This window comes from Canis lupus, chromosome 8 (genome assembly GCF_003254725.2).
Source record: "Canis lupus dingo isolate Sandy chromosome 8, ASM325472v2, whole genome shotgun sequence".
In the NCBI taxonomy this organism is placed as follows: domain Eukaryota; kingdom Metazoa; phylum Chordata; class Mammalia; order Carnivora; family Canidae; genus Canis; species Canis lupus.
Genome location: NC_064250.1, coordinates 72,916,834 through 72,982,176, shown reverse-complemented (window position 1 = coordinate 72,982,176; position 65,343 = coordinate 72,916,834). Strand labels below are relative to the sequence as shown.

Below are 65,343 nucleotides of genomic sequence, written 5' to 3'. Positions count from 1 at the left end.
TGTGTTACGTGCATGTGCAGACGGAGAACAGAGGGGTAAAGTGTCAACGAGTGAGGAATCCAGGTGAAGGCATAGGGGAGCTATGGATACCACTTCTGTGGGCTTTTTATTTGAAATTCTTTCCTTTTTTTAAAAGATTTTATTCATAGGGCAGCCCGGGTGGCTCAGCGGTTTAGCGCCACCTTCAGCCCAGGGCGTGGTCCTGGGGCCCTGGGATCGAGTCCCACGTTGGTCCCCCTGCATGGGGCCTGCTTCTCCCTCTGCCTGTGTCTCTGCCTCTCTCTCTTTGTGTCTCTCATGAATGAATAAATAAAATCCTTAAAAAAGAAAAGAAAGTGAAATTTCTGTGTATAAAACATGCATATGGGGCACCTGGGTGGCTCAGTTGGTTAAGCGTCTGCCTTCAGCTCAGGTCATGATCTCGGGGTCCTGGGATCGAGCCCCGTGTTGGGCTCCCTGCTCAGGGGGGAGTCTGCTTCTTCCTCTCCCTCTGCTGCTCCCCCAGCTCCTGCTCTCTGTTGTTATCCGTCTCTGTCTCTCAAATAAATAAATAAAATATTTTAAAAAATAAAATAAAACATGCATACATGTGTATGTGATATATGACACCTGTACACACGTGTTTGTATGCAGTGTTTATAATACGGAGGAATAAATCTAACAAAGCAAGTATAATACCTCCAGCCAGAAAACCAGAAAACATTAATAAGTTACACCTAAACAGACGGACCTGTGTTCATAAATTGGAAGAATCAATATTTATAAAGCTGTCCTGTCTCCTCAAACTAATCTATACACTGCGTAACTGCAAGCAAAATGCCAACAGTTCATCCCCAATACATGACAAACTGATGCTAAAATGTGTACCGAAGTGCAAAGGGTCAAGAAGAGTCAAGACCTTTGGGAAGGGGGCGCCTGGGGCGCTCAGTCGGTGAAGTGTCCCGACTCTTGAGCTCACGCCTCGATTTCGGGGTCGTGAGTTCAAGTCCCACATTGGGCTCCACGCTGGGCATGGGCCCTGCTTAAAAAATAAATTAAATTTAAAAAAAATTTTTTTAAAGCCTTCGTGAAGTAAAACAGGATGACAAAAATTTTTTTTAAAGATTTTATTTATTCATGAGAGACACAGAGAGAGAGAGAGAGGCAGAGACACAGGCGGAAGGAGAAGCAGGATCCATGCAGGGAGCTCGACGCAGGACTCGATCCCAGGATCATGCCCTGAGCTGAAGCCTCAACTGCTGAGCCACCCAGGCGTCCCAAAACAGGGCGACACGCTGACCGACCACGGGTGCAGACCTGTTGTGAGGCTGCAGGAGTTCCAGCGCGTGCGTTCACAGAGGCGGGCAGAGGGCCGCGGGCCGCAGCAGAGCAGCAGACACCTGCCAGGCACAGAGCGCGCCGTCTGTGGCAGGTGCCACCTCCAGCAGTGGGGTCGGCGGTCTTCCCACAGATGGTGCCGGGACAGTGGTCGTCCACGTGGGCACGAAGAGCGCTGTGGGAGCGAACGATACTCTAAACTAACAATAGGTACGTTTAGGAAGGTGAGAGCAATGTCACGGGACGGGTCAGTAAGGAAGAAAGCCCCGAGAGACTCATCTAGAGAGAAAAATCTTTCTGACTTTGGAGTTGGAAAAAAAGCTTAAATGGGCCACAAACAGCAGTGGCCATAAAAAAGAAAAGAGTGATCCATTGGATTATGTAAGTCTTGGCTTCTTTTTTTTTTCTTTTTAATTTAATTTAAATCCAATTTGCCAACATATAGTATAACCCAGACTCAGCTTCTGCTCATCAAGAGACATCACTGAGGGACACCCGGGTGGCTCAGCAGTGGAGTGTCCCCCTTCAGCTCAGGGCGTGATCCCGGGGTCCCAGGTTTGAGTTCCGCATCGGGCTCCCTGCATGGAGCCTGCTTCTCCCTCTGCCTGCGTCTCTCATGAATAAATAAATTCAAAAAAGAGAGAGAGAGAGAGAGCCATCACCGAGAATGTGCGAAGGCAAATCACAGACAGGGAGGTGCTTCCTGCAGCTCCAACGACGGGCGGAGGACTCCCATCCAGAACGCACTAAGAACCTCTACATGTTGGTAAGAACCATGACACCCCGAGGGGAAACACGGGGGGAGATGCCAACAGGCACGTCCCAAAGGGGCAGCAACGAGGTGGCCAGCCCCTCTCGCCATCGGGAAGGGCACGGCTGCGGGGCCGAGTGTGCGTGGAGGCGCTGAAGCCCCCCCCCCCGGCTCTGCCCTGCTGGCGGGGTGCGAGCCGGGGCACCAGCCTAGGAAACGGGCCTCGCCTCCTGCCACTGAGCACAGACACGCTCTGCGGCTGGAGGGTTGCACGGTGCGTGCACATGGGCAACAGATGGCCGGGAAGCGTCACCTGAAACAGCTGCGACAGCCCCGCAGCCCCCGACACAGGGCAGAGCCAGGATGTCTGTACGATGGATTCCGGGCAGCAGTAAGAGCGGGCGGATGACAGCTCGTGCAGCCAACCCGCGTGAGGTTCACGAATCCAAGGCCGGGGAAAGAAGCCAGACACGAGCGTACGAAACGAATGACTTCATGAAGCCCCAAAACAAGGCGGAAGTAAGTTATCGCGTTGAGAGGTGCGGGCTTCGGGGTGAGCCATACGGAAGTTTGAAATCTATGATCTGAAACAGCTCATGGGAAAAATAAGAGTGGAAGAAAACTTTCTAAAAGTCACAAAACTGGGCAGGCCGGGTGGCTCAGTGGTTTAGCGCCGCCTGCAGCCCAGGGTGTGATCCTGGAGACCCTGGATCGAGTCCCATGTCAGGTCCCGGCATGGAGCCTGCTTCTCCCTCTGCCTGTGTCTCTGCCTCTCTCTCTCTCTTTCTCTCTCTCTCTCATGAATAAATAAAATCTTTAAAAAATAATAAAAAAAATTAAAAAAAATAAAAGTCACAAAACCAGGCAGCCTGGGTAGCCCAGCAGTTTAGGGCCGCCTTCGGCCCTGAGCGTGATCCTGGAGACCCGGGATCAAGTCCTGCGCCGAGATCCCTGCCCCACAGGCTGCCCCTGGCGTGGGAGCAGAACAGGGGGACGGGAGGGACGTCCCCACACAGACGGGAGGGGACCGGCGGGCAGGAAGGGCTGCGTCCGAGCGAGCCGAGGCGGTGTTGGGAACTGGGTGGGCTCTGGCTGAGGGGACACGTGAATGCGAAAGAAATGTCGCAGACGAGGAAACGGAGGAGCCTAGGATGTAGGAGAGGCCGCGGGTCTCCAGGCGCTCTCCGTCAAGCCAAGAAGCAACGAGGTGATCGGTTTGGTGAGAACAAAATCCAAGGTCTCTGTTGAGCAAACAGGATGCCATGAGCAAGCGTGTGAGCAGGTGACAGGATGGAGAGGATACGATGAGTAAACCCAGCGAGACGCACTGTCCCCAACACAAGTGATGAAGGGATACGACCAGGCAGTCGCATCAAAGGGGCCCGAAGAGCTTAGCGAGCGCAGGCGACGACGGCAGCACCTGGTGCCCCTTGCACTGCAAACCTGTGGACGCCACACAAAGCTGGGGAGGGTCTCGGGGACGGGAGCGTCCCAGCCGGTGGGAGTGTGGGCTGGAAGCGAGCACAGCCAGGTGGAGGGTCGCCCCCGCGCCCGGTCCCCGGCCGGTCTGTGACGCCAGAGCCGGGGGCGGCAGGGAAGTGAGCCTGAGGGACGTGGACACGCACCCACTGGACGGAAGCAGTGACGAGCTGGACACACAGCTCCAAGGACGGAGCCCTGAAAACGGAACACCAAGCGGAGGGGAGCAGAACGCAACACAAAACCTCGCGCGCATTAGGGTCGTGCCGAGGCACCCGAGGGTGCCACGGCCAATTCTCAGGGGCACAAGGTACTTTGAGCTTTTTCAGGACACGGGTACGCACGGCCTGCCGGGTGGCCCGGAGTCGGGGCGCTGCGCTGCCCTGCCGTCCCCTCCAGCGGTCTCTGCAAAGCGGGCTTTCCGGAGCTGCCCCGACACGGGGTCAAAGGCAGCAGCAGGCTGGTCGGCCGGGCCGTGGCGGCCCAGAGGGCAGCGCAGTCTCGGGCGTGAGAAGGCGCACGGGGCCTCACGGTGTCCGGCAGCCCACGAAAGTACGGTTCTGTGAGAATGACCGCTTTCAGGGGTGCCCGGGGGGCCCGGTGTGCGGAGCGTCCGTCATCGGCTCAGGGTCCTGGGGTCAGCCCCACGGTCGGGCTCCCTGCTCGGCCCGGGTCTGCTTCCCCCTCCGCCTCTGCCCCTCGCCCTGCTCCTGCTCTCGTGCTCTCTCTCTCTCTCTGTCAAATAAATAAAATCTTTTAAAAAAAAAAAAAAAAAAAGAACATTTTCGGGCAGCCCAGGTGGCTCAGTGGTTTAGCACCATCTTCAGCCCAGGGCGTGATCCTGGAGACCTGGGATCGAGTCCCACGTCGGGCTCCCTGCATGGAGCCTGCTTCTCCCTCTGCCTGTGTCTCTGCCTTTCTCTGTGTGTCTCTCATGAATAAATAAATAAAATCTTTAAAAAAAAAAAAAAAAAAAGAACATTTTGATCTTTAAAAAAAAAAGAACATTTTCAGTAGATGGGTACTTGGGTTTGTTTCTGGTTTTTGTTCTGAACTGCCAAGTTGTTAGGACCCAAATGCATATTCGTAAACAGAACTGTCAGAGGTTTCTTTTGAGCAGGGGGGTCCTGTGAAGAGCCCTGGGGGCAATGCCAGACCCCAGCACGGGACCCGGGGAGACCCTCCTGCTGCTGCTGAGCCCCCATCCGCCCCAGGAGAGCAGCCCCGTGCCCATGTGCTCCCTGCACCCGCTCACATCCCAGGTCTGGGGGCTGCACAGGTGTCTCCACCACGTCCACGTCTGGCCCACGGCAACCCAGACAGGCATGGTCCCCCCGGAGGAGGGATATTGGCACATCATCCACAACACCCCACAGCTGGAAGAAGGACAAACACAGCGCCGTCTGTCCACAGATGGAACGGGACTCAGTCTCAGGGTAAGGGCGGAAGGCCTGACCCCTGCTCCCAGAGGCGAGCCGTGAGGACAGGGCCCTGGGTGACCTCAGCCTGTCACAGAAGGACAGAGCGCATGTGGTGCGCTCACCTGAGGGCCCTCCAGGAGCCTCATCCATGCAGCGGACGGGCCGGGGAGTGAGTGTGGATGGGGCCGGGGTTTCAGCTTGACGGGCTGAGGTTCTGGATATCTGCTGCCCAACGGTGGGGAAGTACGTAACACCACTGACCCATACACCTAAAAATGGTTAAGGTCGGAAATTTAATGTTAGCCTTTTACCACCAAGAAATATAAATGGTTCCCAAAACAGGGGTGGGGGGGACCTTGGTGTTATAAAGAATCTGAGTAAACCAGAAGGAAACACAAGAGAGCCATCAGCTCGCGTGCCCCAGAACCAAGTCAGCCACAGAGCCCAGAATCCGTATCCACCTGGACCCGCCTGGGCCCAGCCCCCACCCCACCTCCCGAGCCCAGCTCGGCTCACCCAGGGGCACGGGGGTTTTCTGGAACAAAGCCATCGGCGGCTCGGCGGGACAGCCCATCGGGCCACGGGCGTGTGCAGCCCCTGCGCCCCGACCCTCCCGAGCGCTGCGCTGCCCCCACGCACACCCCGTTTCCATGCGTGGACCCCTCCTGGCTCCGGGTCCCCCAGCCCGTCCTTGGCTCTGCCCACCACCCTGACACCTCGACCCGCCGCCCAGCCGCCCAGGGTATGACGGTTATCCTCCGGCGCTGGCAGCGTGTAGGCGCTGCGGGAATGCTGGGGCACGGCCAGCGCAGCCGGGAAGAGCTGGGGAGGCGGCCAGACACCCTGCGGGGGACACGGGGGCTGGGGACACATGAGGGGAGCACCCAGGCCAGGTCACCAGCCGCGCCCCCCACCCAGGCTTCCATCCCGAGTGCATCGCGGCCCCAGAATGTGGACGTGACCGGCCTGCGGCCCCGCCAGCCGCACCCCCAAGCGTGGGTCCAGCCAGGGTGGGCCAACAGCCCCGGAGGCCCCGAGCTGAAGGGAGAGGCAGCCGGCCGGTGGGCGCGGAGGTCAGGGCCAGGACCCGGGAGCTGGGGCGGGGAAAGGTCGCCGTGGGCGCAGGACACAGACGGACTTGTGTGCACGGCTGCCCGCGGGCCCTGTTGGCGCCGTAGTTGGTAAAACACCCGAGAGGCCAGCACGGGTGCGGGCAAGGGCAGCAGACGCAGGTCCTGGAGCCCGCGGGCCCGGGCCACCAAGGCCCCCCCCGTGACGCCTGCGTGGCCTCCTCTGAGGTCTCCTCATAGGTCCCCTTGTGACCTGTGTGTCCTTCCCTCGCGGACCCAGGAGGCCTGGTCACAGCGGGGCGCGTGGCCACATTTACCGGCCGGCTGCCGTGCGGGTCCCCCCTCCTCCCAGCCCCGGGGGGAAGGGCCTCCCCAGCCTGGGCTCCAGCCGCCCAGCCCTGCCCTGCGAGGACCCTGCGCCCACCCGGCGGGCTGGTGCCACCTCCCACCTCTCCCATCCAGGTCCCATGGTGACCCGCTTCCTCTTCCCGGCGGGGCCTCCCCAGGGTCCCACTCCCTTCTGTGTCCTCTACGCCAAGTCTCCGCAGGTCACAAGTGTCACGAAGGGATTCTAGGCTGCCTCATCCTCCCTTGTCCGTAAGATGGAGTCTTCAGAGAAGCAGGCTTCTGGCGTCGGTGGTGGCCAGTGGAGCGTGGTGTCCTTGCCCCGCTGAGCCACCCTCAGACACCTGCCTGCCCAGAGCAGCCCCCACTGCCCCTCGCTGGCCGGGCCGGCCCGTAGCGTGCACATGAGCTCCGTCAGCCTGCGCCTGCGCCTGCGCCTGCGCCTGCGCCTGGCACCTCGGAGGTGGGGGGCCCGGCCTCCACCTGTGGGCCGGTCGCATCATGTGCATCTCAGGACTGTCACCGACCAGCCTGGGGCTGCAGGGGAGGCAGAGGAGCGTCACAGGGGCCGCCTGTGGGAGATGGACATCGCCGACGGCCCCGCACCCCTGCCCGCCTACGGCCGGGCCGCCGGGCCGCGCTTCCCCAGCCACCAGGTGCGTGCTTACGGCGGCACCCGTAGGAGCCCAGCAGAGCGCACCTGCTCCCGGGCAGCTTCCCCCGGCCTTGGCCGCCCGGGGCCGCCCCTCCCCGAGTACCTCTCACGGACATCACAGACACACTCGGGGTTTTCAGTGGGGCTGTATTGGACCTACAGACCGGTCTGAGAAGTGACAGCTCCGTAAGACCGAGCTTCCTTGGGCCTGTAAAAGCCAAGCTTCAGGGGCCAGGGGCGGCCTGGCTCGGACACGGTCCTCCAAGGCGGGCAGTTCTGAGTGGACTCGTTTCTGAGACGCGAAGGGTCCCACCCGGTGGTCGTGATGGCTGAGGGCAGGGCAGGCGGAGGGTCAAGGCCCGTGTGCCTGGCCTACAGCTGGAGCCCCGAGGAGGAGCGGGGGGGCCTGTGGCTGGAGGGAGGGACCCCGGGCCAGGAAGCTGGGGCGCAGGCCCAGAGGCTCTCCTGAAGGGGGAACCTGCCGGCCACTGCCTGGTCCGGCCCGTGCTTCTGACCAGTCTGCCTGGCGTGACAGCACAGAGGGAGCCCCGGCGTGTCCCCCAGGATGGGGGTGGGGACCAGGCTGGCCCAGCCCAGCGCCCCAAGCATGAGCAGCAGGAAAAGCCGAGGATGTTCTGCTGGGGACTCAGGCTCTGGAAGTGTCCCCGGGCCTGAACCGGCTGGCAGCAGCAGGCTGGGGTTCAGCTGCCCCGGGCCAAGGGGAGCCTGGTGGGAGGCAGGATGAGGCCGTCTGCGCCTGCTGGGTGAGGGGTGCCGACAGGCTGAGGCCCCTGCGATGGAGGGGGCCTGTTCCGGCGCGCTGGGGGCACGTCCCCCAGACACAGATGGCTCTTTGTCAGGGCCGAGCCCCGCTCCCCCATCGGACTCACGAACAAAGCCCCCTCTGTCCACAGTGGCCTCCCCCTCACCCCCAGCACCGCCCCCAGGAAAGGAACAGAGCCCCCACCCCAGGCTCCCAGCCAGCGTCCCTGCCCAACACACGAACACACCAGGCCCAACGAGGCGGGGCATGCGGTGGGGGCCCAGATGCAGTGCGTGAGGGGCACCGGCGACCCTGATGCCTGACACCCAGGGGCCCCTTCCCCCAGGCCTGAGCAGACCCAGCCCCGCCCAGACGGCAACCTGGAAGGGGGGCGGGGGGGGGCAGGACAGGGCCTCGCCCCTGCAGGGAGGCCTCTACAACCCAGTTGTGCGTACTCTCTTGGTCCTGAATGCCCACGGACACCTCGCTGGGCCTGTCATCCTGCCCCAGTATCGCCACCCAGGAGGCTGGGCTGTGCCCGGTGAGGACAGCCACGGGCTCTGTGTCTGCCTCGTTCCCGGGGCCCGGCCCCCCTGGAGGCCTCTCCCTGGAGGAGGGCCACCCGCAGCCCCTCAATGACCAGGCGGCAGGATCCAGATGAGGCCGGGCAGGGCCGCCGCCAACTGGGCCAGCTCCTGCCGACAGTGGCTCTGCAGCTGGCGCAGCACCGCCTCCAGGCAGGCCTCCCGGCTGCGCAGTGCCCCAATCACCTCGGCAGCCCGCAGCCCCGGGCCCCCCGAGGCTCTGGCATCACTCTTCACCAGCCGGCAGGGTCCGTGGGGCTGGGCCGGGGCCCCACCTTCCTCCCAGGCCCGCCGAAGCGCCGCCAGCTCCTGTCCCACGGCCTCCTGGGTGGCCCGCTGCAGAGCGCTCCACTCGGACCCCGAGCCTCCAACCTGCGTTGGGGACAAGGCGGCTCGTGAGCCAGGGGCAGCCGCCCCCTGGCCAGGACACAGGCTGCAGGCCCAGATCCCACTCCTCCCCGGGGAAGGGGCCAACCCCGGTGCTGGCTGTCCAGCCTGTACATCACCCTCCCCGAGCACCTGAGCCCTGAGCCAGCAGTGGGCCCGGGACACGGCCAGCACCCGAGCACCCAGCGGACTGCAGCACCGCCCAGCGGCAGGCCAGCCAGCTCACCAGGTCCCCCGGGGCCTGTTCAGAGCCGAGGGCCAACCCTCCAGCCACCTACCCCCACCCCCACCCACCGTGCCGGGGTCAGGCTCGGCCTCCCACACCCACTGCCTTCCCAGGGCTCCCAGGAGGGGGACAGCGCCTGCCCAGCACTGGTGCTCCAGGCAAGCCCAGCCCAGGGGCGGGGGAGTGAGAAGAGGCTGTGTCCCCAGTCGTGGCCCTGACCCTGGCCCTCAGCGGGCTCCGCTGCAGGCAGCTTGGGAGAAACGCCTGCAAACATCAAACACGCTCCAGGGGTCACCACCACGGACGGGAGGGGCCGCAGGCTGCTGGGAACACCCCCGCTTCACGGGGTCCTGAAGACTTTAGGGAAAACCCTGCCTGCAAGTTACTTCAAGATGCCTCAGAAAAGGCGAGGCAACTGGGGTGGCTCCCGGGGAGCAGGGCGGGGCTGGGGGGCTGGGAGGGGCTACGTGGGGACAGAGCGCAGTCCCTGCGTCAGCGCCCCCTCACCCTGGCCTCCCAGGCCGCCCGCCGGGGCTCCACGGCTCCCTGCAGCTCCTCGTGCAGGGCCTGCAGCTGCTGAGCCACCATCTCCAACTGGTTAGCCCCCGACTCGGGGATCCTGGGCAGAAACGGGGGCTGTGCAGCCTCCAGGGGGCAGGCCCCCAGGACGGTGTCCTGCAGAGAGAGACCCCACCCTGTAAGAGGCAGGCAGCGAGCCCAGGGCTCCTAACCACAGGCCCAGCCCCTCAGCCCATGGGGCCGGCGCCCACCGCCGTGGGTGGACAGCTACCTGTCACCCCAGCAGGCCAGAGGCCAGGGCAGGCTGGATGCTGAGAAGTTGGGGCTCCCGGGGAGCTGGGCAGCAACGGGGACGGGACAGAGTCCTGGAGAGGGCCCCGGGTCTGAAGCTGGCTTCATGGCCGGGTGTGTATGCGCCCCCCGCCCCCGACGCCCCTTCCCGTCTGGGCAGTATGGAGGTGCCCCCAGGGCTGCTGGCTGCACTCAAGGCTGGGGGGCCCCGTCGTACCATCCACTGCCAGAAGACCAGCTCCCGGCGCCGCCACGCCAGGGCAGCCTCCAGGCGCGCGTTCTCACTCTCCAGCCTCCGGAGCAGCTGCAAGGCAAAGCACACAGCGCGGCCAGGTCAGAGCCCCACCTGCCCACCGGGGAGCCCCAGCGCCGACGCCCGTCCCTCTGGCCCGCAAGCCCGTCACCGCCGCCACTGCCGGCCTGGCCATCTCCGGGCAGGCAAGGCAGGGCAGCCCCACCTCCAGACGCGACCGGGCCGACACGCCCACGGTCCCCACGGAGTCAGGAGCGGACATCAAGCACCTTGGACTCAGGACCTCTGCCCCACAACCCTCACTGGGGGCCGCAGCCCGAGACGGCGGGCAGGTGAGGGAGCCCAGAACGGGGAGCCTGCCGGGCTCTCGGGAGAGGGAACCCCTCCTGGGCAACCTGGGAACCCCAGCGGCAGGGAGGCCGGGTCGCACACCCCGAACCTGCGCCCCCCACACAAACAGGTGGACCCACAGACGGCCACGGGCCCCAGGGCTGCTGCCGCTCGCGGAGTGCCTGCCCCGGCCTCGGCCTCCAGGAGCTTGGCGGGGGTCAGGAGTCCCACACTGGGGGGCCCACTGGTCACTGGGGAGGCGCAGTCAGGCCTCCTCGAGCCCCGTCCGGGCCCCAGCACGCCCCGCCACCCCCACCAGGAAGCCACAGGCCTGCACCTGCTGTGGCTCCTCTGAACACAGCACACCCGCCAGGGCGGCACCCACAGCTCCTTCTAGAAGGCAGACCTGCCGGGCTTCCTGGGAACCCAGCGGCGCGCTGTGCGGCCAGGACGAGGGGCCAGAGCACAGCGGCCAGCGAAGAGCTCTGCCACGCCGCCGGCGGGAAGGTTCGGGGCACACGCCCTACACACCGGCCCGGGGTGGGGCCCGGGTCTCCCCACCCGGAGGGGCCCCTGCTCTGCCCCCGCTCCGCAGCAGACGGCCAGCAGGCAACCAGGAGTCCACTTCCTACAGCCGGAACCTGGGGCTCCAGGGGCCAGATGGGGACAGCCTCGCCCCCTGCCCCTCCAGCGGGGGGGCCTAGCGGAGCACAGCCCCGGAGGCTGAGAGGAGCGCCCTGCAGACCACGTGCGCGCAGGCGAGCTCAGTTCTGTGGTTTCCGAGAACAGTCCGCGGGGGCTCCCCACCTCCCAGGCTAGGGAAAGGGGGGCAGGCACAACAGGAAGGCGCAATGAGTCCCCGCTGCCCCCCACCTCCGGCCCGGTGCTGGAGTCCCCCCCTCCCCCCGCTGCAGCCCGCTGCTGTGGCCAGGCACGGGGACGCGAGAGGGCTGCAGGCCCAGCCCGGAGCCAAGCACGCGTGCTGCCCAGCTGCTCTGTGGCACGCCTGGCCACCCACAGCAACCACAGATCTCTCCAGAAGCTTCTGGGACCCATCCCAGGAGTGCAGGTCCTTTCGGTACACTGGCCCAGGTTTCTGCCACTCGCCCTCCAGAGACGCTGGGAAGGAAACCGATCGTGACCCCCATCCACCCCACGCCACCTGCGGTCCTGCAGCTGCAACACGCCCCAGCGTCAGACAGGAGGGGGGGCATGCAGGCCGGGGCCCCCAGGGGCAGGAGGCCCGGCCTCGCTGAGTCACCCGTAAAAGGGCACCTCGGGTCGCCGAGATACTACTGCCTCCGCACGGCCAGGGACAAGTGCAGCCCTGCCTGAACGGGGCCAGCCAGGTATTGGCCAGGGATGCGGGCCTGGCAGGCACCCCCAGGTGGCCACCCCAACCCCACTAACGGGATACAGGACCTTCTGGGAGCACGTGACTCCAAGGCTGGGATCTGCTGGGCCTGGAAAGAGCGGCCGCACCAGCCCTGAGCCTCAGCCCTCCTGCCTGGCCAAGTGCCCCCCAGGCTGCATGGTGCCAGCCTCACACTCTGGACGAGCCAGAGTCCAGCCCTCAAGTGACAGCCAGCCCTGGGCCTGGCCCAGGACACCCTGGCCGTGCCAGCCCAAGGGAAGGAAACAATCATGACAGATCGGGGGCCACCGAAACGAAAGTCAGCAAAGTCGGGCCATGCTAGACCAGCCCTCTGCCCACCACCTCCATCGCCAGATGACCCCTGCTCGGGCTCCAGGCACCGCCATCGTGACCTTGACCCTCAAGCAGTCTTCCTTAATTCCAAAGGGCCCCCTCCCCCAGCTGCCAGTCCAGCCTAGACACCTGTGCCCCTGGGGCCCTAACCATGCCCAGCCACAGGCACACACAACAGCCGGTCTGCATCCTGGTCTAGGGTGCCAGGGGAGGCCCTCTGGACGTGCCTGTCCCCCACATCAGCAAGATGGTGAGTTGGGCAATCACCCAGAGATCAAAGCGGGTCGGCTGGGTCCTCCTTCGCAGCCCCCCGCCCACCTCAACCCCACTACCTCTGGTCTCTGCAGTCCTACGGCACCGACACACACCTGGCTCAGACAGGAGGGGGACCCACACCAGCCCTCACCTGCCGGCCTCCCTCCGGGTCCCTGAGCATCTCGGTCTCAGCAACAGACAGGTGGCCGAGGCTTCGGTCACTGTGGCAGCCACGGGTATACGAGTGGATCTGAAACAGGCAGTGCCAACCCCAGGCTGAGCAGGAGGAAGCAAGGAAATGGGCCTCGCCTTGCCAAGGTGGTCCAGGGCAGGCCAGGGTCAGGCTCAGAGAGCAGTCAGCACTGCGGGGGTGCTGGCCCAGGGCCCTCCCAGAGACCCCTGCAGTGGGAGGGGCGCTGGACAGTCCCCCTGTAGCCTCCCTGTCCCACCCAGTTCCCAGGGGCATGGTGGGAATCGAATGGGGCACCCCTGCTTCTCCCTAAGTTCACTGAGTGCCAGGTCTACGTGGGGGGAGAAACAGCCTCTGGACAGGCTACATGGTCCGGTGGAGCCAACAGCAGGGACACAGAGTGACCATTTGGGTCTGGGAGGCAGGGAAGCTTCTCGGCAAGGTGAGGCCTGAAGGCATCACGGAGGTTAATGAGTGGCCATGGCCACGCAGGAGGAGCAACTGGAGCCCAGGCCAAGCAAGAGACAGGTTCTAAGAAGGGCTGAGGGAGCAAAAGGCTCTCTGCAGGGGTGCAGGGTGCAGGGGCACAGGAGTGCAGGGATATAGGGGTTTAAGGGTGCAGGGGTGCAGGGTGCATGCATACAAAGATGCAGGGATACAGGGGTGTGGGGTGCAAGGGTACAGAGGTGCAGGGATACAGGGGTGCAGGGATGCTGGGTGGCGGGGCCCACAGTGGTGGGAGTGGGAGTCTGAGCATCCCTGCCCAGTGTCCTCTGAGCCTAGCTGCAGTGGGCCTGTAAGGGTGACCTGTGCCCCCATCACGGAGCCTTACCAGCCTCTAGGAACCCTACAGAAGCTGCCCACTGCCCACGAGCACCCAGGATGTGGTAGGAGGGGGTACCTTCCTCCCGGAAAAACACCAAGGCAGCTGCGGCTCCCCCAGGGCCCAGAGATCATTCTGCTCAGAGACGGAGCCTGAGGCCCCTGACGACTTCCAGGAACAGGCTCCCCAACCCATGGCTCCCTGTCCCAGCGATGCCCAGGTCCACCTGCCCTGGACTCCCCTGGACCACCTGGAGCCCGGGGCTCAGGATCCGGGCCACTGCAGGGCACACCCGGGCTCCTGGGTGGACAGGCCTCGGGCAGAGAGAGGCCGCGGGCCCCGGGGACAACCCTCAAGCCCCAATACCTTGCCCAGGAGGGCACACTGCTCCTGCTGACTGGTCATCAGGTTTCGCCACTGCAGCCGCAGCTTTCCCATCAACCACTGCAAGTGGCGTATGTCCACAGGGCCATCTGCACCCCCGCAGGCCGCGGGCGGGCCAGGACTGGCCGGGGCTTCGCCCTGGAGAGGGAACGGGGGTCACGCCCTGCTCCCCCACCCCCTGCGGAGACCCCGAGGGAGACAGAGAAAAGACGCCCCCCCACCCCGAGTGAAAGCCGTGGGCCCCCGGGGCTGCCCGGAAGGGGGGAGGGCAGGAGGCCGGCGCAGGGGTGGCCCCGCCGACGCCCAGGGCGGCCCCGAGGGCTGGCCCAGGCCGCCCGATGCCCGCTCACCCCACACGCACCTGGCACAGGGCTACCTCGTCGCCCAGCCGCACGCGTGTCCGGCCCAGCAGCCGCTCGAGCAGGGGCCCGCGGGCCAGGAGCCAGGCGAGGGCCAGCAGGAGCTCGCGGCTGCCCCGGGCGCCGTCCTCGGGGAGCTGTGCCAGCGCCCGCCGGGGGTAGCCCTGGGAGCGCAGCGCCCTCTTCACCAGGCGGACTTGGGCCTCTGGGAAGGGGCCCGGCTGCTCAGGGGGCGCCCAGTGGGCACCGCCCCGCCCGGGCCTCCGGGGCCCCGCACGGCCACCAAGCGGAGGCCCGGGTCGCAGGGGTCAGCAGGGCACTGGGGGCGGGGCAGAGGGGCGCCGGGGCTCGGGGGCGGGGCTCACGAGGGGGCGGGGCCTCGCCGAGCGGGGCCGTGGCCGGGTGGGCGGGGCCAGAGCCGCGGGGCGGGGCTTACCGGGGGGCGGGGCCACAGGAGCCGGAGGCCCCCGCGGCGAGTGGGCAGGGCCAGGGCTGCGGGGCGCGGCTTCCTGCGGGGGCGGGGCTCGCGGTGGGCGGGGCTCGCGGTGGGCGGGGCTCGCGGTGGGCGGGGCTCGCGGTGGGCGGGGCTTACCCAGGGCCGGGGGCGCCGGCGGGGCCCGGGGCGCAGGGGCGCAGTCGCCCGGCAGCGGCGAGAGCGCGAGGAAGAGCATCCGCCAGAGCGGCGGGGCCTGAGCGATCAGAGGGCGGCGGTCAGCGTGGCCGCCGCCGCCCCGCCTCCCCCAGCCCCGCCGCGGGCCTCACCGCCTCCGGACGGTCGAACTTGGCGCGGCGGAAGGTCTCGGGGCTGGGCCCGGCGGGCAGCGTCCGGCTGAGCGCGGCGATGGCGTCCGGCAGGGCCCCGGCCGCGCCCGCCCGCTCCTGCTCCGCCCGGCGCCGCCGCCCCATGTCGCCCTCGCGGTCCCGGCGTCCGAGGCGGGCGGTGCGGCGCGGCCCGGACACGCCCCCAGCGCCCGCGGCCCCCGGCGGACGCGCTTCCTGCGCCGCAGCGGCCAATGCGCGTCGGCGGCTCCGCGGGGCCCGCCCCCTGCAGCCCGGAGGCGGCCACGGCCCCGCCCGCCCCAAGCGGCGCCCGCAGGGCCAGCGCCCGGGAGCGCAGCGCGGCGGGGCCGGGCCCCGAGGCCCCCGAGGCCCCCGCGCACCCCGGCCGCCCTGCTCGCCCGCCCCGCCCCGCCCCGCCCCTGCCCCTGCCCCTGCCCGGGTCCGGCCGTGCGCACCGACGCCGCGGGGCGGGGCGGGGCGGGGCGGGGGGCAGCCGCGTCTCCGGTGTCTCGGACGGCGCCCGGGCCTGGGGAGCCGGCGGGCTGCCTGCGGTACGCGTGGGCACGGGCGTGACCCCCCGCGCCCGCCCCGCCCGCGCCCCCCTCCGGCTGGCCGCCCTGCCCACGGGCGGGGGTGCAGCGCCCTGCGGCCGTCGGGACAACGAGCACACCCTGGCCCCGCCGCGCGGCTCCGCGGCTCCTCTCTGCGGCTTCCCGTGGGAGGCTCTTCCCCCCCACCCGTGTCCTGCGCTGCTGGGCCGCCCTCCGGCCACAGGCGTGGAGGCTCAGCCCTCATCCTGCATCCGCCCCACCTGGCTGTGAGCCCCTGAACCCGCAGGAGGCGGGAGCCACCGCTGAATCTCCAAGTCCCCCGCCCCGGCCCCTGCCCCGCTGTCCCCTGAGAAACCCTGCCTCGCCTTAGCACCGTCTGTTCCCTCCTACCCCGTCCCCCCAGACGTGCTCTGGCTCCACCGCCTAGGCTCTGTGAGCCACCCTACAGCTGGCCCTTGAAACCTCCCGACACTGTCCAGCTCAGGCCTCCACGGCCACGGGCAAAACCCTGGGGTAGGGCCAAGGCCCAGGAGGGGTGGCCCTCTGCCAGGGCCCGAGTCCGACTGGCTGGGAGGGGGCGGGGAATGGGGAGGCTCCAGTGTGGCCCAGCCTGCAGGTGCCCCCAGAACTGACAGGGGAGTTTCCAGAAATCCCCCAACTACGCACTGCCCAGCCAGTCCTCAAATTCCCCATCTGGTGGCCGGCGGCCGCTTGGGCCTCGGAGTGGAGAGCTGTGGGGGACAGCGGTGGTAGTGTCCAGGCGATACCCCCACGGGTACGTGGCCCGCCTGGCACACGGGGCGGGTGGGTAATGGGGACAGGGTGCGGCAGGAAGCGGGGAGAGCACGCAGGGACTCCCCAGCCCAACTCCCCCAGAGCTTCTCAAAAACCGGAACTGTGTGAGCACAGCAGATGCACCCTGTGGCCACCGCCCACCGGCTGGAGGCCTCATGTTGCCACTGAAGTGTGGGCGCTCCCTCGGCCCCATCCCAGAAGCTCTGCGGGTCCGGGCGCTGGACAGCCGAGCCGCCGTGGGGCCTTCTAGGCACACAGCCGCCTGCCCCGTGGAGGAAGCTTCGGCCTGCGGCGGTCCCCAGCACAGCAGCCACCAGGGCAGGGGGCAGCAAGGCTGGCCGCAGCAGGAAGAGCTAGTGTCCCTGGCAGGGCCTGGGGTCACAGGGGCCAGCTGCAGCCTCCCCCCCACACACACCTCCTCAGCACACACAGGCAGGGCTTCTGAGCATTCAGCTTTATTGAGGGCACGAGAGTCTACAGGGGAGCCCCGGGTGCCAGGGGATGAGGCCTGCCATCAGCCTGGAAGGGTGTGGCCCGGTGGGCAGCCAGGGATGGCCTTTCCATGACCTGTGCAGAGAGACACGGAGACAGGTGAGAGCGGGCCCAGCGAGCCTCGGAGCTCGCTTAGGAGCGGGGGCCACATCCGCCAGGCTGGGGACGTGGGGGTGTACCTGGGTTTACTTGAAAGTGTGACTCTCGGCTCCACCCCGCCCAAAGCCTGCAGAAAAAAAGAGTAGGCAGGTTAGGGGGAGCCAGGGGCTGGGGGGGCAGGTCAGGGGCCCCGAGAAGCGTACCTTTAGGCCCGAACATGGCGGAGTAGCAGGGGTGGTTGCAGTAGGGCTTGCCTTCATGCTGCAAAGAGAAGGGCCATGAGGGGCTGTGGGCCCTCGCCCAGCCCTGAGCCCCTGCCGCCCTGCACACCCACCTGCGCGCCCCACCTACCTCGGCGTGGCCCCCTGACGTCAGCGTCTTTCCACATTTCTCACACTTCAGGCAAGGCCGATGCCAGTCCTTCCCCAGAGAGGTCACCCGCTCAGCTGCAGAGGCACAGACACCCCCCAGGGTGAGGCCCTGCTACGGGGTCACAGGGCACACCAGCCTCCTCCACCTGCCCTGCTCCCACCCACGGCCGCCCAGGGTCCCAGCTGGCCCTTGTGCCCAGGAGTAGGGAGGGGCACCTCCAGTCCCCAGGGCAAGCTAAGAGGGGGCGCTGGGGGGCCAGGGCTGGGGGCCTGGCTGAGCTGCAGGCCGGAGGGGTGGGGCCTGCGGGGCGCCCTTCTCTGGGGCGGAGGCGGGGAAGACACTTCCCACTTCCTCCCTCCGGGGTGGACCCCGGGGCGCGGGGCGGGGAGGCGGCACCCGGGATCGCGCCCCGAGCGCCGGTTTCCGCGTCTGCTTCTACTTAGCGATGGGAGGGGCGGCTCGAGCGCGGTCCCCACCCAGGGCGCGCCGCGGGGGGACGGCAGGGAACGGGGTGACCAGGGCCAGGGAGGAGCAGCAGGACCGAGGGGGGACACAGCGGGGCGGGGGCAGGGGGGCTCCGACGCCGGGTCCCCCCGCACAGCCCGGCGGCCGGCGGCTCGCTGCCCCAGGGTCCCGGGCGCGCCCGCCCTCCAGGGAGACCCGCCCGCTCGGCCCTGGAGGGGCCCGGGCTGGGAGGGGGCGGGGGGCGCTCACCGAAGTACACCTCCTTGTCGCACTTGGGGCACTTAGGCATAGCGGCTCGGGTCCGGCGCGCACGTCAGGGCAGGAGCGGACGGGAGAGCGGGACTGGGTGGGTGCGGCCGGGCGCGCGCCTTTCAGCGACCCCAAGGCCCCGCCCCTTCGAGACCCGCCCCCTCGCGCCCCGCCCCCGAGTCGAGGACCTGGACCCGAGGGCCTGGTTCCAGGCCAAGCAGCTAGGAAAGGTCATCGGTCCACCCCCGCCTCCGGGCAGCACCCGGGCCAGCCGACGGGGGGCGGGGGGGGCGCCCGGGGGCGCGCGGGGGTCCTTGGAGATGCACCGAGGGGGCGGCTGCTCCGGGGGCTGCAGGGGTCTAGGGAGAGGGCTCCCCAGGTCGGGAAGGCGCTCCCAGCCCGAGCCCCCGGATGCTTGGGAGCCAGGGAGGGGCCGAGTCACCGCTAAAATGCAAATCCCTGCAAACCGGCGTGGGCTCGCTCCTCCGCACCGCACCGCCCGTGTCCCGCAGAGGGTCGGGGACAAGCTGCCGGGGCATCTCAGCCTGGTGCCGCCGCTCCAAGACCTCGCCTCCGGCCTCCTCACTCCTGGAGCCTGGACCCCCCCCCCCCTGCCCCGCCGCTGCCCGCGAGACCACAGGACAGCAGCCCGGGGGACCTGGACGAGGGGGCTCCAAGTCGGGGCGTCCCCTGCGTCGGTGTCACCGCGATCTGTGCGGCCCGGCTTTGTCAGGGAAGGCGCGACCAGCCGTGCCCAGGGCATCTCGTCCAGGGAGGGGCTCCTTATCTCTGTGGGAAGCGCACGAGTGAGCACGGCGGGGGCAGTGCAGGGCCGCCGCCCAGGGAAAGTGGGGGCTGGCGCCGGGTGGAGCCGGCAGCCTCCACGCACCCGGGGTGGGAGCGCCCAGGGGCGCGGGCTCCTGTCCGCCTTGTAGCCCCGGCCTGGGCGGGGGCCTGGCCTGCGGGAATCCCTGCCCTGTCCTCCCTCCGGGTCACTGGCAGCCTCTCCACCTCCCTCTCTAGCTGCTGGGGAGCGGCGCCCTCCCTCGGGGGCTCTGTGGACCCTTCACCTCCGGCCGCAGCAGCACCATCCGGGGCTTCGGGGTCACTCTCTGCCCGGACCCCAGCCAGTCTGCCCCTCCTGCCCTTCCTCCACGGGTCCCTCCCTCTGGCTACCCTGGACACACCCGTCTCTCAAAACAAAACAGGCCCTGGGCCTCTCCAGGCCGCATCTTCATGGAAGGTGCTGGAGACCATCCTCGAACAGGACCCAGGGGCGCCTGCCTCCCCACAGAGCACACGGTGACTGCGGCTTTGCCCACTGACCCATCATAGGCCCCTTGGCTGTCACTGGGGGACGGGAGGGAAACCATGGGCGCCCCCACCCCCGGCCCCCACCCGCCTGGCCTCTGCCCCCCCAAGCCTGGCTTGGGGTGGGGGTGGCAGCTTCTGTGGTTCAAGGGCCACGGAGACCACCTCCAGGGCCAGCCCCCCATGAGGATGGCACCCTAGACCCCACAGCCTCACTTCCTGCTCCTCACTCTGCCCTCTACTCACCCCCAGCTCCGCCCCCCCGCCCCCGACTCCCTTCCTGAAGCCACAGCTGGACTCTGCACGCCTGGCACCACATCCGGGAACCCCTCAGTGGCTGGCTGGCTGTCGCCCTCAGGAGCAGGGGTGCACACCACACACTGGCGGAGCCCCCAGACTCCCACCCACGGACACTGCCCCTGTGGCCGGCGCTGGGGCACCTCGGCACGGTTTCTGCAGGTAAGCCCACCAGCCCGCCCTCCCCCACGGCCCCACCCGTCCCCTTGGTGTCTCCCCGGCCTGGCCTGTTGCTGCTGCAGACAGGCAGGGTGACGGGGTGGGGGTGTGGGGGGCTGACTTCCCCGTCTCCCGGCTCCAGGAGCTGGAGAGAGGCCGAGATGGGGAAGAGCAGGACGTGGAGGGCGGGAAGATGGACACTCAGAAACAGACACAGCAGAGGACAGCAGTGTAGACATGGGGGTGCAGCATCGGGGCAGGGGCTGCAGCAGAAGGGCCCTAGGCCCCAGACCACTGCTGACACGGTGTGGGGGGTTCTCTCGTAGTGGATCACGGGGCTCCAGCCACGTGCGTACTCCCACTCATGTCACGTGTACCCCCTTGCAGCTTCCTGAGAAGGCTGCCCTGCACGGGGGTGCTGGCTGCAGGCCTGGGGCTCCAGGGCAGGGCTGCCTCCACCCCGCCCCGATGATGGGCCACGCACAGGGTGCCAGGCTGTGCCCACGTGTGTCCCGGTGCCATGGACACAGCCGTGTATGAGTGCGTCTGTCTGGGTACCCCAGCTGCCTCCCCATGTTTCCACCCAGCCTGCACCCCCAGCCCACTTAAGGCTCCAGGCGGGGGCGGGGGGAGGCCATGAGCCAGCCTTGTCCGCTTCTCCACCCACCGCGCCCCGGGGTTGCCTCCCCCACTGCGACTCCAACCGCGCCCACCATGGGGGAGGCCCCCCTTTGAAAACGGTTGATGAGGTTCTTGCTAGCTTGCCTTGCTGTTATTCCCCGTTGCCATGGTCACGGGACTGCAGAGTGACGGGAGGATGCCAGAGGGGGCCAAGGGCCGTGCGCCTGGCCCTCCAGTTGGTATACAGCACAGTTTTTCCAGACACTCAGACACACACACACACACACACACACACACACTCCCTGGAACCCTCGAAAATCATCAGCCACAGACTGGCATGCTCCTCAAGTCCCCGGAGCTTCCCACCTACCTTGCTGGGCCACGGGGCCTGGAACCCCTCAGCAGCTGCGGTCCCCATCACCCCCCAGACTCTATGTCCGGGAGCACCCCCATCTTGGGCTCGGCTGGGTACCAGTCCGGGCCCTGACGGCCTCCCCTGGAGATCTGCCCCCCTCCCCAGGTGCAAGGCCTCCTACTCCCATCAGCTCACCTGGCTCAGGACGCACCTGTGGGAGGTCAGAGCGCTGACCTGGCTCAGGGGACCAGTTCAAGACCCAAATCTGCCCTGCCCAGACACCCACCCCCTGGCCCCGCTCCTTGGAGGGCGCTATGGCATTTGGTGCCTGAACAATGGAGGACACCATGGGCCTCCCCACCTTGCGCCCTGGTGCTACCAGCAGGCACAGGGGCCGTGTCCGAGCGGGAGGCACAAAGCGGCCAGGACGCAGATGCCTGCTGGCCCCAGGCTGCCTCTGTGCCCAGAATGCCCCGCCTTGTTCCAGGACAGCATGGGGGTACCCCAGGACCCCCGAGACCTGGGGGAGGCAGCTGCGGGGTTCTGGTGCACCAAGCAAGACCTCAGTCCGCTTGCCCTTCCCTCCACACACACCCCCGCCCCACCCTTGCCTTGCCCAGGTTGCTCCCTCCTAAGGCTCAAGGGCCAAGTGCCCCGGGGCAGCTGCTGGCTCCCTCCCCAGTGTGCACTCCTCTGCCCTCCCCAGGCCCAGCTGAGTCATGGACGCTCAGACATTCCCAGGGCCTATTTTCAGCAGCTTGTCCCCCGGGACCCCCGGCCTGCTCTGAGGTTCTGCCCCAGAGCGGGTCTGCTGGGCCCTCCGTGGCCGCTCCTTGGCCCTGAGGCAGGAGAAGGGTTGGGGCGCTGCACCTTCGCAGGAGGACTCTGCTCCTGACCACCTGGGCCTCACCCGGGCCACGTGAGAGGGCCGCCCCGCTCCTCCTGTCCTGGAGGCGGGAGTGGCACAGAGGATGGCACCGCCAGCCCTGAGCTCCCTCAGTCAGCCCTGCATGGGCGCCAGTCTGGCCAGTTGGGGTGACCCTCGTCCCCCACGGAAGCTAAGCCTCGTTCCAAGGATCCATGTCCTGGAGACAAAGCCCAAGCAGAACTGCCTCAAATTCTGGCCTCACGAGTCCAGCAGCTGAGCCTTTCGGTGGTGGGCCCGAGCCCGAGCCTCCCACCCCCGGCAGCCGGCCAGGCCCGGGAAGTGTGCTGCCTACACCTGCGGCCCTGGTGCCCTGCCAGTCTTCACCTGGCCCAGCCCCCGGCAGCCCAGAGCCAGGGTCACCGGCGCTTGCTGACTTCTTGACACCGATCCTGGGGACCACGGCTAGGGGCTGTGACCCGGGGTCCTTAGGCAGGTCCTAAAGAAATGTCGGGAGGGGGCCTCAGCTGGGTGGGGTCCTCAGGGAGCCTCGGGCAGGGGAAAGGGGGATGTGATGCTACGGGGGCGGCGGGGGGACCGTGGGGAACCTGGAGGGGGACGTGCCGGGGTCTAGGCCCTCAGGGGGGCGGGGCCGAGGGAGGTGCAGACAGCTGACTGCACAGCAGACTGGGGACAGCAGCCAGGGCCACACGGGCCGGGCCTCCCCAAGCTGCAGAGCCCCACCGCGGGCCGGGGCGTGAAGCGGGCGGTTGGCACGGGGAGGCGGCTGTGCGCTGGCCTCTGCGGGCGCCCCGCTGGCTGGCGGCCGTCGGAGGGGCTGCGGCCTCGGGGGGCCCGACTGGCCCGAGCTTCCTGGAGCGGGTGCCACCGAGGCGCCGGCCAGTAGCTCAGGGGCTCGGGCGTCCTCCCGACACGCCTAGCGACGCGCCAGGCCGAGGGTGGCGCCGCCCCGGTCTCCGTGACAACCGCTGGGAAACAAACAGGGCGCGCGTCATCGTCGCCCGCAGGAAGTGGGACGCGCCTTCCCTGCCGGGGCTGGGGCGCGCGGTGTCCCGGGCAGGCCTGGGGCCCGTCTCCCCCGGGGCCGTCCCCGCCGCCCACCCCGTCTGTCCCCGCATAGTTTCCACTGGAGGCTCCCGAGGGAGGCCCGGGCCGTGCCCTCAGCAGCTCCGCTCAGGGAGGGGCAGGCACTTCCCATCCGACCCGGCAGCAAGGGCGGGCGGGCGGGGCTCAGGACGCCTCCCCCAGCCGGTAGGTGGGGGCCTTCCACGGAGCTCCCCGAGGGCCCTGTGGCCGCCCGAGCCTCCCTGGCTGCCCTGGGGGTACCTGTTCCAGCGTGTCCCCCCCCGCCCCCCGCGGGCCACCTGCCCTGCACATTCTGGCTGCACTCCCAGGCTGGCCAGGTGGGAGGAGACACTGCGGCCCACGGTGGGCCCCGGATTGGACCGCCTGGGAGGAGGGCGGCCTGGCATCGCTGGACACCGGATCCCGCCGATCCACCCCCAGGGACACGGCTGGCTGCCCCCAGGACAATGGCCACCGCAGCCAGGCTCAGCTACGTGGAGCCTGGGGCCCGGAGGGTGGGCCAGGGCTGGGACGCGGGGAGCTGGTCCTGGGGTGCAGGACACAGGGCCCAGCAGGGCCGGCGCCGCCCGCCCGCTTTCGGCCCCAGCCCAGCCCGGTTGCGGAGCCAAGGACAAGCTGCGCCCTCTGCTGGGCACCAGACAGGAGGAGCCGGCGGGCGAGGGGTCCTCAAAGCCGCAGGCGGGACTGCGTGGGGAGCGGGGGTGACTGCAGTTTCCCTGCCGACCCAGACACAGGAACGCTGCTTGGGCAGGAGCACCTGAGCAGGGCACTCAAGGCCCCGGGTCCTAGCCCCACGCTGCCTGCCTTCTGTCCCCCACGAATGACCACCCCCCTTCCCCATCCAGGCCCTCTGTCCCCCCCCCAGCTCCCTCACACCCATGGACGGCCCCTCCTCTGGCCACCTGCCCCCCTTCCTCCGCGTGCCAGGCCCTGGGCTCTTTCCCATGCTAACCCCTCCCGGGCCCGGGGTCCGAGGGAACCAGGCGTCTCCCGGCCCCGGTGCCCACGGCTGGCATTCCCGGGGAGCGGGACCCCAGCGCCAGCAGAAGCCCGCCCGCAGGTGCCGGAAGCACCCGTGGATGGGACACAGAGATGCCGTCCTGGGTTCACGTCCATCCCACAGCCAGACACACAGCACTAGGTCCCCCGATCCTCAAACCTTTTATTGACAGCAAATCTCAGCGGTAAGTGTGAGCCGCGTGTCAGACAAGCGTTTGCAAGGCGGTGCGGGAGGTGGGCGGAGGGCTCCTGACGGACGCCCTCGGTGCCCCCCTGGGAACACCGTGAAGAGCGTGGCTGTGGCTGTCACTGGCAAGGGAAGCAGAAGTAATACTGTGGGGCAGGCCTGGGGCCGCGAGAGGGGGAGTGTGGGGTGGCCACCCCAGGGAGACCCACCGGGGCCACGGGCACACAGGGACACGAGACACACAGAGGAGAGGCACAGACCATGAGGACACAAGAGGGCGAGGGGCGGCCAGAGCAACAGGCGTGGGCAGGCAGGCCGCCACCCGCGGCACCGGGGCCTGCAGGCAGGACGTGCCGGGCCGGGCTGGGCAGCGGCTGCCCCCGGGGCCGAGCAGCGGGCTCCGGAGCAGGCCGGCGGGAGGCGGACGGGCCCTCGCCCTAGGGCTGAGCTTTGCCCTCGGGGTCTCTGTCGTAGATGTAGCTGCCCACGGCTCCAGTGTTCACTCCTGCGGGGAGAGGCGGCAAGGTGGCGGGGAGCCGGGCGGGGCGGGGCACCCCAACCCCAACCCCAACCCTCCTGGCGACACTCACCCTTGGGCCCAAACAGTATTCCGTAGCAGGGCTTGTGGCAGTAGGGCTGGCCGTCGTGCTGCGGGCGGAACGGGGGTGGGCGGCGAGTCCCGCACCTGCCGCCTCCACACACCCCTCGGCCGGCCGTGGCCTTCAAGATCTCAAAGCCGCGACCTGCAGCCCGCTGGGTGGAGGCCCAGGCGCCTCGGGCCTCGGTGGAGGCCCATGCTCTGCAGCGGCATGCCTCCCCTCTGGCCGCCGGGGGGCAGCACCCGCCCGCCGTCCCGCCCCACACCCCTGCCCGGGCCCTCACCTCCGCGTGCCCGCCTGGAGTAAGCGTCTTCCCACAGCGCTCACAGCGCAGGCACGGGCGGTGCCAGTCCTTGCCCAGGGACGTCACCTTCTCGGCTGGGAAGGGGGGAGACGGTGATGCCGGGGACCCTCCTGGGGAGACCCCCACCCCCTGGCGGTAGGCGAGGTCACTCACCAAAGTAGACCCTCTTGTTACAGCGAGGACACATGTTGGGCTCCCCCGTGAACGTGGTGACGCTGGAGGCTGGGGGGGGACGAGCGGTGAGGGCAGGGCAGCCCCCCAGGACCCCCCGCCCCCCACACGGAACCCAGCCCACCTTTGCTGGGCCCCTTGGGCGGACCGCTCGCCTTGCGCTCCTCAGCCCGGACCACAGGCACCTCGATGGGGCCGGTGACCTGCGGCCCCTCAGCAGAGGGCTTGTCATAGATGTAGGAGCCGGCACCCCCGATGTTCACACCTGCGGGCGGCGGGCGCTGTGGGGTGAGTGGCGGGCGGCCTCGCGCACCCCACTGACCCGCTCAGGAAAGGGCCCTCGCGGCCTCGCTGTGGGGTCAGGACTCGGCACCCAGGGGGTGCCGAGGGCCGGGTTAGATTCCTGGGAAGGGCACGGAGGATGGGGGGGACTGTGGGGAGGGGCCAGGCCTCCCGGAGCCAGAGGCTTCGCAGGCTGAGGAGGGTGACCCAAGCTCACCTTTAGGTCCAAACAGCGTGGCGTAGCAGGGCTTGTGGCAGAACGGCTTTCCGTCGTGCTAGGCAGGGGGGCACCGGGTGAGGGCTGGGACCCCGCAGCCACAGACCCGGCCTGAAGGTGGGGGAGCCCGGGATTCCCCGCCCTGCTCCCCGCAGCCCCAGGGCAGGGGGCTCACCTCCGCATGGCCCCCGGGAGTCAGCGTCTTGTTGCAGCGCTCACACTTGAGACAGAACTTGTGCCAGTCCTTGCCCAGGGAGCTCACCTTCTCCGCTGGGGGCAGGGGGGGCCGGGGGAGGTGTCAGGGCCAGGGCTGCAGCGCCCTCATCCTGCCCCGCCCCCCGCCAGAACCGCCTTCTGCTCCTCGGAGTCCCTGCTCCCCTGCTGGGTCTTGGTCACCCTCGCTGCCCGTGCGGGGTCCCAGCCCTAGCACCTTAGGTTTTGAGATGACCCGGGTTTGAGGTTTTGCCTCAAACACCTGCCTCACACTCACACACCTGCCCCCCCCCCCCAGGTCCCCGAACCCTTCCAGCTGGGCCTTAACTTGCCAGAGGCCCCCTGCCCCGGCCCGCAAGCAGGGGGCATGGAGGGTTACGGAGCCTCTGGTCGCTCCACCCCGGGGGGCAGGATGCCCACCTGTCTAGATGGGGAGAACCCTCGCCCCACTGCGTCCAGCTGCTGGCTGATGTTCAGGGTCAGCCTGGCCACTAAGGGCTCAGTCACCCCCCATCTCCCCACCCCGCCCGCTGGGCCACCTCCCAATGCGCGGAAGCGTGGGGCCCCCCCAGGAGAGCGGGGCAGGAAGGGCGGTGGAGGAGAGGGCAGGAAGAAAGGCCGGAGCCAAGCCGGAATTCCGAAGGGAAGGGGTCTGAGCAGAAACCTCAGGGCGGAGGAGGTGAGGCGGCCTGGGCCCTCCAGCAGGAGGCCGAGGCCCCACAGATGCCTCCTGGGCCCCCCTTGCGCACGCTGCCAGCGGCTTCCCCGAGGGTGGGCAGCGACGGCCTGGCCGGCTCACTCCCTGCTCCCAGATGCCCATGGGTGCTGCTGCTGGCGCCCCAGGCTCGGGGCCCCAGGTGCTAGCTCCCCACGGCCCTGGCAGGACCTGCTGGGCCCAGCCAGGCCAGGGCCAGCCTCGGGGACCCCGTCCGCCCCACCCCTTTCCCCGAGGCCGCTCTGCCCACGGGGTCCTGTGTCCTGGGTCCCTTGCCAGCCCCACTCCCTCTCCCAGGGCTCCTGCTGGCCAGCGATGGCCGTGGCAGCTGCAGCCCAGGGCCGCCAGGGCCAGGCCACACTGGCCAGCTTGAGCACAGGGCCACACGGGGGCAGGGGACGACCCTGAGAGCCACCGGGTGGGTAGGGGGCCGCACAGTAGCAGCCCAGTTGCCAGGATGGAGTGGACTGGGTCCAGTGGCATGGAAGGGACCGGCTCCCCACCGGGCTGCTGCACATTGTTTGGGACACAAAGGCGAGGCATTCGGTCAGTCTGGGTGTCCTGGCCCAGGTTCCACTCAGCATAAGGGTGTTGGTGCTGGGGGGGGGGGGTGACTGGGGGATGGGCAGGATCCCAGCCCAAAGGCCCCCCTCCCTCTGCCAGCGCCTCCCGCCCAGGACAGAAGCCAGCCGGGTCTAAGCTGCCTTTGTTTCCTGCTGGGAGCCGGCGACCGCCCAAGCAGGCAGAAGCGCTTTCCGGGCTTTCCGGGCTGTCCACACGGCCGTCCTGTCCACACGGCTGTCCGCCAGCCCTGGAGGGCCCCGAGCTGGCCCTGGCCTGGCCGGGGGGCAGGCTCGGGGGCAGGCTCGCAGGCAGTGCGGATGGCAGGAGGACCCTGGGGCCGCCCCCCACCCCGACCCCCAGGGATGAGCCCCCTCGGGGATGGGGATGGGGACGGGGACGGGGACGGGGACGGGGACGGGGATGGGGACGGAGGGCTGGGCCAGCTCCCGGGGAGGCAGCCGGAAGCCCCTAGGCTCCCAGCCAGGGCAGAAGCACTCGCGGCCAAATCCGGTCCCTCCCCTCTGGGAACAGCAAACAACCCTCCACCTCCTTCTCCCGCCCGGGGGCAGGGAGGCCAAGTGGCTTCCTCCACCTTGTCCAGCCCCCACTGCAGACCCGCTGTCCCCGCAGCGACCAGGGAAGGGTCCCCTGCCTGCCCCCCCGCACCGCTAGTCCCTCTGGGGCCGGGTTGGTGGGAGGCTCAGGGGCAGGACTTCGCCGCCCAGGCCACGTCGGGAGGGAGGGAATCAGCCCGGAGAGTGGCTGCGCGGCGGGCCGGGCACCGGGGGTGGGTGGGCGCCAGGTGCCCGGGGCTGCGGGCGGGAGCCGGGCCGCTGTGGCCCCGCGGAGGTGGGGGCGGCTGGGCGGGCGGGGAGCGCGCTGGGACTCGCAGCGCCTGCAGCCGAGGTCGCCCCCGCACGGACGGGCCCCGGCGCAGCGCGTCTGGCCCGGCCCGGGGCGGCGGTCGCGGTCGCGGTCGGGGTCGGGGTCGGGGTCGCGGGCGGGGTCGCGGGCGGGGCGGGGCGGGGCGGGGCGCGGCGGGGCCACGTGTCCGCGCGGAGGCCGAGGAGAGCCGCAGCGCAGGGGCTCCCGGGGCGCCCCCCGCCCCCCGCCCCGGCCTGACCCCGCGCGCCCCGGGCCGGGAGCCCCGCGCGCCCCGCCCCGCCCCGCCCGCCCCGCCCGCCCCCGCCTGGGCGCCCGCGCTCGGGGCCGCGGCTCCGGGCGGGCGGCGAAGGGCTCCGCGGCGGCGCGGGACTCACCGAAGTACACGGTCTTGTCGCACTTGGGGCACTTGGAGGCCATGGTCCCTGCGCCCGCCCGCGCCCGCCGCCCGCGCCCGTCTCCGCGCCGCCGCGCCGCCCCGCCCGCCGCCCGCCGCCCGCGCCCCATTGGCTCCGCGGCCGGGGCGGGGCCTCGGGAGCCCGCGGCGCCGGGCGGGGGGCGGGGGGACGGGGGCGCACCTGCCGCGCCGCGAGGGGCCGCCCCGCCCCGCGCCCCGAGGCCCGCGCGGCGCCGTGTCCATGGCAACGGGCGGGCCCGCGGCCCCCGGCTCCGGGCCCTGCGCGCGGTGGCCTCGGCCCGAGCCCGCCCCGGGACGCGCTCCGGACCCCGCGCGGGACCCGCCCCCCCCCCGCCCCGCGTCCCTTTGTTGCTCGGTTTCCATAGCGACGCGCGCGGCGGGCGGGAGCGGCGGGAGCCGGATTCCGGGCGGGCGCGGCCGGCGGGTGCGGGTCGGAGGGACCCGGCGGGGACCCGCGGCAGGCGCTGCCCCCAAGCGCTCACCCGCCGCAGACGCGGGAGGACGGGGTGCGCGGGTCTCAGGGCCCCCGCGGGGCTCCGGCCGCCCCGCCGCGCCGACCCCACCCAGCCCGGGCAGCCCAGCCCAGCCCAGCACCCCCGCACTCTCGCCCTCTGGCCACTGCCATTCCCGTGAGGACAACAGCCCAGAAACATGTGGTCCCCTCAAGCCTGACTGACCAGCCTGACCAGCCCCCCTTCGCGGCCGCACCCTGACTCCGGCCCGTGCCAGACAAGGCGGGAGATGGGGGTGGGGAGGCCTCAGCGGTCCTCCCGGGGAGGGCGGCCAGCCACGGGCCCCTCCTCGCTGAGGCTGGGCGTCGGGGGGCTCCTGTAGGGAATGTGTGCAACAGGCCCAGGGCCCAGCCCTGCCCGGGGAGCGATGGGGCACAGCTCGGCAGGGACAGCCCTGGGACAGGTGCCCCGCCCCCAGCCGCAGTCCCAGGGCACCACCAGAGCCTCCCTGGTGTGACAGGGCCATTCTGGACCAATGGACACCGAGGGCCGCAGCAAGGGCAGGGCCAGGGCAGACAGGCTCCCAGCGAGCAGGATGGAGGGCAGCGGGTGCAGAGCAGCGGGCAGGGCCCACAGAGACCCCCAGGGTCCCCCCCCTCCCGGGGCCACAGTGGCTCGGCATCCTGGCAACACTGGTGGTAAACAGCACACAGGACCGGCTAGGCTCTGCTGCAGGGACCCCGGGCTGGGCTCGACGGCGGGTGGGGGCTCTGGAGGTTCTGCGGGTCTGTGTGCAGGAGGGGAGAGGGCCCGAGGGATCCCTACCCCATCCTCAGACCCCAGGGGTTTGGAAGAGGTACCCAGGAAGCTCGTCTTTGTCAGCTCAGCTCCTGGCTGAGCTGTCCCAGGGCAGCTGTCCCAGGGCAGGGTGGGAGTACCCGGGCTACAGACGACACGGCCAGTGGGCCATATCTTCAACACCCCGGCCTGTCACCTTACAGGGCCCCATCACGGGCTCCAGGGAGGCCAGGGCTCCCTTATCTGTCTCCAGCGGGGGAGCACAAGTAGTTTCTATTTTAATTCCGTGGCTGAGATGTGCACGCATCAGGGGTGGGACTGGGGGAGGAGGAGGCAGAGCTCAGGGAGGAAGGTGGAGGGGGCCCCACCCCAGGAGGGCCCAGCCCAGCCTCCTCCAGGCCAGCTGGCATGGCACAGAGTGAGAGGTGTCCCCCCCAGACCCTTCTCTCCGGTGGCTAGACAGCTTGCCCCTGTCTTGCCGGCCTGCAGGGGTGGGTGCAGAGGTATGGCCAGAGGTAGAATTTCTGAGAACAACGTATTTGCTGAAATCTGAGCAAATTCTCACTTTGGAAACTCCACACCTGCTGGGGGTTGGTTGGCCCTGTGGCTCTGGGCAGAAATCCTCGGACAGCTGGGGCAGGGCTGTGCCAGGAGCAGGGTGGGGGGCCGGCCTGACCCAGCTATGCTGGCCGCCCTGGTGGGAGAGGAGCCACAGGGCCACCGGAGCCAGGCACCTGCCCGCCTGGGTCCCAGGCCAGGTCCAGGCCACCCCCCGACTCCACCAGACACAGGGGGTCTCAGCTCCGCTGTGTGAGGGCCCCGAGCTCTGCACCCTACCTCCACGGGAGACAGGGGGTCACTGGGCCAGGTCCCACAGAGGGCCGGTGTGGGGGGGCAGGGGCCAAGGGGCCAGCAGAAGCCCCAGCCCGGCCTGGAGGCCAGGAGAGCCGCGGGGCACGCGGTGTTCACGTGTGTTCCTGTCTGAGGACCCGATCTCGGCCCGGAGCTGCCCCCCTGCCCTGCGGTGCTGGGGGTCGGGGACAGCCTGGACGCCCGAGGCAAGGCGGGGGACGAGGGGACACAAGACACGGGAGGGGCTAGTTGGCTTTTTCTTTTTATGAGTTTTTTTTTCTTTGTTTTTTTTAATATGAAAATTACTTGAAAAGACCAGGGGCCAACCCCACCAGGCAGCTCGGCCGGCCGCTGGCCATGCCGATCCTAACATTCCAGATGTAAGTTACAGAGCTTAAGTTCATCTACAAAAAAAGTAATAAAAATAAAATTTAAAATGGCACCTTCAACAGAACACAACAAAACTTCCGGCCGGCCCGCGAGCCCGCAGCGCGGTGCGGGCCCGCAGGGCGGCTCCTCGGCTCCGCTCCGGCCAAAAAGTAAACACAAAGCTAAAAACGACTCCTGGGCGTCCTGGGAATCGGCGCGCCTCTTCCCGACGTCCCGGAGGAGCAGTTTCTGTGCGGTGGGGCGGGAGGGGGACGCTACCAAAACCGGGCGGGCGCGGGCGGGCGGCGGGCGGGGGCGCGGGCTGTGGTCGGCGGCGGCGCGGCGCGGGCGCTAGTCCTCGATGACGATGGGCTCGTCGTTGACGGGCGCCGGCGGGGGCGGCCGCAGCGGCAGGGCCTGGCTCTGGCGCAGGGCGATGGGCTTGTAGGGCCGGCGCGCGGCTCGCTTGGTCTCCGAGGACGATAGCAGCTTGCGGATCTTCCTGCGAACAGAGCGGCGTGGGGTGCCGGGGGTGCCGGGGGAGCCCGAAGAGCCCGGGGAGCCCGGGGAGCTGCCCCCGCCCGCCCCCGCCCGCCCCGGGGAGGCCCCCACCTGGTCTCCTCGGTGGCCATGTAAAACACATCATCGGGGGCGTCGATCCAGTTCATCCTCCGCCGCTTGACGGGGGGCAGGGAGCCCCCCCGAATCAGGCGCACTTTGGTGGGGTAGGACTTCCCGTTGAGCAGGAGGTTCCGGCTTGGTCCCTGCGGCAAGGGGCGGCGTGAGGGGGACGCCCGCACCCCCCCACCCCGGGCTCTGCCGCGCAGCCCCGTGGCCGCCTCGACCTCTTACCATGTGCCTGGTCTGTCCGTGGTTCGCCAGACCTGACAAGAGGGGGAACAGGGCGTGAGGCCTGCAGCTGAGGGCGGGGGCTGCGTCCCCTCAAGCCACGGCCTAGCACACGCGCCGGGCGAGCCTGAGGCCGCGGGAGCCCCCCCAGCTCCTGGGGCTCCAGGCAGAAGGCAGGCGTCCCGGTGTGACGGCCCGGTCCCTGGCACGCAGACCGCCTGCCCGGCTGGGCCGCCACAGACGAGGCCGGGTTTACGCGGTAGCCAGGCAACGCCTCGCCCGGCTATCAACACGGTGGTACCAGAACCCCGCGGGGGGCCGCCCCTCCTCGGGCAGCGCTGCGCCTCTTCCCCAGGGACATCAAGCATCCCTGGCTGACCCTGGGGCTGGCTGCCCCGGAGGAGCACATGGAAGCTTCTAGGAGAGGCCAGGGCACAGGCGCGGCCACCCTACCGGCTCGAGAGGGCACCCTCCCAGGCCGTGGTCCACACGCCCCCAGGCCCCGGCCACGGGCACCCGGGCAGAGAAGCCAGGTGACCCCCGATGACCCCACTGCCCCCCGGCTCCGCCTGCGCCAGTGAGCGTGCACGCGAGCACACGGTGCGGCCCGTGGGAGCACGAGAGCCTGGCCTGCCGGCGGCCTTCCAGAACTAGCCCTTCCCGAGCACGCTCCTTGGCGGAGGCTGTCGCCTGCGTGCAGCTGTCCAGCCCTCCCACCGCACACCTCCTAGCCTGGGGCGCCCCTGGGCAGGGCGGAGGGACAGGCCACCGCTGCCGCAGCCCCGCAGCCCCCAGGCCCGGCGCTACTTACCCAGGTAAGTGCCTATCAGAGCGACGGGTGCGGAGGGAAGGAAACACACGGTTAGTGTTAGCCAGGGAGCACGTGCACTGCCACGGGCCGGGGAGGGCGGGTGCGGAGCAGATGCGCCTGGAGGGCTGGGTTAGTGGGTTAAGGCCCCAAGGGTGCCAGGGTCCGGGCCGGCCCAGAGCTCAGCTCCTGCCCGCGGGCTGCCCGGGGGCGCCTCAGGAGGCCAGCTGCCGCTGCTTGCAGGGCTTGTGGGTGGCGCCAGGGCTCCTGGGGGAGGCGCCCAGCAACGGCGCCCTTGGGACCCTCATGCTTGGACCCGAGCAGATGCGCAAACATGTCAATTTGGACAAACCGATAGAAGCAAATTAACTTTATCCACCTCGCTCGTTAATGGCTTTTTGCAAACAAAGCCCCAAAGCACAGCAAAGATACCTGCTAACTAGCACCAGGGCCCGTGGCAGGCCCTGTGGGGGGCTGACCATGGGGGGCTGACCGTGGGGGGCTGGCGGCCAGGAGGCAGGAGCCCCCACGGAGGGGCTCACGAAGAGAGACAGCCGGGCACCGGGGGCCTAGGGCAGGCCAGGGGGCAGGGCCCAGGGCAAGGCGAGGCCAGATGGCCACTGCCTGCTGCCCCTCGCAGGTCCCCATGCCTGGCCCACTCCTTGGCAGCAGCTCCCCAGCCCTGTGTGAGCAGGAACTCTGGGCACGTCTGTGCTCGCTGGCCCGCACCATGACCCCGAGCCTCCGTCAGCAGGGCCTCTGACCTGCTTCCCCTGTCCCTGCCTCCCTTCCACACGGATCCCGCTGCGGGCGGACGCTGGGGGGCCAGAGCCTCCGGGGCCCACAGGCCCCTCGCTGCCACCACGGCCACCCCTCTTAGCACCTCACTGTGGCGCGGTCTCAGAGCCCGTGGATGCCCCTCGCCCAGCTGAGGGGGCAAAGCCAGGCCCTGAGCCACTGGGGCAGTGACTGTGCACTGGCCTGGACGATCAGGAGGCCCGCTCCCGAAGCGCCAACCACCGGGGCACTGGGTGGCGGCAGGGTCCCATGGCCCCTGCTCCCCCCCGCCAGCCTCCCCCCTTCCCCTGGGCGTCCGGCCCCACTCGGAGCGTGCTGCCTCTGCTCTGGGACACCTGGCCCCGCGTGCCTCCCCGTCAGGCCCTGGCCTGGACATTCCCTTGGGCCTTGCGTGCCTCCCCCAGCCCTGCCGGCCAGGCCCACAGCTCGGTCCTATCTGCCCCCACCAGAGAGGCCGGGGTCCCAAAGCCCCCCCCCCCACGGCAGGGCGCACAGGAGGGTCGTAGGCACAGCGCGGGCAGCCGCGGGAGCAGAGGCTGACGGCATGCGGGCGGTCACAGCGCGACGGCAGACAGTACAGGCAGGCGGCGGGGGCACCAGGGCTACACGAGCAAGGACAGTCCACTGACCAGGCACTGGGCCGGGAAGGAGGGGACACCCCACGAGCCAGAGGCCCCGGGGAAGGAGACGGCGTTCGGGTGCGTGCGATGGGGGACCCGTGAGGCCGCACTTGGCTCTCTGCCCAGCGACAGGGGAACCGGGGGAGCGCGGGGAAGCAGGGTGCGGCCCGGCCCGCGTGGACTGGCCCCTGGGCGAGCCCTGAGCCGCCCGCCGTGCACCATGCACGCAAGGGTACAGCACACACAGGCAGCGCACGGGGGCTCGCGCAGCAACCCTGCCAGCGGCCGCCGCAGGCCTTACCCCTACTGGGCATCAAGAGGCGCTTCTTCATGTTGCCTGCCAGCGCCCGACGGCGGGAGAGAGAGGGAGAGAGAACACCATCAGCGGGCGCGGGCGAGGCAGCGACAGGGCCGGCCGGGCACCCCCAGGCCAGCAGGCCGCGCCGGCCCAGAGAGGAGGCCCCGCCTGGCCGCCCCGCCGGAGACTCACCGTCCACCCCGTTGTGCTGCTCATAGCTCCTCTTGCCCAGGATGGTGGGGGAGCCGTTGTTGATGACGGGGGCCGACTTGGCCGGGGTCAGGCCTCCGAGCACGCCAGACACGCTCTTCACGGGGTCGGGCTTGGGGGGGCGGGGGTGGGTCTCTGTTGGGAGCAACAGCGGGGGCTCACTGTGGCCAGGGAATGGCTCGAGCAGCCCCCGGGGCCCATCCCGATGGAGGTCGACCACGGGGCCGGCCGGGGGAGCACACCGCCGGCCCTGCCCATCAGGGTGTCCGAGGAGCGGGGAGAGCGAGGCGGGCCTGGGCCCCACAGATCACTGGGCGACTGCCAGCAGCTTCCAGGCTCCAGACACAGGCCCATAAACAAGCAGGCCCATCAGAGGTGTCTAGGTCCAGGCCACCGGAGCTGATGGCAGCGGGCTGGCCGCCGGCCAGGTGATGAATTAACTGCCAGGCTGGCCCAGCCAAGGCCACGCCCCCCCTCAGCGCCGGCCGGCCGCAGGCTCAGGCTCGGACCTGCCAAGCAACCCCCCCGGGCCCCGGTAGCTCTCAAGATGGGGCAAGGCCCAGCCCCCCGACCCAGACCCTAGACATCTGATGACGCCAAACCCACTTGTGTCCACGTGGAACGCGATTAGGTCATGGTTCTGGAATGTCCTTCACAGAAGGTCAGCCACCTCCACGCTGGAGGGACTGACTCACGATCCCGCCCTGAGCCCAGCACAGGGGCCAGCTCCCTCCTGCCCCCAAGCACCCTGGTGAGCCCCCAGGACAAGCCGCCCATGGCTGGCTGAGCAGTGGGCAAAGCCGAGCCCAGGGGTGCCAGCCGAGGACCCCCCCGTGGGCTGCAGACCAGGCATGTGTGCTGCTCACGCGGCAATGGGCCGTCCGCTTGGGCTGGGGGTGAAGAACCATCCTGCAGGTGTCTGCAGTGGATGCCCGAAGCCCGTCCTGAGTCCGTGCGGCCAAACCCTGGACCCCCCCCAGGCCCCCCTGGACCCCCCCAAGCCCCCACGCGCTGCAGCAATACAAAGCAATACAAATACAAATACGTGCCGGGGGCCACGGCAGCTCAGGCCCCAAGGGCCCCTCCAGGCCTGGCTCGGTGGCAGCACGGAGGCCGGCTCCCTCCCTTGCAGGCGCCCGCTGCCAGGCTGCCCACGCGGGGCTGGGGCGGGGCAGGCTTACCTAGGTACCGGAGCACAGCTTCCAGGGGCTTCCGCACGGCCTGCTTCAGCACCAGTGGGCTCTGGGAGGCTTCGGGCAGCCGGGCCGTGCCTGTGGGGGCCCGGCACACAGAAGGGAGCCCGGGGTCAGAACCCCCATACCCGCCAGCCGCCCCGCACGCTGGTGAGCCCCTCCTCCGAGGACCGAGCCCGGGGCTGGGGGGCGGCACTCACACTCCGCCTTGATGGCCGCGCTGTTGATAGGCATGTAGGGGTGCCGGGCAGCGTGCCACGGGCGCAGGATCTCTCGGCACAGGCGCCGGGCGATGCGGGTGAGCTTGGTGGTGTGCAGATAGAAGGCCTGTCTCGTCTTCATGGCAAACTTGGGACTCCCGCTGCTCCGGGCTGGGATGCCGTGGGGGCTCTGCGGAAGGGGGCGCGCCGCCCCGACACAGCGCCATGACCGCGGGCCGGGCGCCCGGCCACGCGTGGGGGCGGGGAGGGGTGCCCACTTACCATGTTACTGCGGTTTGGTCCTGGCCTCTCTCCATCTAACCGGGTTGGCATTTTCAAGCCACCATATTTCTTCCAATATGTCCAGCAAGATGCGCAGAGGCGACACTGCATGTTAGGGGGACCCCAAGAATACCACTGGTAAGACTGGGCGGCTACGGACAACAAAGTTGGAAATAGACGGGTCCTTAAGCAGAACCAGTGACGGCAGAGAGCATTACACAGTGTCGCCCGCCCGCCCGCTGAGCCGCCCCGCCCCGCCGCGGGCCCAGGCCCCCCGCACACCCGCGAGGAGGGTTTCCCGGGAGGGGTGGCCCCCGCCCCCCGGCCAGGACCCCGGGACGGAGCAGGGCGCCCAGCGCTGCGGGTGGGCCCCGATGCCGGGCGGCGGGCACTTACTGTAACAGCTCTCGCAGGCTCGGCCAGCCCCAGGGCTCTGGCCTGGCGCCCCCGCGCCATTCACCACGCCTGCCTTGACGTTATTGACGCTGATCTGGTTCGGGTTGGGCTTGTTACTTAGGGCAAGGGAGAGAGGCAGGACGTCACGGGAGCGCCTCGCGGCCACGCCGGGGGGCGCCGGCTTCCTCCCCGCCAGTCCTGGAAGCGGCTGCAGAGAACTTCGAGCCCCTGTCTACACCCCAGCTCTGGCCGCCAGAGCTGTGCTGGGCTCAGAGTGGAACCCTGGGCCAGGTGGGCTCGAGTCCTGGAGCCTGTGCTACAAGAGCCACTCCCCACCCGCCCGGCGGCCAGAGGTCCGAGGACCCCGGCCCACCCAGCCCACGGTCCCCAGGGACGGCGAGGACGTGCACGACGCACTTACTAGTTGGGAATATACACTTGCTTTAACTTGCTCTCCGCTTCAGCCGCTTTCAAGCGTTTCTGGAAACGTGGAACTGATGTCAAGGACGGTGGGAAGGGAAGGGCCGCCCCTTGGGGTGCGGGAGGGGGAAGGGCCACCCTGCTGGGCTCAAGAGGGAAATGGCTGTCCACACCTCGGGGCGTGGGAGGGGGAAGGGCCGCCCGTGGGGTGCGGGGTCCCCGTGGGGGCGCTCACCTGTTGCACGTATCTGTCGGTGGTCTTCCACATGTAGTAGTACTCGATGATGCTGGTGAGGGACTTCCAGGGCAGCTGCGCGACAGGGGGCGGCATGTGTACGTGGGGGGCCTCCCCAGCCAAGCACCCCTCCCTCGCATGGCCGTGACTCAGAAACCCGCCTGGTCGTGTCCCAGATTCAGACCCTGCCTACACCTCGAGTGCTCAGCGGTGGCAGAGGGGCCAGCGTGTCTCAGTCGGGGTCCCAGCCCCGTGGCCTCCGCCAGCGTCTGGCTATGCAAGTTGGCCCAAGGGTTCCCAGCAGCCCCATCTTCTGGCTGTCATTTTTTTTTTAAGATTTTATTTATTCATGAGAGAGGCAGAGACACAGGCGGAAGGAGAAGCAGGCTCCCTGCAGGGAGCCCGACGTGGGACTCGATCCCAGAACCCCGGGGTCACGAGCTGGGCTGAAGGTAGACGCTCAACCGCTGAGCCACCGGGCGCCCTTGGCTGTCGTTCTCGGGGAAGCTCTCAGCGAACTAATCCTACATCAGACTCTGAGCGAGTCAGACTCTGCTCTCCGCTCTGCCCCTCGGGGGCCTCAGCAGGCTTCTCTATCCTGAACGGGTCCCTTCCACCTTCCCGAGGCTTATCAAGATTCCCACCTGGGGCGGGGGCCGCTCCTAAGCAGATGCCGGCCGGCCTGTGGCGCCCCCCCCCCCCCCGGGACAGACACGCTCGCCTCTTGCGTGAGTGCACGTGTTCAGCTGAGCACAGGGGCTGGGGGGTCCCGGAGGGCACAGGCCCTGCCCGCGCTGCGAATCCCAAGGGCTCCCTGGGGGACACTCTCAAGGGACAGGAGACAAGGACGCACAGGGAGAAGCCCTGTGGGTCAACAACCGACAAACTCAAGGCGGCACAGGTGTTGGCGCCAGGAGGACACTGCGGGCCAGCACGGGCCCCCGGCCTGCGGCAGGAGCAGCTCTCAGCCCAGCCCTCCCGGGAGCCGCACACACACTCGGGGGGCGGGGGGTGCACAGCGGTGCTGGGAGGGGCCCGGAGCCCACCCGGGGGCACTCACGAAGTCTTGCTGAATGTCCGTGAAGTCCTTCCCGTACTTCTCCAGAGCCTCCTCGAAAAGGCTGGCCTCGGAGGCCGACCACTCCTCCATCTCGTCCCTGCAGAGCACGGGCCCGCCCTGCGGCACCAGCGCCGAGATGGCCTTGGCGACGTCGTACACGCTCTTGTGCAGTGTGTCCATGGCATGGAACTGGCAGGACACACAGGTGTCACCCAGGCCCACCGCCCGAGAGGAGAGACGACAGTCCCAGGGGCAGCTGCAGGTCCGGGAGTACCGGGGCCTCCGAGGGGCTCGCTCCCAGGACGAGCTGCTGGGCTCTCCTGGAGGGCATGGACGGCTCGCCCAGCCTGCCCTGGCTGGCGTGGAGACCCCAGGGGGAAACGTGGCCCGGACACAGCAGGCCCCAGCAGCACACCTGTGTGCAGATCCCCGCACCCGGCCCACTCACCAAGGTGATGTCCCGGGAGGCGGCCGCGGCGCTCATGTGCAGGCTGGGCTGCCGGACGGAGCTGCTACAGTCCAGGGCTCGCGCAAAGGTGCCGACGGAGCTGGGGGCGGTGGGGGCACAGTGACCACTGGAGCCCGACACAGAGGCGCCCCAGCCAAACCCCCAGCACAGCGATACAGGAAGACGCCGCCGGGAGGCCCCAGGGACAGAGCGGGGACACCCGGGACAGAGGTCTGACTCAGCCGCTGCCCGGGGCTCCCCTTCCACAGGCTCGGGTCCAGCTGAGATCCACGGGCGCCCCCGGGCATGGGGCTCCCGCACCCACACAGGGACTCCCCTCCTGCTGGCCCGGGCTCAGGGCTCCACTGGGGGCCTGCCGGAGGGAACGCCGCTCCTCGGAGCACTGCCTCCCTTGTGGCCCGAAGACCCTGGGTCGTAGGAGCCACGTCCCTTGGCCACCTCCCCACGGTCTGCAGGGCAGCGGCCCGCAGCCCATCCAGAGATGGCAGCATCCCCGTCCAGCCTGCAGCCCTGCCTGTGCCCGGCCTGCTCAGGCCCTGCAGGTGGGGGGCCCCGGGTGATGCAAGTGCACAGGTCCCGCCCCCAAAGCCGGGAGCTGCCCCCGGGACCCTCCAGGAAGGGAGACAAGGGCTGGGCCAGGGGAGCTGCTGAGCCCCAGCGCCCGGGTCCAGGCGGTACCCTGGCTGCCCCCAGTGCCCAGAACTCACCGAGCCACCACCAGGAACTGGTCGATCTGCTTGTCTATGAGCGGGTTGTGCGCCTCCCACACTTTGGTCTCCAGTCTGGACTGGTCTCGGCCGTCCTCCTCACCTATAGGAAACACGACACGGTGACGCCAACGTGACCCCGAGGCCCTCCCCCGCTGCTTACGGCCAGGCCTCTTGGAGCGAGGGCTCTGCAGGCCTCCGGGGTCCTGGGAGTGGGCCCGAGGGCCACTCGCTGCGCTAAGCGGTGAGCCCAGGTGAGGCGGCAGCAGGCGTGCACGCACAGTTCCAGGCATACTCGGCTCGCAGCGGATTTTCACCTCTGCAAACACAGCAGCCCCCTCTTCCCCCCGCCGCCCCGGCCTGCCTGCTGGGGGCTGGCGGAGTCTGATGATAGGCTCAGGGGCCGGGGGAGCCCCGGGACGGCTTGGCCTGCCGTGGGCCCCGGGCGGCCAGGTGTGACAACGGGGGTGCCAGAGGCTGGCTCTGGCTTGGATCAGGCTCCTGAGGCAGAGGCAGCCCGGCAGCCCGGCAGCAGCAGTGCGCTCTGCGACCAGGACACGGGACAATGGCTGCATCCGGCGTGGGCATCTGCCCGCCGGGACCCCTCGCAGTGCCAAAGAGACCACAGTTCAGTTTATCCTCTTCCAGGAGGGCCACCACCCCCGGCCGCTCTTCAGCCTGCAGACGCCAGAGTCGGGGCTCGTTTGGGGGGCTGTGTCCTGCACAGCTGGGGGCAGAGCCCCACAATCCGGCAGGCACGACAGCTTCTGATGAAGCAAACTTGCTCCCAGAGGACAGGGCGGCCGGTCAGGGGACACCTGGGGAGAGCCCGCGCCCAGGGCAGCCAGCCAGCGTGTGCAGGACGCCCACGGCCACGCTGGCCAGCCCCCCGCGCCAAGGGCACGTCCTCAGGCAGCCCAGGCCCGCAGGCTGCACACCCGCAGGAGATCCACTCAGCTCCTGTGCTGCGGCGACAGCACGCTCCAGGCCAAGGGCGGGGACCCACACGGCGTGTCCCACTGGTCAGTGCCCAGCAGGCCGGCCAGGGAGCCTGTGCAAGCAGGTGGCTTGAGCGGGGCCGGTCACCAGAGACGCGTGTGCTCCCTCGCCTCGGGGAAGGTCGAGCCTCGCGGGCCCACCTGGGGTCACGGCAGGAGGGCCCCACACCGCAGGGGCGCGACGGTTATCCCTCCCGGTCGCCCCTGGAGCCTGCGGCACAGGCTGACTGCGGGTGGGACGTTCCTGGTCGTAGCCGGTGTCCCTCCTGGGGGGCCTCTGCCCTGAGGCCCCTCGCCAGGTGTCCAACCCCTCCCGGCCTCTGGAGTCTGAGGGCCATGGCCAGCACCAGCCACCGCCAGCACGTCTGTCCCGCCAGCCCAAGGGACCCTGCAGGCCCCCACGCTGCACCCACTTCAGTCTCCAGCGTATGAGTGGTGGGGCACAGTCCGTTCCCTGGGAGGGTCCCGGGCTCCAGGGGCCACCCTGTGCCCGCCCTGCTGCAGGTTCGCTCGACCAGGCCCGGGCCCCACACCCCGAGGCAGCCCTCACAGCCTCCTTGGGGCCGCAGCTCAAGGGTCTGAGGCGGCCGCTCGGAGGAGCCGAGGAGCCCTCTCCCTGGCACCAGGTCACTGCCCGGGAAACCGAGGCCCTCTGACGTTCGGGCCACTCTGGGTCCTCCTCTGGCCGTCACCAGACCTGTCACCCTCAGCCACGCAGGGAAGGCAGCCTGGCACCCGCCGCGGACCTGCCACTGTCGGATGGGCCAGCCGAGCCCCGAAGGACGCCTGGTCCCCGGCACCAACCACGCCCACAGCAAGGGGATGGGCCTTGCTTGCTCCTCAGAGGCCGCCAGGGGAGCCGGCGTGAGCAGGCAGGAGGAGCAGGTGCGCTCGGGGACCCCACGGGAGAAGAGCCAGAAGGGGGACGCAGGGCAGAGGGCCAGCGGGCCAGGAGGGCAGCCTCGCCACACACGGGACAGAGGGAACCTGCGTGCCTCCGGCGTGGCTCCTGCCCCGTCCTCATCTCCCACCGGCGGGACCACAGAGAGCCAACAAGCCAGCACGTGAGCCCATTAGCGTGACGGCGCACACGTGCCTGTGCATGTGGTGATCACGCGGGCGCGGACAGGGCGGGGGGGCGGCACACAAGCCAACACCAGACCGGCCTCAGGGGGATGGAGCATCACGTCCAGGGAGATGCAGAGGCCACAGAAAAGGGAACCTGGGTGCTCAGGAACTGTCCTCGGATTAAAGCCAGGACCACAGACATCGGGAGGGAGGCCGGAGCCCGGGGCCCTGGGCTGGGCTGGCGGCCGGGCAGGCTCCACGGGAGCAGCTCAACGAGCAAAGACCTCAAGATCACCAGGGCCAGCGGGCCTATGTCGGGGTGACGAGGGTGGTCTCAGCAGCGGGGCGGCAGGGGCGGCGCCTGCACGCGCCACGCCCGGGCGCACTGAGCCACGTACAGGCTCCAGCTCCTGGGACCCAGCCCCAGCCCCAGCAGGTGGCTCCCAGCTGGAGGCAGGACGCACGGCTCCTCCGACCACGACCACGACCACGGCCACGGCGGGCTGCGCAGAGTCACCGGCAGCACCGCCCGGCGGCGGAAGTTGGCAGCACGGGCAGAGACTCATTCAACAAGTTTCTTTGGAGAAAAAGCTCAGCAGGGCGCCCGAAGGCCGCGGGGGGCGCCTACCTTCCTTCAGCAGGTCAGTGATGTCCGCCTGGTAGCGGTTTCCCACGCGGATCTCCCCCTTATCGGCCAGCAGGGTCTTCTGCTGGGGGTCGTAGACTAAAGAATAGAAGAAGAAATCCTGAAAGACAGCACACAGGACGGCGTCAGCAGGGCGCCCGCGGCCTCACTGAACCGCCGCAGGGACCCGGGCCCCGGCCAGCCCGACCGTGGGGGGTGGGGGGGGCGCTCGACAGCGACAAAAACGCTCCAGCGCGGCTCGGAGCGGCTGTCACGGGAGATGCCCACGCGGGGCCACAGAATGTTCCGGGCTCGATGCCCCGGGCTGCAGCGCAGCAGCCGCCCTGCGTTTCTCGCCCGTCCTGGGGGCACACCCGGCCCTCCTGACCCCAGCCCCGCACGGAGCTCTTAGAATCTGTGTTGAGCGGGTTGGGCTGTTCTCCCACGGCTGCAGGTCCAGGTCACGAGCGGAGCGCCCCCCGGAGGCGGGCGACCACACTTCCAGCGCCTCCTCCAAACGCCTGGCATCTCCGTCCGCCCTGCGGGATGGACTGTGGGCTTGGCCCCTCCCGGCGGCTGCTCCAGCTCCCGACCCCATGTCAAGCCATCGCGGGACCGCACCACCGGCTCTCCTCAAAGCCACGCCGCTCGCTTCTGCACGCCGTTCCCGGCCGCAGGCCAGGCTCCGCGCGGTGGGAGGGGCTGTGGCTGACAACGAGGCCGCCCCTCAGGCCTCCAGCCCCTGCAGGCCCCACCTGGCCCCCCAAGGCCCGCGTCCCCGCATCCCGAATGCAGGCTCCGCCCGGGCCATGCAGCTCCCCAGGGACACACGCGCTGTCTGGAGACATTTTCGGCTGTCACAACCGGGGGCGGCATCGGTGGGTCGTGTCCTACAAACGCATGCGGTCCCTGCTCCTGTGTGTGGGATGAAAAGGCTGGCTCCACGGCCCCGAGCCCCTGACAACTCGTGTTTTTGGTTTTAGACTCAGAAACCCTTCCCGCCGCCTGGGCGTCCTGGCTCCGGCCCCATACGGTGAGGGTCCGAGGTGCTGGCCTGCGGCGGGCTGCGAGGCACTGGCCCAGAGGAGGGGCGGGGTGGGGACGGCCCCAGGGACGCCGCGGCTGGCCTCACCTCCCGCTCCAGGTAGGACTTGAGCGACTCCGTCTCGTTGAGCAGGGTGACGCTGCACTTCCCTCTGCAACAGGAGGGCGCAGCGTCAGGGGGGCAGGGCGGACCCCCGGCACCCTCCGGGCCGCTGGGTACCTGATGTGAGTGGCGGGCAGCGACTCCAGCTGCCGGGACAGGAACAGCTCCCGGTGCCGTAGCTGGTGCTTGAGCTTCTCGGGCAGGTCCACCATCTCGGGGTTCTCCATCTCCTCCTCGATCTCCCCTGCAGGGTCCAGGGCTTCCTGTGAGTCGGCTGCGAGGTGCCTGCCCAGCCGCGCCCACTAGCCCCCGGCACTGACAGGGGGGACAGGGGACGGCAGCTCCCGCCAGCCAGCCCGGGAGGGTCCTCCGCAGCAAGTGGCGCTTACCTTCCTCGCCGTTGTCGGCCCCTGGTCCGGTTTTATAGCAGACAGACAGGGCTGAACGATAGACAGACAGAGCCCAGACGGCAGATTAGCGCCGGAGCACCGGCCACCCACCGGCTGCCCGCAGGCTGCGGGGGGGGGGGCAAGGGGGACACAGGGCCCAAGGGCAGGGAGGGGCCCAGGTCAGGTGGGCAGAGCGCTGACCATCCCGAGCGCTGACCAGGGGCCTCGGCCACACCTCCAGGGCTCGGACACTGATGCCCGCAGGGAGCGCCCCAGGCTCCCGCGTGAGCACGCACACCTGTCGGGCACCTACTGGGGGTGCGGTGACCGGGAGGCACAGTGGAGGTCTGGGGGACCTGGGGGGCCTGGGGGCCATGCCAGGCCAGGGCACGCGGAGGCCGGCCACCCCACGAGGCTGCTGCACCTGGGCAGCACCTGGGCAGCACCTGGGGACCCGGGTCTCTATCCCAGGGCCCTCCGCAGCCCTCTGCTGCCCCCCAGTGGTGACAGAGAGGCCAGGGCCCGGGTTGCAGGGGGACGGGGTCCTGTGCCTGCTTCAGGCAGGTGGGCCCGGGGCCTGGGCATCCACACTGCTGGCCTTGCCACCTCCTTGCCCACTCCCGCAGACCCCACCAGCACACTGCGGCCCAGCTGGGGACGTCACCAGCGTCCACACAGCCACCAGCCGGCCCACCTGATGTGCACGCCTGTCATGTGATGGCTCCGGGCCAGGGCAGCGTGGTCAGGAGCGGGGCCGGAGAGTCACCCGGGCCCCTCCCCAGCAAGACACAAGCCCGCGGTGGCTCCGAGATCCCCACCCCTCAGCTGCCACCGGCAGTGGTGAGGAGCCCCGAATGGGCCTTCCAGGCATGTGCACGGCCCAGGAGCCACACTCGCCAGCAGCCCCGGGAGCTTCCCACAGCCCCGCGCCCCCCACCCCAGCCTCCAAGCGTCCTGCAGGCCTGGTGGACCCGAGTGTGTGTGGCGCTCGGGCTGCAGGAAGTCAGCGAGTGGCGGCTGGGGGAGGCAGTCTCTGGCACAGAAAACCCTGCCTCCGGGACGCGTGCGTCCTGGTGCTGGGCCCAGTCTGGGGCTCACCCCCCAAGGCACAGGCGGGATCCATGCTCCCACCACAGCCAGCTCTGACACGTACCCCGGGAGCCCCCGCAGCCTGCTCTGGGGGCGTCCGGGGGGGGGGCCTGTCTCCTGCACCCGCCGCTCCCCAGGGCAGGGTCCTGCTCAGGCCGGCTGTGTGTGCACGTGTGTGTGCAGGCCCAGGGCAGCGGGCTGTGGCTTGAGGGGGCTGTTCTGGTTCCCTACAAGGGGTCGGGGCTGAGCAGAGCGTGGCTGGAAGACGGCCGGAGGACTTCCCTGCTGTGGGGACACCCACATGGCCTGGGTGCCTCTGGCCCATGCTGGGGGCTGGAGGCCTGGCAGGGGGCTCCCTGGGTCCCCCGCATGCCAGGAGAAGGGGCCCCACAGGTCTTCACACCCACCCCTGACACTGGGCTCGGGCCTGGGCCAAAGGGTGGACCAGGGTCACCCTGGCCACACCCGCCAAGGTGGCCCCATAGAATGAGGTTCCTGCCCCAGAGGACCACGCCAGCGGCTTTTGTGGACCTTGTCACCCACCTGGCCGCAGTGCCCTGGGGAGGCTCAGGGGCACTGGCCACCCCATCAGCCCCAGCGTGGTCCTTCCAGCCACACGGCCCCCCACCCCCCAGCTCCCCTCACGTGATGTCAGCCAAGCTCCCACCTGGCCCCTCCTGGCCACCAGCTCACCGACCTCCACGGTGCCTGCCAGCGGGAGCCCGGCCCTGGGGCCACCGTGTACCACCGTACGCCAGGGGGGTAAGGACCGCGGTCCCGCTGGGCCAGGCAGGGGACACGGGAGGCGGCCCGTAAGCATCAGCACCCAGGTCAACAGTGACCCCTGTGGGACATCCTGGTTCCCGCTGCGGCTGGGGGGCAGCTTCAGCACCCACGACCAGACACAGCCACGTGCAGCATGAGCGCAGCGGCCGATGCAACCAGAGAGTGGCACAGAACGCGCCACGGCCCAGGCCCCAGCCACCCACCCACCCAGGAGGCCGGACCGGGCCAGCCAAGGACCAGCGGCTGCTGCCCTCCCCTCCCCTGCCCGGTGTAGGGGCCATCCCGGGGGACCCGCTCAGCCGGGGCCCTAATGCACCTGGCTGCTCCCCTCCCTCATCCCCGAGGACTGGGGAGACCCAGTCCTGGACCACCCCCAACCCCTCCAGGACCCAGGGAGGAGGCTGGTCTGCCTGGGCGTCCAGCCCCTCACACCACTGTGCTGGGGGCTCCCCCGGGTACCCCAGGAGGCTCACAGGTGGGGCCTGCGCCCACCCAAGGAGGACGCCTGATGACCTGATGAACCCATGAGAACGGCGCGTGTCCCCAGGCTGGACGGCCGTGTGGCAGGCAGCTGGGGGCCCAGGGGCAGCCCCCACGGAGGCCAGAACCTCAGCCCGGGTGCAGGCAGGTCCCACCCAGAGGACGGGGGCTCTGAGCGGCCCGGGCCCCGGAGCACACGCCCCCACCTGCTCCAGGCCAGTCCCCAGGGCGGCGCCGCTGGCCGCTGACCAGGAACAACATCCCGGGGCTCGAGCTAAGCCGCCGCGAGTCCCTCCGGCCCCACACTTCCCAGACTCAGGTTCGAACTACAAACAGGGACTTTGCTTCTGAAAACACTACACCCAGCGTCAGGAAACCTTCGGAGCCACAGAGGCCTCGCCCCTGCCCCCCGCCCCCAGGGAAAGGCCAAGACTCACTGGCGTGCTTGTCGGCCAGGGCGATGAGGGTGCTGGAGATGTCGCGCCTCCGGTAGAAGCACACCACCTTGGCCTCCACGTTGCCGTTGGCCGTCTGCAAGAGCAAGGCAGGGTCTGAGCAACGCACGCCCCCGACCGGCCGGCGGCTGCCAGCAGGGGCGGCCCAGAGGGGCCTCGAGTGACCCCAGGGCCGGCAGGTCGCGGGAGAAGCCAAGCCCAGGGAGCGCTGACGCCGAGTGGGCCGGGGCACGTCTGACCGGGGAGGGGCGCTCGGCGGACCTGAGCCCTCCAGCGGTGCACCCTCCTCCTGGCCCGCCAGCCAGGTCCCCCTGTTGACCTGCGTCCCTCCCCCAGGCCTTGCTCGCTCAGGACCAGAACCTGGTGGACGTCCGGACGCTGGAAAGGCCACAGCCCCTGGGCCCCACCTTCCAGCACCCCTGGGGTGGATCAAGGCCTCTGTCGCACCGCTGGGCAGACCTCAGCGCCAGGGGCCTGGTTCCCCATCAGAACTGGAAGCAGCCACGGGGGCACCTGGTCAGGCGGCCGCCTCTCAATTTCAGCCCAGGTCGTGACCTCAGGGTCACGGGGCCGCGCCCCACGGGCTCCCTGCTCAGCGGGGGTCTGCGCGGGGCTCCCCGCTGGCGCCCTCCTTGGAACCACAGGGGCTGGAGCAAGCAGTCGGTGCCCCTGCCCCGCCGGCCCCCGGGGAGGCCGCCAGCGCCCAGACGCCTTCCAGGACCTCCGAAGAGCTCAGCAGACACGAGAGAGGTGGGGGGGCGGGGAGCGCCGGGTGACCAGCCGGGAGCTCAGGGGCCGCAGCCAGCTGCCGCCCCCGCCCTGCGCCAGAGCTGCGCCCAGACGAGCCCCGACTTCCGGGGACTTGACCCTCGGGGCCGTTTCTCCTGTGCCCAAGGGGCCCTGGGGGCCTGGGGGCTCCGGGCAGGGTGGCCCCAGCAGGGAAGGGCCCACAAAACGAGCTCCCAGCGGCCCCAGCCGGGACTGCCCCGGGTCCCCGGGCAGCAGGGGAGGCGGGCTGCGGGGGCCAGAGGGTCCCTCCCGCCCCACCCCAGTACTGAAGGGGGCTGCAGGCTCACACGCAGACGCCCATCGACCCCACCCCGAGCGCTCCAATGGCGGGCTGTGGTCACTGCCATGCAGACCCGTCACCTGCTGGCTGCCACAGGTGGCGCCACCTGCCCTCTCCACGTCACAGCCAAAGCGAGGGGCAGGGGCTGTGCTGGCCCCACCCGAGACCCACTGCCCGCGGCCAGCCCAGCAGTGGGCCCCCGGCTCCCCCGCCACGCTCCCCACCGCTCACTGGAGTCGCGGGCCCGACCCCATGTGTTCCCGAGCCGATGCCCACCCCGTGCCCTGCTGGCCCTGCTGCCCGGGCGGGCCGTGGGCAGCTTCCCCCAGCAAGCACCCGCGGGAGGTGGCCCCACAGCGTCCTGGTCACTGCCCTCGCCCTGCCGCGTCCAGACCTGGCCCAGCCTCCCAGGAGCTGCCAGGCTGCAAGGACCAGCCCCACACGCTGTGTGCAGCGGAGGCCTGGGGGCACCCCCTCCCCCGGGCAGATGCTGCGCAGGAGTCTCGGGAACGGGGGCACAGGGGTCGGGGCTCGGCTGCCACCAGTCTGCTCCGTGGAGCACCAGCACCCCGACCTCCGCCCCCAGCCCGCCGGTCCCAAGGATGCCCAGCCACGCTGCCGTGCTCGGGGTCCAGGAGAGCAGCCCTTGAGGACTGGCCTCACGGAGCACAGCCAGTCGGGGACAACAGGTGCTCCGGGGCCAGGGACTCCACGGCCGCAGGGACACTCCTGCCTCTCCCCAGTGCTGCCGGGGGCGCCTCAGAGCGGGAGGCTGGCGGGAGGGGGGGCGGCTGCGAGGGCCCAGAGCGGGGCGGCAGGGGCCTGAGTGAGCCGGGAAGAGGCAGAGGCAGCAGGTGGGCGGGGAGACCCCGGCCAGGGGGACCCCACAGGGCGCCCCTGTCCCACAGAGCACACCCGCCACAGGGACCCCACGGAGAGCTCTCCAAGGAGAAGGACCCAGGTGTAGGCGTGTGGCACGGGAACAAAGCCACCGAAGGGTCTGGGGCCGGCCCTGAAGCCCCGGGCGGCCCCCCCCCACCACGCGCCCCCCCCCATGCACGTACCTTGTTGAGCTCCTCGATCCTGCGAATCAGGTACGGGTTGCTGGAGGAGTTCTCAAAATAGACGTAGTCTGCAAACAGGAACAGAGTGCGTCACCCCGCAGCACTGAGCCCGGGGACCAGGGGAGCCCCGACCCCCCTCACACCCGCGCCCAGTTCTAGGGGCCAGGGAACAGGAGGGAACGAAGGACACGGTGCCCCTGCCACCTTAGTGCACAGACAGGTACCCAGACATGTTGGTGGGTGCCGGGCACGGGTCCTAGAGGACGGAGGGGGCTGTCCCGGGCAGAGGGTCCACACGCCCCGCCCCCTGCCCCGCGCAGACGCTGTGGGAGCCGGACTGCAGCTTCCCCCAGGACAGCTTCCGAGGGGCTGCCGGGCGCCTGCACCTGCCCCCCCACCCCACGCGCCCCGGGCAGGGAACGGAGGAGGCCGGGGCTCCCTGGGCAGAGGCAGGGCTCTCGGGGGTGCGGACGGGGTCAGGTGCCAGAGGAACGAGGTCCCGCCACCGCCCGCCAGGTCCCCAGCACACCATGTGGGCACCAGCTCGCCTCCGGCTCCAGAGCAGCCTGGGATCGGTCCCCAGGAGGCTGGCAGGCACCCGGGATTTCCCAAGAGGCCCACGGGGGCGGCTGGCCGGCTCCCACGGAGCCCAGGCCAGCCGGGAGGCCACCCAGCTGCCAGCCTGGCCGCCGCCGTGATATAGCAGGTAGCTCGGGGCAGCTGCGGGTGACTCGGTGCCAGGACGAGGCCAGGCTGCAGTCCCCAGCAGGGGTGCCCCGCGCTGTCCCCCGTGCCCCAGGGAAGGCCTGCAAGAGGCCCGTGTCAGCCGGGACACAGCCAAAGGGCCACTCGGAGCACAGATCTTGCCCCAGGACCCAGGCCAGCTCCGTCCTCTCAAGAGGTCCTACCGCTCCACCGTGTGGAGAGGCCCCAGCAAGCATCTGGCACCTGCTGCTGCTGTGTACCTGCTGCAGGCACCTGAGGGGGCTCACCTGTGCTTGGGGGGGGGCGCTCACCTGTGCTGCAGAGGAGAGCTCACCTATGCTGCAGGGAGATGGGGGCGCTCACCTATGCTGCTGCGGGAGGCTCACCCGTGCTGCAGGAGAGGCTCACTATGCTGGGGGGTCCTCACCTATACTGTAGGAGGGAGCGCACCTGTGCTGCTGGGGGGGGCTCACCTGTGCTGCCCGAGGCCACAGCCGGATGGGACGCGGCCATGGGCACCCACAGAGCTCCACGGAACGAAAGAGCAACAGCACTAACAGCCCAGAGGGAACAGGGCTGCCGGGCTCAGAGGGCCACGCTCGCGGGCTGGGGGGGAAGAGAGCTCTACGGGAGGGGGCCATCGACGGGCTCGAGGTCGGCTTGACGGCAGTGGAAACACTCTGAACACAGACCGCGGCCACACCGTACGCCTCGTGAGCGGGTGAATTTTATCACACGTGAATTGTCGCTCAAAAGAGCAGTTTTAATATAAAGCCCTATTGGTCTTAAAGCTTTCATCCAAAGAAACCAAAAAACCAATTAAATCAAAGCTGTCGGGGATCCCTGGGTGGCTCAGCGGTTTAGCGCTGCCTTTGGCCCCGGGCGTGGTCCTGGAGCCCCGGGATCGAGTCCTGCATCGGGCTCCCTGCGTGGAGCCTGCTTCTCCCTCTGTGTCTGTCCCTCTCTGTGTCTCTCATGAATAAATAAGTAAAAAATCTATTTTAAAAAAAAATAAGTAAATAAACCAAAGCTGTTATTCACATGCAGTCTACACTGGACACGACCCAGGAGGAGCCCCACCGGCCCTGCATGCGGCTCTGAGGATCCCTGCTCAGGCAGGGGGCTGGGGGGCACGGGGCTGCGTCCCAGCCGCCAGTTGCACCCCTGCATGTGCTCCCCACAATTCAGACCTGCACGCCTGAGACGGGTGGGTTAAGCTTTGGTAGATGGGAAAACACGCAAAGCAAAAAGATGGTAGATGATGAGCAAAAACCAGCATAATGAGGAAAAATGAACTCGTGTAAACAGCCAGTAAGGGGATCAACCTCAGGCCAGGGTGACAAAGGAAAGACCCGGAGGGTGAGTGAGCGAGAGCTGGGTAGGAGGGGGCTCCCGGCGCCGCTGCCTGACGGCTCAGGTGACACGGGGCCCGCGCTGGGCAGACGCAGACCCCCGAGCTCCCTGCAGACAAACAGGCAACCCTGTGCCCTAAAGAAATCAGGCTCGGGCAGCCCGGGGGGCTCAGCGGCTTAGCTCCACCTTCAGCCCAGGGCGTGATCCCGGGGACCTGGAATCGAGTCCCACGTCGGGCTCCCTGCGTGGAGCCTGCTTCTCCCTCTGCCTGGGTCTCTGCCTCTCTCTGTGTCTCTCATGAATAAATTAAATAAAATCTTAAAAAAAAAAAAAATCAGGCTCAGGGGCACCGTGGTGGGCTGAGAGTCTGCCTTTGGCTCAGGTCACGATCCTGGGGCCCCGGGGTCAAGCCCCACGTCGGGGTCCACGCTCAGCCTGGAGCCTGCTTCTGCTTCTCTCTCCCTTTCCCTCTCCCTGTGTTCTCTCTCTCTTTATTTTTATTTCTTTTTAATTTTTTTTTTATTTATTTATGATAGTCACAGAGAGAGAGAGAGGCAGAGACACAGGCAGAGGGAGAAGCAGGCTCCATGCACCGGGAGCCCGACGTGGGACTCGATCCCGGGTCTCCAGGATCGCGCCCTGGGCCAAAGGCAGGCGCCAAACCGCTGCGCCACCCAGGGATCCCTCTCTCTCTCTTTAAAGTAAATAAAATTCAAAAAAAAAAAAAAAAAAGAAAGAAAGAAAAAGAAAAGTAAACCCTTTCAACTGCAAGCAAGAAAATAAAAATCAACAAAGGAAAGAAAGGCAGCCCTCCAGACCCAGACGGGCCCTGCTGAACCCAGCCAACACCCAAGGGGGACCTGACGCCAGCCCACGCCGTTCACCCTGAGAGCGGACGCGGAGACCACGCGGGAACCCCACAGACGCGAGGGAAGCCGCTGGGACCCGAGGACACAAGGTCGGCTCGACGGGGAGGATCGCAGCGGCGGAGTGAAGGCAGGTCAGGCCGCGCGGCCGTCGGAGCAGAAGCAGGAGGGCCACGCCGTCCCGACAGTCTCCAGCAAGCCGGGAGCACGGTCCGCCCCGCAGCAGGCGCTCGTGGAACCCGCCAACGGCAGGAGGAAAACCGGCGCTCCCGGCCCACCGGCAGGACAACGGGGCGCTCTCCCCGCCGCGCTCACGGCCGGGGCCCACCAGGGAGATCATCAGCACACGCGGGGCCCAGCCTGTGCGCCCGGGAGATGCCAGAGTCGACGGGGAAGTGACGAGCGAGCGAGCGTCACACAAGCGCTGCGGACAGGAGCTCCGAGGACCGTCACGTACTCAAGGTCCCTTTAGTAAAAGACCTACAGACGCTTAAAGCTGCAAAGTCCCGTGCGGGAGCCGAGGGCAGAGCTGCACACGCGGGTCGGGACGCGGGTCGGGACCCAGGAGCCTCCTCCCAGGGCACCACGCGGCCCAAGCGGACGTCCCCGCCTGTCGATGGCTCAACTGGCCGAGGAGCACGGGACGCCAGCTCCGCCAGCTCCACCGCGACCGTCTGCCCAGGAGCACTGATCGGCTTCCGGGCAAGACCTCTGGCTCCGCCGGGGTCCACGGTCAGGGCCGCGCCGTCCAGAGCGACCACGACGCCCGTCTGCAGGGACTGTGGGGCGGCCTGCGCGTCTCGTCCTGTCCGACGGGGAACCACAGGGCGCGTGGAGGGCATCACGACCGCGTGGCGGCCTCAGGCGAGCAGCCTCGGGTCCACGTGGTGGCCGGAGAATCCGTGGTCCCCGGGAGAGGCCGTGAGCCTGGGCGCCGCCCGGGTGCCCTCGACGTCACTGCCCTGGCTGCAACGCTCTTGTGACCAGCCACGAGGGCGTGAGGGCCTCGCGCGTCCTGGGCCCGCAGTGCAGGGGGGCTGGGAGCCCAGGGCCCCCCAGCCCTCGATGGGGCCCACGTCCTGCCAACACGGCCAGGGCCGAGCTCTGCCTCCCGCTGTCGCCGTGACGCTCGGACACCACACGGGGCCATCTGAGCCGCCAACCACCTCCGCTGTCCCCAACACGGCTTCCCCAGGTGGGAGAGTCGCCGGGGGCAGGGCTGCAGCTTGCCGCGGCCTCAGAAGCACCGTTACCGGGGATGCAGCGCCACGTGTCTCCACAGGCACGCGGGGAAGCAGCAGGCGGCCGTGGGCCTTCTGCCCCAGCGTCCGCCTCTGCCCGGAATGTAAGAAACCGCAGTAACGTTTAACCCCTGCGGCGCCGCGGGGCTGCTGCACGGCGGGGAGAGGGCAGCAAGGACGCTCGGCCTCCACCGTGGACAGTGGCGTCCCTGGGGTCAGGGAAGGTCGTGCTGACCCGCGGCTGCACCAAGTGACAGAGACTCAAACATCCTGCACGAAGGCACCGGCCAGCAGGACAGCGGCCCCGAGCACTCGCGCTCCGTCCCCTCCGTCGCCGTCCCACGTGCCGCCTGCGCCAGCCGGGCCCCCAGGTGCCCCCTCTGCCCAAGGACGAGGGTCTCCGGCCACTGGCCCAGGAACACGGTCCAAGCAGACTGGCCGCCCCGAGCCGCAGGCCCCACGTCCGCCTGCACTGGGCCGTCTCCTGCCGACTCGTCCCAAACCACGCTGGGTTGCAGGCGTCCCCGCTCACCCCTCGGAGCCCACGCCCAGGGGACGCCGCCCTGCCCCGGAGGCCAGCTGCCCCCTGCAAACACCATTGGGGCGCGTCACCATCCGTCGGCGGCCTCCCAATGGCTGACGGACGAGGTGCCGGGACGCGTGGACAGCGGCACCTCACTCGGCTCCGTGGACACGCTCAGCTGTGACAAGATGCTCCGGTTCACGTCTTCCACCTTTTGTGACCGTGAGCTGCTCACGAGCTGTGAGACGGGGTGATGCCCACACGCCCTGTGCTGCCCTAGCGGCCGCGCCACCCGAGCCAAGGACGCAGGGACGCCCACGCCGCTGGGTTCACAGTACACATTTTCCTGCGATGCAATGTCACAGCAGGGACGCCGCGGGGTGCTTGAGCACAGCCGAGATGGGACAGTGTCCGCGGGAGCAGCAAGGGGACCCCCGCCACGGCGCTCAGGCCACCGCTGCGGCTCACGAGTCGCCGGAGGAGACGTGGGAATGCACCCGTGGGGCTGCGTCTGGGGAGAATTTGCTGCGGTGCTGAGGCGGGAGCCTCCCGCAATTTTGGCGTCCGGGACACGACGGCAGGTGCAGGTGTCTCCCCCGCACGGACCTTCCCGCCAGCCTGACACCCCCCAGCGGGGCCCCGCCGCTCCTCTTCTGCGGACCAGCCGAGCTCCGTGTCACCTGGGTCCAGGCCGTGGCCGCAGGCCAGACAGGGGGGCACAGCACCCGCCCAACAGCCTGCGCCCCGACCTCAGGGCTTCCTGGGAGGCGTGGACGCCGCGCCCGAGCACCGGGGACAGGAATCCGACCCGTGGCAAGACGTGACGGAGGGGCCGGCACGACCGGTGAGCGAGGACGGTGTGACTGCAGCCAGTGGTAACGGAGCCGGAGGAGGTTTGTGAACAGACGCACGCGGGTGAGAGCCCAGGGCCGGGGGCGCAGCGGTTTAGCCGCCTTCTGCCCAGGGTGTGAGCCCGGTCCCGGATCGAGTCCCACCTGGGGCTCCCTGCAGGGAGCCTGCTTCCCCCTCTGCCTGGGTCTCTGCCTCTCTCTCTCATGAATAAATACAATCTTTAGAGGAAAAAAAAAACAAAAAGCAAAACCGAGAGCCTCCGAGTGCACCCCACACGAGGGGGAACCCAACAGCAAACCCCTGGGGCGCCCGGGTGGGCCGGTCGGATCTCAGCTCCGGTTCCGGTCGTGACCCCGGGCCTGGGACCCAGGGCGCCCGGTCCATCGCACCGTGTCCATCGGGTTAGGGCCGCACCCACGGGAGCCTGCCCCGCCCCCGCCCACACATGCGCTCTCCCCCCCAAATAATCTATTAAAAAAAAAAGTAAAGCCCCGAAACTACAAAAATTCCACAAGAAAACAGAAAGAAATCTTTGTGAGCTTAGATGAAGCAGGTTTCGTAAGCACGGAAGAGCTGCGGAGCCCGTGCGTGAAGGCCGGGAAGACACGCGCTCCCACAGCCCGGCGCGGGGACGGCGACCCTGCGGGTGGGGGCCTGGGCTGTGCCAACCTCACCGCCAGCCTCACCCGAGAAGGAAGGCCCTGCCCAGGGTTCAGCGCCGCCGTCCGCTGTCCACCCCGGCTCCACGCGCAACTCCGCGCCGACCCAGGTCACAGCCCAGGACACGCATGAGCGGCGGCACCGGCGGGCGGGGGGCGAGGCCACTGCGCAAGGCGTCTCCACACTCCCTGCGCGCGACACGTGGCGCCTGCAGCCCCTGGTCCCCACTGACAGCCCGCTGGCCCCTGCAGCCTGGCCTGGGGTCCGCCGGCCGGTGGACGCCTGACCCGGTGCCACCCCACCCAGGGTGCTCGGGTGTGCGCCAGCCTCCCTCACCCACAGTCCGCACCCCACGCAGCTGGTAGAGGGCCGAGCGCGAGCGTTGGTTCCGGCCGTGGTCCCCGCCGGGATCCAGCCCCGCATCGGGCGCCCTGCTCCGCCCGCGCCCTCGGCCCGTCCCCCTGCTTGTGCTCGCGCACAGGCTCGCTCTCCAGTAAGTAAATAAAATCTTCAAAAAAGGAATAAAATAAACAGAAGTTGAAAGACAAAAATGTGGAAAACGCATCACGGGACGGGCCCGGGGAGGACCCCCGCCCCCGCCCACGGGGTGGAATGAAACCAGGAGGCAGGGCGTGGCCCCGTGGGCCCGGGCTGGGGGCCTGCTCCTGGGGGACGCGGTCTCAGGGCTCTCGGGCTCTGGGCAGCGGCCACAGCACGACCCGCGTCACAGGTCAGGTGGGCGCAGGGGTGTGGGACCTGCGGGAGCACCGGGATGGTGCCCAGGGATGGTGCCGGCGAGGAGACCCGCCCACAGGAGGTGCCACAAGAACCTGGGAGCTGGGCCGCCCGGCACACCGCGGGCGGCCCTGGCACCCACCGCCCACCCCGCGTGTCAGAACCCGCCCACCAGCTCTGCGGGGGCGGGAACCCCCCAGCCCCAGGCTCCCTCCTGGCTCCTGCACCGCGGGGACACCTGCAAGCCCAGCATTCTTCTTTTCAAATTTGGGGACGGGGATCCCTGGGTGGCGCAGCGGTTTAGCGCCTGACTTTGGCCCAGGGCGCGATCCTGGAGACCCGGGATCGAATCCCACGTCGGGCTCCCGGTGCATGGAGCCTGCTTCTCCCTCTGCCTGTGTCTCTGCCTCTCTCTCTCTGTGACTATCATAAATAAATAAAAAATTTAAAAAAGTTAAAAAAAAAAAAAAACAAATTTGGGGACGGAATCAAGAGAAACCCAAGCAGTGGCCAGGACCTCAGGCTGACCAAGGGCAGAGCCAGGGCTGGGCACACAGCCCTTGAGCGCGGGACACGGAGAGAAACCTGACTCATGCCTCTGCAGGACTATCCCCCAAATACCGCACGGGGTCCCCATGCCTCCACCACCCAGACCGGGGCAGTCCTGTGAGCGGAGGGCCTCGGCACCCACACACCCCACGGGGCTGGGCCACAGGGGACCCCAGAGGGCCCCTGAGAACACAGCGACGGCCCTAAGGACAGCCAGCAGCGTGGGGCCATGTCACCGTCCCCACAGAAGTCTGGGGACCAGAGGCTGATGTCTACTTCGGGCAGGTGCTCCGAGGCTCAAGGGCTCCAGACACTGGGCCTGAGTGGGGCCGGGTCTCCCATGCTCTCGGGGACACATGATGGGGCAGGGTCTCAAGTGTCGCCACCTCCTCTGCCGCCCGAGGGAAGGGTGAGTGGAGGCAGAGGCAGGGCCGCAGAGGGTGGGGGCCCAGCAGGGGGGCCTGTGGCCGGGGCGACGGGGACGGTGGCTGCGCGGGGGACCCCCGCTCCTCGGAAGCTGCTAAGCAGTCTTAAGCGGCGAGAGAGAAGCTTAGCAGGATCATCTCCTAAGGCAGGTCCCAGACCTAGAGCGGGGGCCAGACTGGGGGCCACCAGACAGTTGAGGGCCGGGGAGGGGCCGTGGGGCCCCAAGGACCTGCACCCTGGGTGGGGGGCACCCTCACAGCCTGGCGCAGGCCTCCGGGGCTAGCTGTGCAGAGACCTCGGGAGCCACGGGAAAGCTGCACCCCAAGTCTGTTGCCAGGCGGGTGGAGGGACAGAGAGAGAAGCCGCAGCCCCGGGCAACCCACACATCAAATTCTGGGGAGCCCGCGGGCGGGGGCAGAAGCCGCGGCCGAGCCAAGGGCAGCCCCGCATCCTCGTCCCCGCCGCCGAGGTCCTGCTGCGAGCCAGCAGCCACCCCGTGGGCTCCCGGAGGGACGCGTCCGCCTCTTAGGACCGTCTACTCCATCCTCGGGTTGTTTCTCATTAATCCAGCAGTTAATGACCGAATTCTTCTCTCGAAAGGGACGAGGGGAGCCAAAGCCACGTGGGCAGGCCGCTGCGGGCCCCCCCGAGGGACAGGACGAGGGCCGCAGACGCAGCCGGGGGCCCCTGGGCGCCCCACCCCTGCCCCCGGCACCGGCCTCGACAAGTTTGGGATTTTCACGTGCGTGACCTTGTCACCTGGTCAAAAGTTTAAATGACACAAAAGGCAACAGGATGGTGTGGCAGCAAGACAGGGCGTGGGAGCACAGAAGCAGCGCGCGGCCCAGGTGGACCCCGGGCAGCGGCCAGGAGGCTTGGGGTGCTCCCGTCACCTTTCTAAAGCACGTTTTCGAGAAGCAAACTACCACCCCAAAGAACGGGTGTTAACTTATAGCAAGGAAAGGAGAAAGGGGGAACCACGGCGGCTGGTTACAGGCTGTCGGTTAAAAAGAGACACCCCAGTCGGTGGCCGTGCTGTCAGGGGGCTCGCGGGCTCCGGAGCCCTCAACGGCCCCGCAGGACACGTGCAGAGGGAAGAGCCACCCCGCGGCGCCCGCCGGGCCCAGAAGCCGGCCCAGGCCTCGGGGAGACGGACCCCAGAGGGGCAGAGTCACGAACCCCGACCCCGCACCCGCAGCCGGGCCCCGCCTTGCCACGCTCGGAGCCGCCAACAGAAGGCCTCTGTCGGCAGCCAGGTCACTTCCCTGGGAAGAACCGGGCCGTGTCCCCTCCCAGGCTGACCCACTCCACCCAGCTGGTCAGCTGGCACAAAGCCGCCTCCGGCCTCCGCCCCGCCCAGACATCCTGGCAGCGCCCCGGAGCAGCCTGCCAGGTAAAATGCAGGACACCCAGATAACTCCGGGTCCCTGCTAAGGATTTTCTCGCGTGAGTACGTCCTCTGCAGTATCGGGGACATGGTTACGCTCAGAAACTGCTTCTGTGACGTTCACGTCCAGCCGGCGTCCTCCACTTTCCTCGCTGAACCTGCCACCTTTGCAAAAGGCTCTTTTCTGAGGGTCCTGAGCGGAGATGAGAAGGTGGGGGGGGTCCCCTTCTCAGAATGGCCCTGCTGCCCTGCCCAGGCGGGGCCCCACCCGGGCCACCATGGGCTCAGAGAGGGCACCCATGTGCGAGGCGCCCCTTCCCTAAGCAAGTACTGAGGGACAGGGTGCCAGCAGCCCGGCCAGGACCCAGGGGCGGCACCACAGGGTCCCCATCCACAAAGCATGAGCCAACCCTGCTTCGTCTACAGGGACCCTGTGGTCACACCTGCGGAGCTCAGAGGGGAGCAACAGATGCAGGGCGGCCAGGCCTGTCCTGGAGGACGAGCCGTAACAGAGCCCCGCAGAGCTGGTCCACTGTGTGCAGCTGAGGCCAGGAAGGTGGGGGGTGGGGGGTCCTGCTAAAGCCCACGAGCCCTCGGAGCAGCTGCTGGTGGAGGGCCGCCGGCCGGGGTCGATGCGCCCAGGGCCCACGGCCTCCCTGCCACCCGCCTCGCCCCCTGTCTCCATGCAGGAGCCGGGTGCCCCGCTTCTCGCCATCACGCCTTCGTTTGTTCAACGAACCTTCTGGCCTAGACAGCACGTGGGAGCCACGGGGGCCTCACACCCGGAAGGGGGTGTCTGTGCTGCAGAACGGTGGTCCCCGGCGGGCAGGTGGTGGGGGTGGGGCGGGCAAGCCAGGGAGATGGGGGGAGCCCTGGGCCGCAGCCGGGGGGCACAGCTGACCAAGGGGCTGGGGACGGGGCCAGGTGGAGATGCACAGGGCCCGGTGGCACCTGCGTCCGCCAGAAGCCTGCGGCCAGGTGGGCTGTGGGCCTCCACCCGGCCCGGCCCCTGCGCCAGAGCGGGTGGGGGGCCTGGGGCCAGGCGGGGCGAAGGGGCCGCACACGGAGGAGGCCGAGCCCAAGGTCACAGGCTGGCCTGGCCGGCTGGAGCCCGGGTCCCAGGCCCTCGGGGGGCAGCCGGGGACACCCCGACACCGTGGGCGGGGGAGGCCGGGGGAGGCCGTCGGCGCGAGGAGGGAGCGCGGGGCCGGGCGAGGACCGGGCGGACACAGCCTCTGCCGGGCTCGCGGCTCGCGGTCCCCACGGCCAGGCCGGCCCAGCTCCCCGCGGGGGCAGCCGGCGGCCCCGGGCCATGTGCTCGGCGGCGGGGGCGGGGGCGGGGGCGGCGGCGGCGGCGGCGGCGGCGCTCAGGCCCGGCCCAGGGATGCTCCCCGGTGCCGCGGCCCCAACAGGTGGGCGCCCCCCGCGGGCCGGGCCCAGGGGCCGTCGGGGCTGCGGCCGCGCGCAGGGCCGGGGCGGCGGCGGCGGCGGCGGCGGCGGCGGCGGCGGAGGAAGAGGAGGAGGAGGAGGAGGAGGAGGAGGAGGAGGAGGAGCAGGAGGAGCAGGAGCAGGAGCAGGAGGAGGCCGCTCGGCGGGGATGGAGGGCGGCGGGCGGGGGCGGGGGCGGGGGGCGGCGGGGAGGGTCGCGCCGGGCGGGCCTGCGGGGGAGGGGGGAGGGGAGGGGAGGGGGGGGGAGGGGTGCAGAGGAGGAGCGGGGAGCCGGGCCGCGGGGGAGGGGAGGGTGGGGGAGGGGCGCACGGCGCGGCCCGGGGCGGCGGGCGGGGGCGGGGGCGGGGGCCGGGGCCGGGGCGGGGGCGGGGGCGGGGGCGGGGGGGGCGGCCCGGGCGCATAAAGGCGGCGGCGGCGGCGGCGGGAGCGGGAGCGGGCGGGCGGGCGGCCTTACCTCCGACCCTGTACATGTTGGCGGCCATGTCCGGGCGGGCGCGGGGCCGGCGCGGGGCGCGGGGCGCGGGGCGCGGGGCGCGGGCGGAGGCGGGGGCGCGGGCGCGGGGCGCGGGGCGCGGGCGGGGGGCGGGCGGTTTAAAGGGGCCGCCGCCGCCGCCGCCGCCGAGGCCGCCGAGGCCGCGCAGGGACCGAGGGCCGCGGCGCGGGCGGGAGAGGAAGAGGAGGAGCGGCCGCGGGCAGGGGAGGGGCCTCGGGCGCCGCCGCCCACCGCGCGGCCGTTACCCGCCGCCCTCCCCGCGCCGCCGCGCGCCCCTGCCGGGATGGGGGCCTCGCGCGCCCCGTGCGCCCCCCGCGCGCCCCCCCTGCGCCCCCCCGTGCGCCCCTCCCCGCGCGCCCCCCCTGCGCCCCCCCCGTGCGCCCCTCCCCGCCCCCCCCCGCGGCTGCCCCCCCAGGCCCCGCACCTCCCTGCAGACCCAGCGCGTCCGCCTGCCCCTCCCCGGGCCCCTGCCCCGGGCCCCTGCCCTCGCCGCCCAGCCCCGCCGTCCACGCTGCCGCCCGCCCGCGGCCCTGCCCAAGGACCCAGAGGACGGGAGGTGGCCTCGCAGCCGACGCTCTGTAGGCCGCGTCTGACACCCATGAGGTTGGGGAGGACGCAGGTGACCTACCCCAGAAGCAGGGGAGCTGGCAGGGCTACCTGTGGGGCGCAGCACCCGCCTGTCCTCCCCAGGGCGGTCAGGGCCCACGACCATGTGCACCCGCTCGAGGTCCCCGCTCGTGGACAATCCGGTGACCGCGTGGCGCACACAAGACTGCAGGCCCCAGGCAGGAAGAGCAGGAGGGGCCCAGAAGCAGGTGTCCCAGCCAAAGTTTGCAGCCAGCATGGACGTCGGTGCTGGGGAGCAATATAAAGGGAGCGTCCCGGCTCCCAGGTGGCTGGTCCGAGCAGTGCAGTGGGTTCCTGCCCGTCACTACGAGGGGACAGGCCTGTGGCTGGAGGGGGTGATGTCTAGTTGAGGAGCATCCCTGTGGGGCCTGGAGGGACGCTCCAGAGAGGCCCCCGGCTGAGCATAGGATCCAGGGTGGTGGGGGAGGGACAGAGCACACATGAACCCCCCCACAGGCCCCCACAGGGGACAAGGCAGGTGGCGGGAGCCCCAGGCAGGTGCTGGGGTAGAAGGCAGGCAGAGTTCCAAGAAGGGCCGTGGGCTGCACACCACAGGCTGTCCAGCAGCCCAGAAATCCCAAAAAGGAAATGCCCGTAGCAGACACCATCTCTGAAGAGGGGCAGCCGCGGGCCGGGGGATTGGTGGTAACTCAAAGGGGAGGTGGTGGAGGAGCCTGGGCACAGGACGAGGGGCAGACACGTCCAGGAGGTTCCCCAGAGGGCAATGGGGAGGCAGTGATGCACCCACATCTCTCCCGCCCCATAGGCCCCTTTGCTAATGCCCTGGCTTGAGCCTCCTCATCTGGGCAGTGAAGCTGCATCATGAAATTTTCCAATACTGAACAAATTGACCAAAGAGTTACAGCTACCAAGAAGGGACAGCTGGGTGGCTCATTGGTTGAGCATCTGCCTTTGGCTCGGGGCGTGATCCTGGAGTCCCGGGATCTTGTCCCAGGTCAGGCTCCCTGCATGGAGCCTGCTTCTCCCTCTGCCTCTATCTCTGCGCCTCTCATGAATAAATAAACTCTTGAAAAAAAAAAAAAAAACTACCAAGAAATGCCCAGGCGGCTGTTGGGCCTGGAGCGAGCCCAAACCTCCGTGCCTTGTGAGGTGCCTCATCTGCCTCCATCCCAGGAGCGGGGTGGGCTTCATCCCGAGAAGTGCGGCACCGGCCCAGCCGGGGAGGGACGCCGACCGCGAGGGGAGGGGAGGCTGACTTCCTCCCTGCGGTGTGGACACAGGACGAGCACCCCCGCCGGCGGGCCGGTGCGTGGGCAGCAAGGGCGTGGGCCCCAGCGTCTCAGTGGAGACATCCAGACCCCGAGCTTCCCCTCGAAGGGCAAAGGATGCGCCCGTCACAAAGCAAAGTGACATTTAAGGAGCCGTGGGTCACCGCAGGGCCCTGTGGCTCGGGCTGGCTCCCCCCACCCCCCCGCTTTCTCTCCTTCCCAACCAACAAGAGAGGGGACGGTGCCTGCGGTGCCCCTGTCCTGCTCCGAGCCAGTCAACAGATCTGGGGGGGGAGTTGCTGAGTAGCCGTAGGAGTCCGTCCATTAGGCGGCGGTGCAGGTGCATGTTCAGGAGATGCTCCTCGGCTGGCACCCAACGTCTGAGAAACTGGGGGGGTGGGGCACCGGGGGAAGCCCTAAGGGAACACTCGGGAGGCCAGGAAGCCGAGCCCTCAGGAGCACCTCGGGGCGTGAGGAGAAGGGGGGCGGATGAGGGGACAGCACCCCCCCCCCCGCCTTTGCTGGTTGCCAGCATCAGCGAGGAGCCGCAAGGGGTCATTTGGGGGCGAGACAAAACAATTAAAGCGATCATTTATTCATTCAGTTATGACTTAAGCACCTAATTCACGCCGCTGTTTAGACGGGGTGGCGGGGGGCGGTGGTGAGGAGACCAGGTCCCTGCCCCCCGGAGAGGCCGGCTGGTGGGGAGGAGGGCGCAGGTAAGGAATCCTCTACGGTGATGGCACAGGACGAGGGTAAGGGGACGGAGGGGTCACACCGAGGGCCACGGCTGACCCTGGTGAAGGAGGGAGCACGGCCCCGTACAGCTGCGGCGCCCCGTGGGGCTGTGGCTCTGCCGCTGGAGGGCCCCGAGCCACCGCCGATTCGGGGAGCCCCTCGGCAGCCGAGGAGCCGCGGTGAGGCCCGGGGCGCCAGAGGCCGAGCGCTAGAGCTTTCAGAGATCCGCTTGCAGGAAAGTCGGGGTGACGGCCCCCCGGGTGGCGGCCGGGCGTCTGGAGCCCAGAAGAGCCCAGAAGGAACCCAAGTTCCTCAACCGCGGAGGAGCCGACCTTCCGCACCAGCGAGGCCGGAATCACAACAAAGGCTGAGCGGCCACGTGGGGGTGGCGAGGGGGCCACGCGGGCGGGGCGGGGGTGTCGCCTGAGCGCGGTGCCAGCGCCGCCGGGAAGGACGGAGGGACGGTGGCGGGGGTGGGCGGGGGCCCAGCGCCAGCTCCTCAGCGGCTGAGGCCGGACGTCAGCCAACGCTGTCTGGGGGGAGCGCGCTGCCAGAGCCACGTGACACCGTCTCTTGATTTTTGCAATTTCTAAAAATAATCTTGGAGGCTTTGAAACTTGGGGTGAAGACGCATTCATCTAATCCAGCGATCGTGTTTGCCCTTAAATTTTTGGAAATTTGCAGAGGGGAGCTCCGTGCTTTCATTCTGCGTCTCCACGCGCTCTGCCCCGGCCTCGGCTCTGGACGCACCCGGGTGACCCTCACCGGAGGTCGACAGCCTCATGTCGGTGAACTTGTGGGCGAGATTGTTAAGACTTCATCGTTGGATTGCTGGACAGCGAGCGCGTTCCTGCAAAGCCGACGAGGCTGGGTTTTTCCAGCTGGGGCAGTGCTGGCCCTGGGAGGACACGAAGGACACGTCCCTTGCTACTTGGGGTGTCTCAGCAGCGTCGCTCCCTGCTCCCAGCCGGCCTGGCTCGGAGCTCGAGGGACGGTGTGCGGCCAGCCCCGGCGAGCCTGCCTGTGAGGCACCGTCCCCCCAAATGGCCCACCATCCCCACCGGGGAGGCCTCTGTGAGTCCTGGGGAGGCCCCCCCAGGGAGCTTGGAGAGACACCCCCACCGGGCTGAAAGGAAGGGAACGGCAGTTAGGAGTGGACGCTGGGGGCAGCCCGGGTGGCGCAGCGGTTTAGCGCCGCCTTCAGCCCAGGGCCTGATCCTGGGGTCCCGGGATCGAGTCCTGTGTCGGTCTCCCTGCGTGGAGCCTGCTTCTGCCTCTGCCTCTCTCTCTCGTCTCTCATAAATAAATAAATAAAATATTAAAAAAAAAAAGTGGACACTGGGGTTAAGCATCTGACTCTTGATTTCGGCTCAGGTTGTGGGGTCGGGCTCTGGGCTCAGCAGGGAGTCTGCTTGGAACTCTCTCCCCCTCCGCCCTGGCCCCTGCTAGTGCACATAGGGTGGGGGCACCGCAGTGGCCGCGGTCATGGGTGGCCCCAGGTGACGTCCTCACCAGGCAGGTGCTGCCCCATGACTCTCCCTGCTTGTCCTACCGATGCCCGCTCTGCTGGGCGGACCCTGTTCTCTCCCAGGGACTCCCAGCCGGGGTGCTGTTCACATCTGGGGCCCGATCACCCTCGGCTGTTAGGGGCAGTCCTGTGTTCTGTGGGATGCGAAGCAGCACCCCCAGTTCTACCCGTTCCACGCCAGGAGCCCCTGTGGAAGGCACAGTGCCCCCCCCAAAGATGTCCATGCCTTCAGAGCAAACCCGCACATGTGCAGGTCCGCACAGCGGGGCCTAGCAGCAGCCCGCGCCACCCGGGGGCCCACGGAAGAGGCAGGCGGATGCCACGTGCTGGCTTTGGAGGCCGAGGAAGGGGCCTCGCGCCAAGGGGTGCCGACCGCTTCTAGAGGCTGCAGCAGCCGGGAACACACTCTCCCCAAGAGCCTCCAGGAGGGAGGGAGCCCACCCACACCCTGATCTTGGCCTCGTGAGACCCGTCTTGGACTCCTCAGTGAAGTGCTTGGGGACGTGAGGTCTGGGGCGGCGAGCTCTTGGGGCAGCAGATCCGTCTCCAGGTGGTGGGTGAGTGACCTCTCCTGGCTCCACGCTCGACTGGAGAAGGCCACGGGCTCTGTGCTGTCCCCAACCCGCCCACGTGGGGCCGGCCCTGCAGCCTCCCTAACCATGGTGACCGTGAAGTGGCACAGGGTGCTGCCCCGCTGGAGGCCCCTCCGCTCTGCCCACTGTGGTGGGTGCTGGGGGCTGGTCCACCTGGCAGCCGGCTCCCAGCCCGGGAGAGACCCTGAGACCCCGTGAAAGGCAGAGGGCTGGTCATGAGTGTCCCGGACTCCCCGCCGTCTGACTGCAGCCTCTCGACACGCCCCCGGTGACACCAGAACCGGTAGGGGCAGCCCACTGGACCCCCAGATCTCTAGGACACCATGCAGTCCTGTAAGCCATTCGGTGACAAAGACCTCCAAGGCACTTGTCCCCGCTGCCCTGTTGACGCTGTAGCTCCCACCCGGCCCGTGAGCGCCCACAGCAGGTTCTGGCCCCGCATCCTCAGAGGAGGGGGAGGCGCCGTGAGGGCCGCAGGCCCTGCTCCAACCTCACCCCCCACCAGGACACCTCCCCTCCCCTCGCCCCACCCACAGCCCCACCTGCTGAGGGGAGGGTGGAGGGGGGCAGGAGCCCGCGGGTGCCTGGGTGCCGCACAGGCCTGGGGCCGACCGCCTCACCCTGCCCCAAGTCCCGTCCCCCCAGCTGCCCCCCCACAGCCCCCGTCAGCCCCCTCCGCCGCCTTCCCACTTGCGGGCCTCTCCACCGTGATCTCCCCCGATGCAGCCCTGCCCCGTGACCCGGCTCAGAACCCTTCCGCCTACCCCTCAACCTCCAAAGGCGGACACCGCGGGGGGCCGGGGCCAGCCCCTCATAGCCCCCCTCCCTGCCCTGCCACCCCAGGACTACGTGTGCCCTCGGGGCCTCCCGCAGGCAGGGCCCACCAGGAGACCTGGGCCCCCACGCTGGGTGGACCTGGGTGCCCAGCAGGTCCTGGAGCCCACCCTCCACCCTGACCCCTCCAGCCGTCAGGCGGGGCACCCGCTGGAGCCCGGGAAGGTGCCGCGGCCTCTCTAGGCAGCAG

At 69.0% G+C, this 65,343-nt stretch overlaps 5 protein-coding genes across 10 annotated transcripts; 1 reads left to right on the top strand and 4 right to left on the bottom strand.

Moving 5' to 3' along the window:
• Positions 1 to 7,168: 7,168 nt before the first annotated feature.
• On the bottom strand, positions 7,169 to 15,054 carry TEDC1 (tubulin epsilon and delta complex 1). Its single transcript, XM_025443241.3, has 8 exons — positions 14,873 to 15,054; positions 14,703 to 14,799; positions 14,113 to 14,315; positions 13,734 to 13,889; positions 12,506 to 12,604; positions 10,026 to 10,112; positions 9,506 to 9,673; positions 7,169 to 8,757 (listed from the first exon to the last, which is right to left on the bottom strand). The coding sequence occupies exons 1-8, from the start codon at positions 15,014 to 15,016 to the stop codon at positions 8,434 to 8,436; spliced, it is 1,278 nt and encodes a 425-aa protein (XP_025299026.2). The 5' UTR covers positions 15,017 to 15,054; the 3' UTR covers positions 7,169 to 8,433.
• A 1,621-nt stretch (positions 15,055 to 16,675) lies between these two features.
• Positions 16,676 to 18,085, bottom strand: CRIP1 (cysteine rich protein 1). The gene is made up of 5 exons (XM_025443257.3): positions 17,914 to 18,085; positions 17,179 to 17,273; positions 17,031 to 17,088; positions 16,908 to 16,954; positions 16,676 to 16,803 (listed from the first exon to the last, which is right to left on the bottom strand). The coding sequence occupies exons 1-4, from the start codon at positions 17,951 to 17,953 to the stop codon at positions 16,914 to 16,916; spliced, it is 234 nt and encodes a 77-aa protein (XP_025299042.1). The 5' UTR covers positions 17,954 to 18,085; the 3' UTR covers positions 16,676 to 16,803; positions 16,908 to 16,913.
• Positions 18,086 to 18,362: 277 nt separating this feature from the next.
• On the top strand, positions 18,363 to 21,558 carry LOC112657284 (basic proline-rich protein-like). The gene is made up of 4 exons (XM_049113000.1): positions 18,363 to 18,461; positions 18,554 to 19,215; positions 19,477 to 19,683; positions 20,068 to 21,558. Exons 1-4 carry the CDS (start codon positions 18,363 to 18,365, stop codon positions 20,150 to 20,152), a joined length of 1,053 nt encoding a protein of 350 aa, XP_048968957.1. The 3' UTR covers positions 20,153 to 21,558.
• Positions 21,559 to 23,773: 2,215 nt separating this feature from the next.
• CRIP2 (cysteine rich protein 2) lies at positions 23,774 to 28,274 on the bottom strand. The gene is made up of 8 exons (XM_025443256.3): positions 28,139 to 28,274; positions 25,563 to 25,657; positions 25,388 to 25,445; positions 25,013 to 25,153; positions 24,871 to 24,939; positions 24,697 to 24,791; positions 24,405 to 24,462; positions 23,774 to 24,319 (listed from the first exon to the last, which is right to left on the bottom strand). The coding sequence occupies exons 1-8, from the start codon at positions 28,266 to 28,268 to the stop codon at positions 24,252 to 24,254; spliced, it is 714 nt and encodes a 237-aa protein (XP_025299041.2). The 5' UTR covers positions 28,269 to 28,274; the 3' UTR covers positions 23,774 to 24,251.
• A 2,256-nt stretch (positions 28,275 to 30,530) lies between these two features.
• On the bottom strand, positions 30,531 to 59,796 carry MTA1 (metastasis associated 1). Of its 6 annotated transcripts, none has more exons than XM_049113565.1 (21): positions 59,566 to 59,796; positions 48,366 to 48,433; positions 46,215 to 46,308; positions 43,423 to 43,473; positions 43,151 to 43,277; positions 43,019 to 43,082; positions 41,890 to 42,007; positions 39,196 to 39,298; positions 38,468 to 38,567; positions 38,020 to 38,208; positions 36,960 to 37,034; positions 36,726 to 36,784; positions 36,305 to 36,420; positions 35,909 to 36,060; positions 35,627 to 35,816; positions 35,415 to 35,504; positions 34,216 to 34,368; positions 34,027 to 34,062; positions 31,503 to 31,534; positions 31,263 to 31,414; positions 30,531 to 31,152 (listed from the first exon to the last, which is right to left on the bottom strand). In XM_049113565.1, the coding sequence occupies exons 1-21, from the start codon at positions 59,591 to 59,593 to the stop codon at positions 31,002 to 31,004; spliced, it is 2,148 nt and encodes a 715-aa protein (XP_048969522.1). In that variant the 5' UTR covers positions 59,594 to 59,796; the 3' UTR covers positions 30,531 to 31,001. The 6 variants fall into 6 exon arrangements, with proteins under 6 accessions (XP_048969522.1, XP_048969521.1, XP_025298452.1 ...); XM_049113564.1 differs by lacking the exon at positions 59,566 to 59,796 and adding an exon at positions 49,544 to 49,846; XM_025442667.3 differs by lacking the exon at positions 59,566 to 59,796 and adding an exon at positions 48,895 to 49,416.
• Positions 59,797 to 65,343: the final 5,547 nt, after the last annotated feature.

Coding starts and splice junctions, on each gene's coding strand:
- TEDC1 (XM_025443241.3), bottom strand. CDS start 15,016: ATGGGGCGGCGGCGCCGGGCGGAGCAGGAGCGGGCGGGCGCGGCCGGG. Junction 12,605..13,733: donor AGTGTGCCCTCCTGGGCAAG/GTATTGGGGCTT, acceptor TGCCTGTTTCAG/ATCCACTCGTATACCCGTGG. Junction 8,758..9,505: donor GGGCGGCCTGGGAGGCCAGG/GTGAGGGGGCGC, acceptor TCCCCAACGCAG/GTTGGAGGCTCGGGGTCCGA.
- CRIP1 (XM_025443257.3), bottom strand. CDS start 17,953: ATGCCTAAGTGCCCCAAGTGCGACAAGGAGGTGTACTTCG. Junction 17,089..17,178: donor CGTCAGGGGGCCACGCCGAG/GTAGGTGGGGCG, acceptor TTCTCTTTGCAG/CATGAAGGCAAGCCCTACTG. Junction 16,955..17,030: donor CGCCATGTTCGGGCCTAAAG/GTACGCTTCTCG, acceptor TTTTTTCTGCAG/GCTTTGGGCGGGGTGGAGCC.
- LOC112657284 (XM_049113000.1), top strand. CDS start 18,363: ATGCAAATCCCTGCAAACCGGCGTGGGCTCGCTCCTCCGCACCGCACC. Junction 18,462..18,553: donor TGCCGGGGCATCTCAGCCTG/GTGCCGCCGCTC, acceptor GCGAGACCACAG/GACAGCAGCCCGGGGGACCT. Junction 19,216..19,476: donor GCCTCCCCACAGAGCACACG/GTGACTGCGGCT, acceptor ACTCACCCCCAG/CTCCGCCCCCCCGCCCCCGA.
- CRIP2 (XM_025443256.3), bottom strand. CDS start 28,268: ATGGGGCGCGGGCGGCGGGCGGCGGGCGGGGCGGCGCGGCGGCGCGGA. Junction 25,446..25,562: donor CTCCCGGGGGCCATGCGGAG/GTGAGCCCCCTG, acceptor CCCCCTGCCTAG/CACGACGGAAAGCCGTTCTG. Junction 24,463..24,696: donor CTCCAGGCGGGCACGCGGAG/GTGAGGGCCCGG, acceptor TTCCGCCCGCAG/CACGACGGCCAGCCCTACTG.
- MTA1 (XM_025442667.3), bottom strand. CDS start 49,306: ATGCTTGCTGGGGCCTCTCCACACGGTGGAGCGGTAGGACCTCTTGAG. Junction 48,434..48,894: donor GGCGAGCTGGTGCCCACATG/GTGTGCTGGGGA, acceptor TCCTGTTTGCAG/ACTACGTCTATTTTGAGAAC. Junction 36,061..36,304: donor AGCCTGCGAGAGCTGTTACA/GTAAGTGCCCGC, acceptor TGTTGTCCGTAG/CCGCCCAGTCTTACCAGTGG.